Source organism: Impatiens glandulifera, chromosome 1 (genome assembly GCF_907164915.1).
Source record: "Impatiens glandulifera chromosome 1, dImpGla2.1, whole genome shotgun sequence".
NCBI lineage: Eukaryota > Viridiplantae > Streptophyta > Magnoliopsida > Ericales > Balsaminaceae > Impatiens > Impatiens glandulifera.
In genome coordinates this window covers 161,170,628-161,240,870 of record NC_061862.1, presented here as the reverse complement: position 1 = coordinate 161,240,870, position 70,243 = coordinate 161,170,628, and the positions used below count along the sequence as shown (strand labels likewise).

The following is a 70,243-nucleotide window of genomic DNA, read 5'->3' as shown; positions in this document are numbered from 1 at the left end:
TTCATTATATTCATCTTCATCTGTTACTGTTGACTGTACATATGAAGGAATTGATATGAGTTCTATGGACTCATCAACTCTCTCTAACTTCTCGTTGATTTCTAAATTTATCCATTCTGACCTTCAAAGAACACAACATCTTTGCATCTAACAATTTTTTTCTTTTCTGGGTCTCATAATCTGTACCCAAATTCCTCATTTCCATATCCAAGGAAAATACATGAAATTGTTTTATCATCCAACTTGGATCTTTGCTCCTTTGAAATATGCACATTTACTTTGCATCCAAACACCCTTAGATTCGAGTATGAAATATTCTTCTTAGACCATACTCTTTCTGGTATTTCAAACTTCAAAGGAATAGAGGGTGACCTATTTATGAGATAACAAACTATACGAACTGCTTCTGCCAAAAACTATTTTGGCAACTTTGTCATCTTCAGCATGCATCTCACATTTTCTACAATGGTGCGATTCATTTTCTCATCCACACAATTGTGTCGTGGAGTTTCAAGCACTGTTTTCTCATGTCGAATTCCATATTTTACACAATATGCTTTAAACTTTTTGAAGGTATACTCTCCCCCGTTATCAGAGCGAAGATATTTCAGCTTATTGTCTGTCACTCTTTCTACCATGACATGAAACTCTTAAAAGTAATTAAATACATGGTTTTTCGTTCTCATGAAATAAACTCACACCTTTCTAGATGAATTATCAATAAATGTTAGAAAGTATCAATTGTCACCCAATGACTCCTCAAAAGGACCACGCACATCATAATAAACTAAGTCCAACACATTATGTTTCCTTTCTGATGTTTGACTAAAAGAGACTTTGTGTTGCTTACCAAATGGGAAGTAATCGCATAGATCCAGAACCTCGTCTTTGGTTGAGGGGATGTGAAGATTGTTCACCAAAATTCGCAACCCTTTCTCATTCATGTGGCCGAAATATTTATGCCACAAATTTAGAGAGTTTTCAGTTTATACTGCATTCAACCCTTTCTTGAGTATCTTCACATGGGTTCGGTATAAGGAGTGCCACGACTTCCCTTTTGCTACAATCATTGATTCCTTGTTAAACTTCCATTCTCCACTACCAAGGTAATGCTTGAATCATCTTTGTCCAATGCATCACCTAATATCAAGTTTAAACGCACTATTTCAAATTCATTATATATATATATATTTAAATTATTATTTATATAATCTAAATTATTTATATTTTGATATATATTTTAAATTATTATTTTTATAAATTTGATTATTTATATTTTGATATATAATTTAAATTTGATTATTTATATTGAATGTGTTGTCTTTTATTAAAATAGTTTTCACAACTTTTCATTGTGATATAATTTCATAACAAAATTTTATCAATTTTTAATGTGTTGTCTTCCTAACTTAAGGGGTTGTAAGAAATTATGTCTTACGTTATTGAGCCATTAAATATGGTGCTTGGTTAGTAGGAAGTTTAGTAAACCATTAAATGTGGTGGTTGTGTGCTATGTAATTAATGTAGTGCAGTGGAAATACTAAACCCGTGACATAAGGATACTAACAAGAAAGCAAGCAAACAAACAAACAAAGAGGTTCTTCTCTATAACTTTTAGTTGTTTTGGTGTTTTTAAATTTATTTAATACTTATTACTAATAATGATTATTATTGTATTTTTGTAGATGGAAAATTCAAACAAATGAGACAATTACTCTAATTATGGTGATTATAATCTTTTTCAAACACAATATACTGATGTTGGTTCTAGTCAAACTAATGAAACAAAATTGATTTCTCCTCAAGTTTTCATGAGTCACGAAAAATTCAGATGGAAAAAATTATTAATAATGGAGTGACAAGATCTAATGCATTTTACAGTTTAAGTGAAGCTAATGGATTTAATTCAAACCCGGAGATGGAAAGCGATGAAAGTGATAGTGATTACAATGTAGAGGACTCGGATTTAACAAATAATAGTGACGGTGAAGAAGATAATATTCAGACTAATAACCCAACAAATATGGATGGACATATTCCTAATGTACCATAGTTTATAAAAGAGGAGATCATTAACAACGTTGCCATGAATAATTCAGGTCATTTTCCTAATTTTAATCCGCTTAACAATGATCTTTTTGAAGGTCAATGTTTTATAGATAAACAAACTACAATAGATGCAATAAAATCAAGCCACATAAGAGAATCAAGAAATTATCATGTTTTAAAGAGCACTACAGTGTTTTATGAGGCAAAATATACTATAGTTACATGTCTGTGGAAAATTCGAGCTATAAAAAGTAAGCGATCTGGAGACTTTCAAATCATTAAACTTCCTGCTCAACATAACTGTCTTTTGAGAACAATCCAAAAAGACCACAAGAAACAGTTCAAACTTGATTGAAAGTGTTATAAAGCAACAAGTAAGAATATTTTTGGTATTTCATATTGATGATCTTTTACATTTTTCTGAGTTGTTATTTATTATTTTAAATTTACATATTTAGATAATGGAGGGTTCATACTTGAAAGTGAATAACATAAGTAATCAAATATTGGCAATGTATAGATATCATGTTAGCTACAAGAAGGCTTGGTTAGCAAAACAAAAGACAATATCGGAGGTGTATGACGATTGGACGACCTCTTATTCTAAACTTCCTAAATTTTTAAGTGCTTTGATGCATTTTAATCCAGGCACGAGTGTTTTGAGTGAAGTTGTGGTCGATGTTACAAAACTCCACACGTCGGTGTTTAAGCGTGTTTGGTGGGTATTCAAACCGATAGTTAATGGGTGGCAAAATGCTCGGCCAGTTATCAATATTGATGATACATTCTTGAAAGGAAGGTATAACGGGAAATTATTAATTTCAATGGGATCTGATTCCAATAACCATCAATATCCACTTGCTTATGCTATAATCAATGAAGAAACAACTGCTAATTGGTCATGGTTTTTATGTCGCCTTCGTAGATTTATATGTCAGTAGAACGGGAGTGTGCATAATTTCAGACCGTCATGCTGGAATCATTGAAGCAATGAAGAAAGAACAAAATGGCTTCATTAAAGACATAAGTATACATCGTTTTTGTCTCTACCATGTCCGTAGTAATTTTAGTTCAGCTTATTTTGGATCACATTTGAAGATGTTATGCTGGGTGGCCGAAAATAATAGTCAATTGAGAAAATTCGAAGATGCGTTGAGACAAATCAAAGAGAGCTTAATCCCGATGCTGAAAAATTGGTTACGAAATATTCCATTAGAGATGTGGACTATGTCTCACGATGGAGGATATCATTACGGTCAAGCAACAATAAATATGGTCAAAAGTTTCAATGATATCTTAAGGTCTGCTCGTTTTCTTCCGATCACGTCAATGGTTGAATATATATATTATCGCTCTGTAAAACTTGTTGCAGAAAGGCGTACTCAAACTTTGAATTATCTTCAAAATGGACATACTTATTGCAATGTGTCAAGAAAAATATTTGAAAATATCGAAAGCAAGGCATCAGCACACAATTATTCCACATAATGAGCAAAGTGGAATCTTTGCGGTGACTACTACACATTACAGACGAATAATGGTTTTTGGAAAGGTGGCAACAAACATATCGTTGACCTATGTAAAGGTTTTTGTTCTTGTGAAAAATGGTGCCGATATCACTCACTATGTTCACATATAGTTGTTGGTTGTATAGTGTGCAATCTCGATTGGGTTAAATACATCGATATACATTATCTGAGATGTGGTAGTATGATTTTCACCCATACCTAATGAATCATATTGGACGTTTCCAGGAGCAAATGATTGAGAAAAATATAATAATCTTGTTCCCAATAAAAATTTGAGAAAGAAAAAAAATCAACGAGGTCAAAGCCAACGTATTTGAAACGAAATGGATAACCCACAAAGAACTATCATTTGTGGGAGTTGTGGCTAAGAAAGTCATACGAGACGTAGCCAACGTTGTACTGACCAAAATTGTCAATAATTTAGATAAATGATGAGTGTAATAGTTTTTAAGAATATTTAATTATATTATTATGGTTAAATTATTTAAAATTTATTAATATTTAACAATTATTTATTAAAATGCTAAAAGAAATATTTATTAAATTATATAAATAATAATTGAAATATAAATATATATATATATATTAAAATATAAATAATTAAATTTATAAAAAAAATAATAATTTAAATTATATATCAAAATATAAATAATCAAATTTATAAAAATAATAATTTAAAACATATATCAAAATATAAATAATTTAATTTATATAAATAATCATTTAAATATATATATATATATATATATATATATATATATATATATATATATATATATATATATATATATATATATATATATATATATATATATATATATATATATATATATATATATATATAATGAATTTGAAATGTAAAAAATAAAAAAAAAATAAAAAAAAAAACTGAGTTTACGGAACATGCTTTTCTCACCTCTATTCAACTCCAAAATTACTTATTTATCTATATCACTTTTATATATTTATCTTTTTTATTTTATTTATTTTACTTAATTTTTATTATATATTTTTTTTACTTTATTTATTTAATTAAAAATACAAAATATTATTATTTTTATATTATAATTGTGTGTATTTTAATTTAATAAAATATAAATATTTAATATTTTATTATATTAATTATATATATATATATATTTTAAAATATTTATAAAAATAATAATTGAATGATTCAATTTTTTTATAAATAAAATTATAAAATAAGATAAATCTTTAATATATTATATATTAATAATTAGTCAAATTAAATATAATATTTTACTTAATAATATATACAATAACATAAGGAAATATTATAACTAATTATTAATATATAATATTTTAAAGACAATTATAATATTTTATTTATAAAAAAAAATTGAATCATTCAATTAATATTTTTTATAAATATTTTAATATATATATATATAATTAATATAATAACATGGGGCCAAATAGGAATATTAGAAGAAGTGTAAACAACAATTTGCATAAACAACAATTTTCATTAATATATATATATATATATATAATTAATATAATAACTTGGAGACAAATAGGAATATCAGAACAAGTGGAAAAAGCAATTTGCATAAACAACAATTTGAAAATACCTTAGTTTTGGATATCTTGACTTTATCGAATTTTATAATTCAAAAGACTAATGTTTTTAAGATTTTTCTCCTTGCCTGCAGCTTGAAAATCCTAGAAACTTCCACCAACTTCTTATAGGTTGGATTGGATCTTAAGTCATGGATTGGTTTCATTAACAGGTAACAGGTTGAGCCTTCCAATTTCAATAGTCATGATGAAACTGCTAAATGTAACTATTTGTTACTCGGATTGAAATCTCTTGTGCTCTGCTCAGTAAACATGAATTTTCCTTCTCATAGATTTTAATTTTCAAAAATCTCTGAAGTCTGACATGTGAATTTAATCCGTGATTCATCACAGCACAGCAGAAGAGTAATTAAAAAAGATTAGATCAAAAACAATGAATGAGATCAGAAGATTGGTATTCAAATTGTCGGTCGTCACGGTTAAATCAGAACCACAGCCAAAGAGAATACTCATCATATCTCAAAAAATAAATCAATTAGGGTTTGTGAAAATTGACATGAACAAAAATGAAAAGGATCAGAGTATGATATAAAAATGTCGGTCACGGTTAATCAGAAACACGGACCAAAGAATACTCATTGCAGTCTAATTAATTAAACGAATCATCAGAGACTTAAATAAAAATGAATCATGGAAAATTTTCAATCATATTGTTGCAGTTTTGTTTCATCATCACCTGATTCGAATTTTCGACCATGTACAAAATACAAACACAAAAAGAAAGAGAAACTAAAGTGATGAAAAGAACCTGACCAAATACGTTTGACTGCTTCATGTGCTTAAGAAAACAGAAATGAGGTTGTTTAAATACAACAACGTCAAACCCTAATTTTCCTTGGGCCTATGGGCTTTTTCTTTCTATGGACTCAAATGATCTTTCACCTAAATCCTAATCAATACTTTGTATTATAAATCCAATGTCTTTCATTTTTAATGTTTAACTTATGTCATCACTCCATTAAAAGCTCTCCTGAAGATTTACTCGTGACATTTCAATCATTTAATTTACTGTTTTTCTTAAATTGTATAAACAAATTTAAAATAATGTTTGATTCTTAAATTCTATAAACCGGTTTAAAATAATGTTTAAAAATTTAATTCTATGCACAAGCATACAATAGTTTTTGTAAAAATAAATTGTTTGCAAGCAACAAAAGCGCTCAATTCCTCACGGTAGATTTGACTCTCTTTCATTCTTACCTTCAATTTTAATTTTTATATTCATCATAAAACAATAACATTTACGTGTATCCATCCAATTATAATTAGGGTTGTAATTACAATTTTTAAGTTGAGTAGGTAATTTAGAATTAAGAATTTAAATTTTATTAGAATTTTTATCGAATTCAAACCAATTTAATTTTACAATTTTATTAGTGTATTGTGGTGAGTTGTGGTGGGAAAATTAACAATATTAAAGGTATATCGAAAAAATCGACTTTTAAAGTATACCGAAAAAAATGTAATGTATGATACCGATACCGTAATTATTGGTACAGTAAAGGTATGTGATTTTTAAAATTTTGGTATATCGATATATACCAAAATAGTATTTATAAGTTAATATATATATATATATATATATAATATTTATAAGGAAATAATTAAATAGATTTGAAATTAATTTAATTATAGAAATATAATTTTTGAATAATATCAAAATATAATTATACTGAAATATTAATCCATATATGCAATCTCTACCTTAACGATGGGATTGATTTTTTTTAAAATTAATATATTTTTTAGGTATCAAATGTATAATACCGATATCGAACCGAAAATAAGGTATACCGAAATTAAGGTAAGGTAAATGTATGAATTTTTTGTATACCGAAATTAAGGTATATCAAAACAAGGTAAACCGAAATCAAGATAAGGTAAAGGTATGCATTTTTTGCATACCGAAATTTTAGGTAAGGTATAATGTATGGATAAAATATTAATGTATACCATACCGACCCACCCCTAGTGGTGAGTCGTTGTAAAATGTGTCATAAATAGGCGGAGTCAACGTATCACTTGCTCTTACACTATGATGGAGTTGTTTAGATTTGGAGTTTATTATGGAACATGACTGATATTTAGTGAGTTATATTAGAATCAATCGTTAGTTGTTGGGAAGTGTAGATAGAGACAGTGAGCTCGGTTGGTCTGAGTCGTTGGGCCCCTATCCTACATATCTTATGGGTCACTTGAAAGGAACCGTAAGATGTTTAATGATCGTTGTCGACCGATGTGTTTAATAAATAATTATATTATTATGATAATCAATAATTTTTCATTAGGTAAACCGGATGAGGTGGATGGGGAAGTCATTGATCTTCTCGAGGACCTTTGTGCTCGTTACATTTGTTCTTTTTATTATTTCTTCTTTGACCATTGGTGAAAGTTTTTTTGTGTGTGATTTTATAAAATGTTTTTCTTCATTTTTTTAATGTTTTTTCGTCGAGTTTAAATGATTCTCGTTTATATCATTTTGTCTGGATCATTAAAAAAACATATGTTCTGAATTTTAACAATCAAAACGAGAGTCTGTGTGAGTAATATGTGGTGATTTTAATATCTCAAACATGCGGAAAACTCTTTTTTTCTCATTTTTAAGTAGCATTGGTATATCTCACATAATCGTTACATTTGCATTCTTATCTTTGGGAAATAAAGACAAGAGTTTAGATGAACACATAATGGTGATTTAAATGTCTAAAACTTGATGACTACTTTGATTAATTTATTTTTTCTCAAGCCTCAAGTTTTGAGTCATCTCCCATTCTTTTGAAAGATTTCCCTTTTTCTTTTAGGAAGTAACACAATGTTCTTTATTCACATGGTTTGAGCTTAGTCTTTGATTTTTTCCACGAACTTCCTTTTTCTATTCTTCTTTATTTTAGAATTAGTCACGAGTACATGATATGTTGCAATCGAATATCCTTTGTTCGAACTGTCAATGAAATTATCGAGTTCCTTTTGAAATGATCGTTGAATGAACACTCTCATCTTGACTCGCCTCGTTTACTAATATATTGTTTTTTCTTGTCTTTCTTTTTTTAGAGATGTATCTTAGTTACTTTTACTCATATTTTTTTTGAAAAATGCATGGTTATAATTGGATCTCGATACAAGACTGTCTACGTATCCTCCTAAAGAGGAATAGGTTGAAATATAGTTTAACGTGTAAAAGCGTCAATTTTATTTTAGAAATGCTGCCCTTAGTGTGAACTAGGGTTTTATTATGTTTTTTTTCTTCTTATTTTTCATTTTTGGAATGCCCCTTATGTAAACTTGTTTATTTTATTTTATTTGATTGGTTTAGAATTTGTTCTTTGCGGTAAACGACTTATGCTTCATGACCATTGATTTTTTTTAAATGTCTTAAAACGCGTTATCTGGAATATACGTCTTATATTGCATTTAAAAAAAATTGGATGACTTAGAATGCGTTATTGGTGATATCCTCTTACATCGCATTTCTTTTTTTAGATGACTTAGAATGGGCTATCGGGGATAAACGTCTTACATCGCATCGTTTTATTTTTAATTATTTTTTATTTGTAAGGGTTATAAATTTTTTTTGTGTTTTCTAAAGAATGCTCCTAGTTTGAAATAAGGTCTTTGATTTGATTTTTCTAAATCAATAATATCATCTTTTTTATTTCTTTTACAAAAGAGAAATGACGATTATGACCTGGCCTAGTGAATATGTTGTCTACGTATTTTTTTACAAAAGATTAAGACATTGACGTACTTCATGGTCATTAATTTACTTTTTATTTGTGTTTTAATTTTTTTCATTTGTTTTTATTTTTAAGATGTCAAAGTGTATGAACTAAGATTGCATTTTATTATAATATCACTTAGAATGATAACTAGAGTTACATCCTTTTTTTGTTGTTTTTGTTTTTTCATTTATTTTATATTTATGTCATATAGTGTAAAAAACTATGATTTTATTTGTGTTGATATTGTTATCACTTGCTCGAGCCGGTATGAGATGTCGTACGAATAACTTGTTAGGACCACGTCAAGACTATTATAGACCTCTCATTTATGGAGTTCATCATCTATCGGTTTTTATATTGAGTTAGCATTTCTCATATTCTTGTTTATCCAAAATGCATTGCCCCATTACATGGTTGGATGTTCTAACTACCCTTTTGTTTGAATATAATAATTTTTTTCAAAAGGATATAACGAGGTCGTTTCAAGATTGTTGAATGTACCAAATGTATAAGACATTTAAGGAGTGTTGTTCATTCTTGTCCTTGTATAGTAGAAACTCGATAAATTAATACTCGATTATTTAATAAACTCTCTAAGATAATATTTTTGGTCGGTCCCGACTCGGGGATAGGGTGCTAAATTAATAATTCGCTAAAATTATAAGATAATACATTTTTGATAATTTTTTAGACCCCATATAAAATATAAATTAATAATTTCTTATATATAGCATATTACCTGAATGATTTATGAAGGTTTCTTGAAAAATTACTCAATTGACTTTTGTTTTTTGTTGAAATCAATTTCTCCTTGAATGTTGTCTCTAATTTTCCTTAGCATGGTAAGAACTCCTGGTATTATTTTCTCATAACTCAACAAAAAATTATTCAATGTGATTGCCGCTTTAATAGTTTCGTTTCGCGAAGGGGGCTCCATTGTAGAACTTTCATCATCTTCTTCATCGATATCATCTTTATTAATTCCAATAACGCTTTCAATCATTTCTTCTTCAGTCAACAACTGTGCAACTACATTTTCTTATGGGTAAGTCAGAACATCTTCGACATCCATTGCATTGCAATAACCCAACTCTTTGATCAAATTCTGGAGTTCTTGAGTGCTTTCACCACCTTCATCTGAGTTCTCAAAAGTCACGTTATCTGTTGATCGAAGTTTACAATGACGAAAGAAGTTCGCAATTGTATGATTTGTTTGTGTTAACCTACAATATTTTGATCTTGTTTATATAGAAAATATTTTTAATGTCCATAAGTGATATATTGAACACAAGAAGCATAATAAAGTGGGAGATTGAATATTTCTTTCAAATTGGGTCATTCATTTGATATACAGTACATGCATTGTATACAATAATTAAGTGGAAGCTTAAAGGTATTTGTAAACAAAGTATTTTACAATAAATTAATAAAATATTAATTAATATATAAATTAATAATTATTAATTTATCGATTGATTAATAACTCTTTTAATTAATAAAATTTGGTCGTCCCAAGTGTATTATTTTATAGAGTTTCTACTGTATTTGATATTCAATTGAGTTTAAAGATCTAAAGTCGTGGGTTATGATCAAGAGATCTTGTTATGAATTGAAGGTTGATGAATAGTCACGAAATCTTAAATCATGTATTTGTCCTTAAACTACACATTCTTCGCTTCGGTTATCACTAGTATAACATGGAACAAGAATGTGTAATTTATGTTAAGAATGTCACCAATGTCAAGTTTATGCAAACTTGAAGCACACTTCAACATCTTTGTTATACAATATGACGTTGCCATAGCCATATTCAACATGGGGGATATATATCATCGGGAAGATCTATCATCACGCTTCCAATGGACATAGGTTTATCCTTATAATTATCGACTATTTCACAAAGTGAGCCGAAACTCGATTTTACAAGGTCCTGAAGTCATCACTCGTTTCTAAGGGCAACTCCAACCCAACTGCAAAATGACCCCCAAAATGAGTTTTTCTCCTCCAACCCACCCCTAAAACAAAACCCAAAATGGGTTTATACCCATTTTCTCTCAGATAAAAACCCAAATTTGAGTATTCACTGTTCACATACTCAAAATTTTTTAAAAAAACAAAATGGTCCTCTAACTATATTATTATGTTAATCTTATATATTTCATATTTTATATAATTATTGATATATTTTTTATGATTTATTTTTATCTTTTTCTTTTTATTAATATTTTTTAAATATCATAAATTTAATAATAAATAACATTGATAAAAAAAACTAAAAAATAACAAAATAATTTAATAATATTTGTTTTGATATCATTTTTTTTGTTTATGTAGTGTAATTGAGTTTATTTAATAATATTTAATTTGTTTTTTAATAATATTTGCTTTGATATAATTTTATTGTTAGTATAGTATAATTTGTGTTTGTTTATTTAATGAGGTTTAATTTGTTTTACTATGTATATGAATTATTGATTTATAATTCATTTTATTTAATGGGTGTGATTTTGAAAAATATTGGCGTTTAATTTGTAAAGTTGATAAATATATAGGTATAATTGAAAAAGTGTGTAAAGGGAATATTCTAAAAATATTCTTTTGAGTTTGAAAATGAGTTTTTGGGTTGGAGATGAATTACTGTTTGATGGGACACTTACTGCATTTTGAGTTTGAGAATGAGTTTTTGGGTTGGAGATGGTCTAAGTTCATACGTAACAACATCATCGCACGCTATGCAATTCCTCAAGCTTTGATCTAAAACAATAGTGGACACTTCCGGGGAGAAGTACTCAAAGTACTAGATGAATACCATATTGAAGATCACAAGTCATTGCCCTATCGCCCTCAAACAAATGGTGCAATGAAGTCATCAAACAAGAATGTAGTCACAATCATCAAGAAGATGACGCAAACATACAAAGTCTAACACTATTCAATTTTATGTTAAGTATTTTGTTAAATTGAGAAACGATACTTAAATTGATTAGTTCGCTAAACAAATGAGCGATATTAAATTCATATCAATTATTTTGCTAAATTAAGAAACAATATTCGAATCGAACATTCCACTAAATAGATGAGTGATGTTCACCCAAATCTTTACTAAGTATTGTTAAACTAAAGAATGATACTCAAGTGAGTTAATTATCTTCATTATATTATTTTATTTCATTTTTTTATTTAATTTTTAAAGTTTAGGTTAAGAATTTAGAAGAAAAAAAAAATAGAGATGTGAAGATGAGTCAAAATCCATCCAGAACAAGTTAAAGTTCATTAAGATTTTCCAAAAATAAAAGATCCATACAAAAAAAAAAATAAGACAACTTATGCATGGCATAAAGCCCACATTTATAGGATCTTAATTTTTCATTATTATTAATTATATATTATATTATTAATCTTTTTTTTTCTCTTTAAATATATATATAAATATATATATAAATATATATATAAATATATATATAAATATATATATAAATATAAATATATAAATATAAATATATATAATATAAATATATATATAACAAATATAAATATATATATAATATAAATATAAATATAAATATATATAACAAATATAAATATAAATATAAATATAAATATAAATATAAATATAAATATAAATATAAATATAAATATAAATATAAATATAAATATAAATATAAATATAAATATAAATATAAATATAATTTTTTTTATCACTTTTCCATATTATAATATATTACTCATTTTACGGCACAATCGGCATGGTAGGCACATACGACATGATCGTAATAGGTGATACGATATTGTCTTCAATCGGAAGTCATTAAATCGGTACCAAAATCATCATTTATCAAAGAAAGTGCGATTGGCACGGGCGACATGATTGACACAGGCGGCACAGCCCGATTTACACGGACGACACGATGTTGTTTTGCGTCATAAGTTTCCTATAATTACTCTATTCTTTTTCTCTGTTTCTGCCATTATGGGGAAGAGAAATAACAAAAGTAATAAATTTAAAAAAAATTAGGGATTTTGTGCTGGAATAAATCAAGGAAGCAACCGTCAAAAAATTGAAAGAATTGTTGAAAAAGTTATCAAAAAACAGCAGGATACTAACACTAGTAATCAATCTGCTCCAACTACTGGGAAAATTACTATTGAAAATGATACAGGAAAATAGGAGATAATAAAAAAGCTTGGAAGATACGCTATAATGAAAGAGATAATTTGTTTGGCTAAAGAATCAGATTACAAAGTTCTTTATGCATGCCAAAAGGGAGAATTTGTCATTAATAAGGAGAAAGCACAGTAGATTACAATTCAACTCAACATCCACTATCTTCAAGACTGGAATCTGCTGAAAAAATAAGAATATGAAGAAATTGTTCAATGGTCAGTTACTACAATGAAGGAGCTGATGAAGACTACCAAAATTAAGTCATACTATCAGGAGCAACTCGACATGAAAAACTAATGAAGTCTGGAAGACAATAATGCAAAAAAGTCATAAATCATGTCTATAAAGGAAAAATCTACTTGGACAATACACAAACAAAAATGGACTTATTGATTTTCAATTTGAATTTAAATTGTCTACTGAAGTAGAGGAAAACTGTATAAAGGAATGGGAAAACGTATTTGTGAGAAACTACATAGAAAAAAACATAGTATTCTTCCTAATTACTAAAAATGCATTGTTGAAACAATGCGAAGAAAAAGGGCTGGGCTGGAGAAGATTTCAGCAAATCGATCTCCATTATTTATATTTCTTTAAATTCAAGAAGGGATCTAATCTGGAAGAAATTCTAGAAAACGGGCATACATATATAGGATCCAACTGTATAAAATTAGAAAAATAGTCTGAAAACTTGAACATATTGAGTAAGCCAAAAAAAACGCACAGATATGGTTCAAACTCTGGAATATACATGTACATATGTACAATTTTGTAGCACTTAGTAATTTTGCAGGTTTATTGGGTAGACTATTATACATGGATCCAATTACTGAAGTAGGAGAGCACCTATCATTTGTTAGAATTAACATTAGAGTGCATCCTAGAAAGTAGACAGAAAAAGAAATCTACAGTCATGAAAATCACTTATGAGTGGAGACTAGACATATGCTCTTTCTACAATATCATCCAACATGAAAGCCCAAAATGTGATTTAGCTAAGAAAGATGATGAGAAAATTCATAAAGGCCAGAAAATAAATATACAGATAAATGAAACAGAGATGCCTATTTTCAAAAACTAAATGTGGTTAAAGAACAGATATAGAAGATAAAGAAAATTTTGTACAAAATGTAATTTTAATGATCTTTGTATGTATATACTTAATGCTATTTATGAGTACAAAGTCATTTCGCTGAACCCGAGGAAATTAAATTTTATATTATTTGTAGCCGACCTATAAATCAAAATTTGTTTGGTTTTCTAACGTATTCTAACCTAAACCCAAAGTTATCAATCATGCACATATCCTATTTTGAATATATAACTAAGATCTAAAACCATAGTGGTCAAGTTTATTTTCCTCACCAACTATTACTGATTGAACTATGGTGGATTAACATATACTTTTCCTTTTCACTTAAAGTTTTTAAATGAGAAAAAAATCCCTGAATTTTGTTATCTTAGATTTTTAGACACCGATAATTACCAATTGAACTATTGTAGGTTAGCATACATATAATAATATTGCTAATAATAATTCGCAGAAATTAAACCCACTAAGAGATAGTTCACATGATAAAAATAGTTTTTAAGGTAAAATGAAGATTATGTCGGCCAACTTCTAATATTATAAAACAAAAAATATTTATTTTCATAATAATTCAAAGAATTTAAAACTAACCAGATATGAATACATCACCAGTAAGATCCATGATATGAAAGTATCTAATTATCATCTTCATCGTCAATATGTTTTAGGGGAAAAGTGATAGAAACTACAAAGTAAAGCTTAATTTTCTTTATACTTTTTTTCATGATCAATACCTACTTTATTTATTTTTGATTTTTTATTATTATTATTATTTTTTTTAAGAACGCTGAGTTTCGTTTTTTTTTCGGAGGAGTGTGATTAATTAACGTGGGTTAAGCACATGATCCGCAAATCTACTCAATAGACGAGCGGAACTTGTCGTCTGACGGGCTCAAACCCAAAACCTTCAGAGAGGCTGAGGGCCTGGGGTATCCACATTCTTTTGTCATAGATTAGAAGAGGGATCCTTATCTTTATAATTATAAGATCTTAGAATTTGTGATTTTCTAGATGTGGATCAGTGTTATTCTCTTATTAATTAATTTTTAGTTGACACAGATGTTGCACTGATTAATTATTCAAATGATAGATTTAGATCATGTTCAAACGTTTCTTCCCATCATCATGATCCTATTATATATTAATGAACAAGTGTGTTTGCCCAACTTTGGATCTCTTATTAGTTTTGGATATCTTCATGGTTCTTTTCAGTTTTTAGTGGATTCCTTTACCATAATTTTAATTTTTTCAAGACAAAATTTCTATTTAAAATATTAAAAAACTGTTATTAATAGTTGGGCATGCATATTATTCATATGACATCTGTCATTAAGTAATTTTATATTTGAACACATAAACAAATTCAGTTCGATTAGGCCAGCAAGTTGTGAATTGGCCCAATTGTACGTGTCGTAATCTTACCTTGATGATTTACTTAATTTGATCACAATTTCATGTTTAATTTGAGTATTGTTTCTGTTTGACCATTCAAACTCATAATAAGTTAAATACAAGAATTATATAAAAAAAAATCAAATTAAATAGGTATGGGCTTAAAAAAATAGCAAAAATGAAAGATAATTGACCAAATTGTTCGTAACAAAAAAACAAAATTCACATGTTCAATTTCCAAAATTCACTTGTTCATGACTTATTTTACAATTTGAAAGGGATAATATTACTTTATGAAATGTTAATTTTTTTTAAACAGAATGGTCAAATTTGAGTTTTTTTTAGGTCGAAACATAAAAAGATTAATGCTATTAATTTAATTATCGAACTTCAACGAGTTTAGAGTTTTGACTACCGAATTTTAAAAAATCGGTAATAAAACCTTATTTCACTTAAATTCGATAGTTAAATTAGTAACATTTTTCTTTTATTAATTTATAAATGTCATCTAGATAATAAATTAACGACACTGAAAATCGATAAAATAATACTTCATTTTTGTATAATTTTATCAATAAGAAATTCCAAATTGTGAGATTTAAAAAAAAATGTCTGAAATCTGAATTGATCAACGAGTACAATTTAACCATTATTAAGAAATTATTCTAAAAGGAAAATATAATTTGAGTTTTCATGTTCTCATGCCCATTTAAAAAAAAAAATATTAATGAAGTTTTCATAATAAAACTCAAAATCAAACCAGTCATTATACTCTTGTCTAAATAGTAAATACAAGCAATAAGACAAAACTAAATTTCCAAACCGAACCCAAAAGCAAATTGTTTTCTAAACATTTTATTTCACAAGAATCTTATCTAATATGCTAGAATAAATAGAAATATTAAATTAAATAATTTATTTAGTTAACATTAATAATGTTTAATACATAAACATTAATCTTAATATAATAATGATATTACCATAATATTATTATAATATCTTTAATATATACACATTAATCTTACTATAATAATGATATTACCATAATATTATTATAATATCTTATAAATATCTTATAACATATTAAAAGATTTTCTTTTCTTTCCTAAATGAGGCTGGACGGTGAGTTTTTGATGTGCATTTAATATGATCTCTTATCTTTCCACATCATGTCCTCTCCAATCATCCATTATAAATTGGGTTCAATAAAATGATTATGAGATTTCAGTCATCCTCTTTCTTTTCCATTTAAGTTGAAAATGGAAAATAAAGAGTATGATGATACAACAACAATGGAGAATCAGCAACTCAACAGACCAAAAAACAAAGCTGGTGGTATCAAAACCATGCCATTCATCATAGGTAAATATTTTTAAGATATTGAATCTGAATGAATCGATCTCTCATCCATTTTATCTGTGTTTTGATGATCAGCAAATGAGGCATTATCTACTGTGGCAAGCATTGGGTTGATGCCAAACATGGTTTTATATTTGATCGGAAGTTACAATTTATCAACAGCTAAAGCTACAAATATACTCTTTTATCAGTCGGCAGCCAACAATTTCTTTCCTTTGATCGGTGCTTTTCTGTCGGATTCTTATTTAGGACGGTTTTTAAGCATTGGGTTCGGTTCCATCTTCACTTTCCTGGTAAGCAAAACATTTAATTATGACAAATCAAAAAACAGATTTACTAAAATATGTCTGAATGATGCAGGGCATGTTGTTGATTTGGTTAACTGCTATGATTCCACAAGCAAGACCTCCTCATTGCGAAAATAACTGCAAATCAGCCACACCTGCTCAATTGGGTCTTCTTTTTTCTGCCTTTGGAATCATGGCTATTGGTTTAGGCGGTATAAAACCATGTTCTTTAGCATTTGGTGCCGACCAATTTGACAAACGAGGATCCGATGCTGATGATGATGATGATTCCCCCAGCAACAACAATCAGAGAGTTCTTGAAACATTCTTTACATGGTACTATGCATCCACTGCTGTTTCTGTCATAATAGCTTTTACAGGTATAGTTTACATCCAAGATCATGCCGGATGGAAGATTGGTTTTGGAATTCCTGCCATATTCATGTTCTTTGCTTGTCTTTTCTTCTTCCTTGCCTCTTCCCTCTATTACAAGGAAAAACCCACAACCAGTATTTTCTCAAGCTTGGCTAGAGTTGTTGTCAAGTCTTATAAGAACAGGAATTTACAAATTTCTGATTACAATTTTGGAAAAGATAAGCCTACAAACAAGCTTAGGTGTTTGAACAAGGCTTGCATTAGTAAAGATGGGTGCACCGTAGAACAAGTGGAGAATCTGAAATCACTGATTCGAATAATGCCTATATGGTCAGCAGGGATAATGGTATCCATAACTCTTTCACAAGGCTCGTTTCAAGTTCTCCAAGCTAGATCAATGGACCGACATATAACCAAGAGTTTCATATTCCCATCCGGTTCATTCGCCATGTTCACAATAGCCAGCGCCATATTATGGCTAGGGACTTACGACCGCATCATCATACCATTTGTATCCAAAATTAAAGGGAAACCATTCACACTTAATCCCAAAATCAGGATGGGTTTAGGATTATTCTTTTCTATCTTGGCCATGTGCAATTCTGCAATCGTCGAGCATTTTAGAAGGAGAAGAGCCATAGACCAAGGCTACCTTAACAACCCACAAGCCATTGTTCCCATGTCTGCCATGTGGCTGGTTCCACAACATTGCCTTGTTGGAATCTCAGAGGCCTTGTTTGCAGTGGCCTGCAATGAGTTCTTCTACACCGAGCTTCCCAAGACCATGTCCAGCATTGCTGGGGCGATCGGGGGGCTGGCCAGTGCCATCGGGGGACTTATGGCCAGCTCCATACTCAACACCGTCACCACTGTCACCAAAAGAAATGGAAAAGTTGGTTGGATAGCTGATAATATAAATCAAGGACATTTTGAGAGCTATTATTGGCTTTTGGCCATGTTGAGCTGCTTTAACTTGTTGTATTTCATGATATGTAGTTGGTTTTATGGGCCGTGTTCAAGTGGAGGGATGTTTGGTACTACTAGTAGTAAGGGTCCTAAAGGAGATGAAAAGATTATAGCGGTAAATGAACAAGAGTTATTAGTGAAATAGAAGAGAGGATGATCAATGATGATGGATTAAAGGAGGATTGTTACAATATTTTCAAAAGGAAATCCGAATCTTTGGGTATAAGCTACTTATTAGTGAAGCATTTTGGGTGTTAATTGGATTATGATGTATATTAACAAAGGATGTTGTTTTGGTGAGTAGCTATTCGAATAAGGCTTAAGCGCAAAATTTGAATATTGGAATATATGTAAATTTCTTTTAATAATGATGTAATATTGTAATTTTCTAGGTTCTCCACATTGTGAGAGGATGAGAAATAACAAAAAGACAGAGAAAATTAAGATTGAAAAATAACAAAAAGACGATAATTAATTAACATAATGAGTAACATATTTCAAACTTACTTGCATTCCAATATCATTTTTAATTTTCTAACAATCCTTTGTATAGAGTTGCATTGTGTGGTAAAGAGTTTACAAATTCATTTTCGAATCCTTCGTAAGAAATATAATTATTATCTAAAAAAATGTATGAAATAAAGACTTCTGAAACAATGAAAGAATAATTGCAGCTTCGTATAAGTGATAAAAAATATGTTATTCTTAAAGAAAAATGAGAAAATAAAATAATGACCCAATTTAAAATAGCTAAACGTTATATATAATTTATATGTACAGTTTTTTTTTCTTTCAAATTATATTTTTTTTCTTCTTTAAAATAAGTCTAATATTGATATATTTTTTTGATAATAACTTCATTTTTCTTAATTTATTATTATATTTTGATTGTCTTGATTTTTTTTAACGTGTTGATTTTTTTTTTTTTTAATTTTTTTAGTTTCATAAAATTTAATATAATAAATCTGATTTTTTTATTGCATTTATTAAGAATTATTTTTTTTATAATTTTTTTTTTTGTCTAATCTAGTTTGAATTGTATATCTACACAATTAACTTGTTTTGAGATGGAACTTATTAATGTAAAATTTTATGTTATATTTATTAGTTAGTGAACATTTTTTGTTTATGTTTTTTTTTTAGAAAATTATTTATGTTTTCATTATTGTTCTCAAATGATTAGTCACGTTGTGGTGACAAAGAAAAACTCGTATTTTATAGTATTTTGTTTAAACGACTATCATTTATATTATATTGCATTAAATTTAAAAATAATAATAATAATAATTGTTACATGTCAATTTTAGTGATTTATATTTGTTTTTGTTTATTTTGATGTGTCTAATTCATTGATACATTCTATTAACCTCCATTTTATTTTATTTTATTTTATTTAATAAAATTTTACAAAAGAAGAATAAACTATTTTAAAAGAATCATTCAAAATCAGAAGGGACGTTTTCCCTTCTTTTTGTCATTGGACTCCCCAATTAAATTCATCCTAACATTCATAATGATAATACCCATTTGCGGAAGTCTGCGCATAGTCAGATTACCAAATCGATTCCTAGGATGTCTCACTCTAAAGTAGGGTTATCGGTTAAAAAAGAATTCCGATGAAAAAAAAATCATAATTTCGTTCGATTATTTATCTACTCCACGAGGGCGATCTAGCTGACATCAATGACATAGGTCACATCTGGACAACAATGAGCACAAGCAGATTCATCAGTAGAGTAGGGGCACTGCTATTCTATTGAAGGTTTAATTTCTTTTCACAAGCTTTAGAGAAGAAAATTGTTCAATCTCTTAGCTGGGCCAAAAAAAACTACCTACCTATATTAGTTTGAACTTGCCTGGAGATTTTACTTTATCTCCCCTATTATGGAATTACTTGTATCTTTTTTGAGAATTCGGAATGTCTAGGGCCAAAGTTTAAATTTGAAAAAATTCCTTTATTTTTTCAACAAAAGAAAAAAGAAAAAAAAAATAGAGTAAGTTTTTTTATAAAAAAAATTGCATGAACTTAGCTCAATCAAAAAATTATATTTCTTTGAAATGCTTTAAATTTTTTTCTAGCGATAAGCCCAACAAACTTTAGGCAGCCAATTTTAAATAAAAATAAATCTTTGTGAACAGTTAATGAATATTATTGGATTTGTTCAGATACCTTAGTTTGTCATTAATAAAATTATCAATTAAAATATATATATTTTTTAAATAATTCATAAATTTTTATCAAATAAAATTATTTAAATAACTAAATAAGTTATTGAAATAACTTGAATCCAAACAATTATTAATATTATATTAATATTATTTTATAAGTTAATAATTAATATACTTATATCATAATATTTATTTATAAAATAATTAAAATTACATTTTGTGAAAAGATTACAAAATAAGAAGATAGGGAGAGCAAAGTTGGGTCAGCGACCCCAATGACGCCCCAACCGACTATCAGCGACCCCCAATGACGCTACAATGAAAAAAAAAATCACCGTGGATGGGTGAGAGATAAAATTAAAATTAATTAATAAAAAAAATAAAAGAATGCACTCTTTTCAGTTTGATCAAATCATAGCCTTCTTCTATTGAAAATAGCTTAAAAGTACAAGTTTTAGATTTCTCAATTAATGAGCAACCCATTTCGAATGTCTTTTGGGCGGATGGAAGATGCAGGGCTGCATACAAGTACTTCTCGGATGTCATCACATTTGACACAACATATTTGACAAACCTCTATGATATGTCATTTGCTCCTTTTGTCGGTGTTAAACATCATGGACAATCAATTTTGTTAGGATGTGGCTTACTATCTAGTGAGGATTCATAATCATTTATCTGACTTTTTAAAGCATGGTTGACATGTATAAACGAACGTGCTCCAAAGGGATAATCACTGACCAATGTCGATCAATGTCCATTGCAATTGAAAATGTATTTCTGAACACCCATCATCAATTTTGTCTTTGGCATATAATGAAGAAACTCCCCACCAAATTGTCTGCACATGCTCATTATAAAAGTATAAAAAAAATACATTCAAGAACATTGTCTACAACTCAATCACAATCCAACAGTGTGAAAGTAGTTGGCTGAAAATGATTGATGAGTTTCAGTTGCAAGACAATAATTGGTTGAACTCCTTTCACGTAGAATTTAGAAAATGGATTTCTGTGTTTGTTAAATGCTATTTTTGGGCATGCATGTCAACATCTTAAAGAAGTGAATCTATGAATACTTTTTTTATTTTTATTTTGTTCATTCTAAAACATCCATAAAACAATTTGTAGAGCAATATGACAAGGTCCTTAAGAGGAACATAGAGAATGAAAAAAATTGGATTTTCATTATTATAATTTGACTATTCCAATTGTGAGTGGGTATTCATTGGAAAAGCAATTTTAGAGTGTATATACAAACGACATTTTTAAGTTTTTCCAGAATTAGGTGAGATTGTTGATGTTCTGCGACACTGCCATACTTGAAGACGATGAGACAACAACTAAATTTGGAGTGGTGGAAACCATACAAGGTCATGATGGAGAAAATTGGAGAGATATTTTTGTAAAGGTAAACTTCACACAGACGGAGGGTTATGTAAATTATCAATGTAAGCTCTTTGAGTTTAGAGGACTCCTGTGTAGACATATTTTGGCGGTTTTGAGAAGAATAAAGGTGAATATGGTGCCGACTAATTATATTTAGAACCGCTGACGCAATGATTTGAAAAGAGGTTATCAAAGTATCAATAACATTTATGATTCTGATATGGGTGACATTGAAAGAAATAGGTATAACTATCTTACTCCAATGATGCAAGAGCTCCAACAGATTGCAGCTCAATCTGATCATAATACTTCTTTTTTGGCTGAAGTGGTGAAAGAAGTGAAGGAAAAGTTCATTGTATATTCGACAACATCCGCTTCTACACTAACAGTTTCTGTATATACACCTTCTACACCAACTCAGATAAGTAGTCAATAAATGAGATTGTTCTAAAATATTGGAGAGGTTACTTACCAGCTCAGCCTTCTTTAAATCTTCAAATGATATATGAAATAATTCCATTTCAGTTGTAATCATACCAACAAAATTATCGAAACGAGACCACAATGATGTGTAAACTGCAAATGAATATCATATTAAAAATTAGGGAATAATTGTTAGGGAGTTTTCATATAAAAAATAACTTACAGATACATAATTAGAGAAGCAAATTTTTCAGTTTCTCTTTTGAGCGATGATTTGGCTCCACGCATCAACTATTCTAGATTCCAAATATACATTAATTTTTAATGTGAGCATGTGATATCTGGTCAGTGTGACTCGGTCACTCTCGAATAACACTTCACTGCAAAGAAAAATAAAGAAAACACATCCTAATAAGAGTTAAGAAAATATTAAAATGACTATGAAGAGTTGTAAAAATGTTACCTTAAGTCGGATTCTGCAAAAATTATGTCGGCAACATTGCGATCTGTATGTGAAATTTTGGATTACTTGAAGACATGGGATAATGTAAACGTAGTAAATGCCATGTAAGGAGACCAAATAGCCGACCCAGGTTTTTTTATTCCTCTTCAATCTCTGTGGGAGTGGGGCATCCTCATGAGCTTCCACTTTTACAACACAACCGCTGACTCATCCAAATGAGATTTGATTACAAAACTCCACACGTCGGTGTTTAAGCGTGTATGGTGGGTATTCAAACCGATAGTTGATGGGTGGCAACATGCTCGACCAATTATCAGTATTGATGGTACATTCTTAAAAGGAAGGTATAACGGGAAATTATTAATTTCAATGGGATCTGATTCTAATAACCATCAATATCCACTTGCTTATGCTATAGTCAATGAAGAAAAAAATGCTAATTGGTCATGGTTTCTATGTCGCCTTCGTAGATTTATATGTCGAAGTAGAACGGGAGTGTGCATAATTTCAGACCGTCATGCTGGAATCATTGAAGCAATGAAGAAAGAACAAAATGGCTTCATTAAAGACACAAGTATACATCGTTTTTGTATCTACCATGCCCTAGTAATTTTAGTTCATCTTATTCTAGATCACATTTGAAGATGTTATGCTGGGTGGCGGAAATAATAGTCAAGTGAGAAAATTCGATGCGATGAGACAAATCAAAGAGAGCTTAATCCCGATGCTGAAAATTGGTTACGAAATATTCCATTAGAGATGTGGACTATGTCTCACAATGGAGGATATCGTTACGGTCAAGCAACAATAAATATGGTCAAAAGTTTCAATGGTATTTTAAGGTCTGCTCGTTTTCTTCCGATCACTTCAATGGTTGAATATATATATTATCGCTCTGTAAAACTTATTGCAGAAAAGCGTACACAAACGTTGAATTATCTTCAAAATGGACATACTTATTACAATGTGTCAAGAAAATTATTTGTAAATATCGAAAGCAAGGCATCAGCACACAGTTATTCCATACAATGAGCGGAATCTTTGAGGTGACTACTACACATTACTGACGAATAATGGTTTTTGGAAAGGTAACAACAAACATATCGTTGACCTATGTAAATATTTTTGATCTTGTGAAAAATGGTGTCGATATCACTCTCTATGTTCACATATAGTTGTTGGTTGTATTGTGTACAATCTCGATTGGGTTAAATATATCGATACATATCATCTGAGATATGGTAGTATGATTTTCACCCATACCTAATTAATCATATTGGACGTTCCCAATAACAAATGATTGAGAAAAATATAATAATTTTGTTCCCAATAAAAATTTGAGAAAGAAAAAAATCAACGAGGTCAAAGCTAGCGTATTCGAAGCGAAATGGATAACCCATAAAGAATTATCATTTGTGGGAGTTGTGGCTAAGAAAGTCATACGAGACGTAACCAACGTTGTCCTGAGCAAAATCGTCCTAATTTAGATAAATGATGAGTGTAATAGTTTTTAAGAATATTTAATTATATTATTATGGTTAAATTATTTTAAATTTATTAATATTTGTCAATTATTTATTAAAATGCTAAAAGAAATATTTATTAAATTATATAAATAATAATTGAAATGTAAATATATATATATATATATTAAAATATAAATAATTAAATTTATAAAAAATAATAATTTAAATTATATGTCAAAATATAGATAATCAAATTTATAAAAATAATAATTTAAAATATATATCAAAATATAAATAATTTAGTTTATATAAATAATTATTTAAATATATATATATATATATATAATGAATTTGAAATGTAAAAAAATGAGTTTCGATAGTAAATTAAGTTAGTTTGGAAATTAATAAAAAAACTATGTTAATTTGAAAAATTGAACCTCAAACATCAAGGTTAGGTCCTTATAAATAGGCATGGATTAGTAGCTATTCTTATATAAACAACGGGAATTATTTATTTATTTATATCACTTTTATATATTTATCTTTCTTATTTTATTTATTTTACTTAATTTTTAATATATCTTTTCTATTTTATTTATTTAATTAAAAATACATTTATATTATAATTGTGTATCCTAATTTAATAAAATATAAATATTTAATATTTTATTTTATTATATATATTAATTATATATATATATATATATATATATATGAATAATGATAGGGAATGCAAATCTGGACCAAAAATAGAATATTCATTTTTAAACACTGAATATTCTCTCTCCTCTTATTAACTACAGATTAATTTATCCCTATTATCACGATTAATTATTTCATTAATTTTTTTTTATTATCTCTCATTAAAATAACTCAATACTTTACAATAAACTCTTACATTAAATATTTTAATAATATATTTAAATAAAACATAATATGTTGGATTTATTAATTAATTTCTTTTTTTATTAAACCTAAACTCTAATCTCTAAATCCTAAACCTTAAATTCTAAACCCTAAATCTTAAATATGCTAAATCCTAATTAATATTAGTTGAATTATGAATTTATCTCTTTTGTTTTTTTTATATTTTTATGACTTTTTAATTCATTTATTTATTAAATATTTTTTATTTATTCTTTGAGGTATGATAAACTCAACGAAGGGTTAGCGAAAGTAAGGCCACGAATCTACTTGGCCTTGCCAGCTAAGAGAGAGAAAAAAAAAACAAAATAAAAAAATTAAATATTTCAGTTTCCCCCTCTTTCTTCTTTCCTCTCTTTCTTCTTTCCCCTCTTTCTTATTTTCATTTATCACTTTCGGCGAACCCCGATTTCTTCTCTGGCGATTTTTCTCTCTGGCATCCCCGACTTCTTCTACTTTCTTCATCTTCTTTCGATCGAAAATGGTAAGAGAACTCTTTCGTGTATGTTCACTTCATTGGCTGCCTTCGTGTTCACTTCATACTATCTTTTCAGGCTGGTGGTCCAGGTACATCTCCATACAAGACTTCAAAATCTCCCAGATCTCAAAAGACAAGGTAAATAACATTTTCTCTTTTAGAATCGTAGATCATTTTAAAGATTTGAAGATCGTTTAGCTTTTTGCGGTTAGGGTTAGGGATTTTAATGATTTTAATGATTTTAACGATAAAAAACTATGATTATTGTGTATTTGCTGCATTATGAGTCCGGAAATGGATGGTTTAGAGACCCGAAAGTATGATTGTATAATGTTTGGCTGTTATGGGTCCCAAAAATGTGATTTCGGGACCCGAAAGTATGATTATATAATGTTTGGCTGTTGTTATGGGTTTAGTTGCAGAACTAATTTCAATTAGGTTGTAAGAAAAACCATTTCTGGTCCCGAAATCACTCATTTCTGGTCCCGAAACCACTCATTTCGGGTCCCGAAACCACTCATTTCCAAAAAAAAAAAAAAAAAAAAATTTTTTTTTTTTTGCCGTTTCGGGTCCCGAAACTACTCATTTCGGGTCCCGAAACCAGCTTTTCTGGTCCCGAAACCAGCTTTTCTGGTCCCGAAACTAGCATTTTTTGTCCCGAAATCACCATTTTAGGGTGATTTCAAACTCCGAAATGGTTTCTATACGATCTTTTATGGCTATTTTATTTTTTTATAAACCAATAATCTTATTGTAATGTTAATTTGATTTGTAGGTCATGTATGAAGATCCAAATCTTCTTATTGATCAAGTTAATGAAGAAATGAGATTATTTGAGATCTCTCAAATTGTAGGTTGTATTTTAAATGTGATATAAATGACAGATTGTAACATTGTAAATAAATGTTTAATTATGTAAATTTCTAGTATAATAACATTATCTTCAATTATTTTTGATTTTCTAAGATTCATTATAATGTTTCAGATTAAAAAAAAATTAAAAAAAAGTGTCCCAAAATCACTCATTTCTGGTCCCGAAACCACTCATTTCGGGTCCCGAAACCACTAATTTCCAAAAAAAAAAAAAAAAAAAAAAAAAAAAAATTTTTGCCGTTTCGGGTCCTGAAACCAGCATTTTTGGTCCCGAAATCACCATTTTAGGGTGATTTCAAACTCCGAAATGGTTTCTATACGATCTTTTATTGCTATTTTATTTTTTTATAAACCAATAATCTTATTGTAATGTTAATTTGATTTGTAGGTCATGTATGAAGATCCAAATCTTCTTATTGATCAAGTTAATGAAAAAATGAGATTATTTGAGATCTCTCAAATTGTAGGTTGTATTTTAAATGTGATATAAATGACAGATTGTAACATTGTAAATAAATGTTTAATTATGTAAATTTCTAGTATAATAACATTATCTTCAATTATTTTTGATTTTCTAAGATTCATTATAATGTTTCAGATTAAAAAAAATTAAAAAAAAGTATCCCGAAATCACTCATTTCTGGTCCCGAAACCACTCATTTCGAGTCCCGAAACCACTCATTTCCAAAAAAAAAAAAAATTTTTTTTTTTTTTTTGGCCGTTTCGGGTCCCGAAACTACTCATTTCGGTTCCCGAAACCAGCTTTTCTGGTCCCGAAACCAGCTTTTCTGGTCCCGAAACCAGCTTTTCTTGTCAATAATCTTATTGTAATGTATGAAGATCCAGATCTTTTAGAACTCTAATCTAAATCGATTCCGCAGCTAAACCATAAACGTTAAACATAAATATTGATATGACAATCATTTCGAACGGAAGATAAACGAAAGAAAGAAAAAAGACTTTATATTTCAATCGATCGGAAGATAAGAAGTCGATGAAACGTTTCAGTAAGATCGACAGTGGGTTGGGTTTTGGGAAATGGAAACGAAAAATAAAGAGAGATTGTCGTGGGGGTTTTGGTTTTGGGAAAAAATAAAACGTTTCATTAACAGAAGAAGTCTTACCATTTCGATCGATCGGAAGAGAAGTCGGTGAAAATGAAAGAAGAGAATCGCCGGTGGGTTTAGGAAAAATGAAACAAAAGAGAAAGAGAGAGAATGAAACAAAAGAGATAGAAAGAATAAGATTTTGGTTTTGGGGGAAATAGAAATATAGAAATAATATGATTTTTGGTTTTGGGGGGAAATAGAAAATTTTAATTTTTTTTAATTTTTTTTCTCTCTCCAAGCTGGCAAGGCCACGTAGGATTCGTGGCCTTACTTTCGCTATCTTGTCGTTGAGAATATTATTTCTCTTATTCTTTATGCCCTCTTTTTTTTTCTTCTTATTTTTTTTATTGACTTATTAATATTTTTTTTTTTTTGTAATTTTATTATATAAATATTTATCTAATATTTCTATTCGGTTAATTATTTTCTCTCCACACAATTGGTGACTAATTATTAATAAATTAATTTTTTTCACTTATTTCTTTGATAAATTCATAATTCAACTAAACTAACCTTAATATTAATTAATATTAATAGAGATATTAATTAGAATTTAAAGTTTAAGGTTTAAAATTTAGGGTTTAAATAAATTAATTAGTGAAATAAATTAATTGATTAGTGAGAGAGGAAGAAAGATAAATTAATTAATTCGACATAGAAAATTAATTAATAAGATAGAGAGAATATTTCGTGTTTAAATTAATTAATAAGATAGAGAGAATATTTCATGTTTAAATAAATATTTTTTTTCCCGGATCCAGATTCACGTTACCTATCATTACTCTTTATATATATTTTAAAATATTTATAAAAATAATAATAGAATGATTCAATTTTGTTTTATAAATAAAATTATAAATAAGATAAAGTCTTTAATATATTATATATTAATAATTAGTCAAATTAAATATAATGTTTTCCTTAATAATATATACAGTAAACATTATAACTAATTATTAATATATAATATTTTAAATTATTAATATATAATATTTTAAAGATAATTATAATATTTTATTTTATAAAAAAAAATTGAATTATACAACTAATATTTTTTATAAATATTTAAATATTCTGTATTTTTAATTAAATAAATAAAGTAGAAAAAAAACATTAAAAATTAATTAATTATATTTAATGATAAAAAAATTTAATAAATAAATAAAATAAAATAAATATATAAAAGTGATAGATAAATAAATAATTTTAAAAATAAGTGAGAATGAGGGTCAAATAGGAATATCAGAAAAAGTGAAAAAAACAATTTGCATAACAATTTGAAAATCCCTTAGATTTGGATATCTTGACTTTATCGAATTTTGTAATTCAAAAGACTAATGTTTTTAAGATTTTTCTCCTTGCCTGCAGCTTGAAAATCCTAGAAACTTCCACCAACTTCTTATAGGTTGGATTGGATCTTAAGTCAGGATTGGTTCATTAACAGGTAACAGGTTGAGCCCTTCGACGGGACTCAGTTCATGGACAAGTAACAGGTTGAGCCTTCCAATTTCAATAGTCATGATGAAACTGCTAAATGTTAATTAGATTGAAATCTCTTGTGCTCTGCTCAGTAAACATGAATTTTCCTTCTCATAGATTTTGTTTTTCAAAAATCTCTGAAGTCTGACATGTGAATTTAATCCGTGATTCATCACAGCAGAAGAGTAATTAAAAAAGATTAGATCAAAAACAATGAATGAGATCAGAAGATTGGTATTCAAATTGTCGGACACGGTTAAATCAGAACCACAGCCAAAGAGAATACTCATCATATCTCGAAAATAAAGAATAATTAGGGTTTGTGAAAATTGACATGAACAAAAATGAAAAAGATCAGAGTATGGTATAGAATTGTCGGTCACGGTTAATCAGAAACACGGACCAAAAGAATACTCATCATATCTGAAGTCTAAATAAACGAATCATCAGAGACTTAAATATATAAATAAAAGTGAATCATGGAAAATTTTCCATCATATTGTTGCAGTTTTGTTTCATCATCACCTGATTCGAATTCGACCATGTACAAAATACAAACACAAAAAGAAAGAGAAACTAAAGTGATGAAAAGAACCTGACCAAATACGTTTGACTGCTTCATGTGCTTAAGAAATCAGAAATGAGGTTGTTTAAATACAGCAACGTCAAACCCTAATTTTCCTTGGGCCTATGGGCTTTTACTTTCTATGGACTCAAATGATCTTTCACCTAAATCCTAATCAATACTTTGTATTATAAATCCAATGTCTTTCATTTTTAATGTTTAACTTATGTCATCACTCCATTAAAAGCTCTCCTGAAGATTTACTTGTGACATTTCAATTATTTAATTTACTGTTTTTCTTAAATTGTATAAACTAATTTAAAATAATGTTTGATTCTTAAATTCTATAAACCGGTTTAAAATAATGTTTAAAAATTTAATTCTATGCACAAGCATACAATAGTTTTTGTAAAAATAAATTGTTTGCAAGCAACAAAAGCGCTCAATTCCTCACGGTAGATTTGACTCCCTTTCATTCTTACCTTCAATTTTAATTTTTATATTCATCATAAAACAATGACATTTACGTGTATCCATCCAATTATAATTAGGGTTGTAATTACAATTTTTAAGTTGAGTAGGTAATTTAGAATTAAGAATTTAAATTTTATTAGAATTTTTATCGAATTCAAACCAATTTAATTTTACAATTTTATTAGTGTATTGTGGTGAGTAGTGGTGGGAAAATTATCAATATTAAAGGTATATCGAAAATACTGTATCGTAATATATCGAAAAAATCGACTTTTAAAGTATACCGAAAAAATGTAATGTATGATACCGATACCGTAATTATTGGTACGGTAAAGGTATGTGATTTTTAAAATTTTGGTATATCGAGATATACCAAAATAGTATTTATAAGTTAATATATATATATATATATATATATATATATATATATATATATATATAATACTTATAAGGAAATAATTAAATAGATTTGAAATTAATTTAATTATAGAAATATAATTTTTGAATAATATCAAAATATAATTATACTAAAATATTAATCCATATATGCAATCTCTACCTTAACGATGGGATTGATTTTTTTTAAAATTAATATATTTTTTAGGTATCAAATGTATAATACCGATATCGAACCGAAAATAAGGTATACCGAAATTAAGGTAAGGTAAATGTATGAATTTTTTGTATACCGAAATTAAGGTATATCAAAATAAGGTAAACCGAAATCAAGATAAGGTAAAGGTATGCATTTTTTGCATACCGAAATTTTAGGTAAGGTATAATGTATGGATAAAATATTAATGTATACCATACCGACCCACCCCTAGTGGTGAGTCGTTGTAAAATGTGTCATAAATAGGCGGAGTCAACGTATCACTTGCTATTACACTATGATGGAGTTGTTTTGATTTGGAGTTTATTATGGAACATGACTGATATTTAGTGAGTTATATTAGAATCAATCGTTAGTTGTTGGGAAGTGTAGATAGAGACAGTGAGCTCGGTTGGTCTGAGTCGTTGGACCCCTATCCTACATATCTTATGGGTCACTTGAAAGGAACCGTAAGATGTTTAATGATCGTTGTCGACCGATGTGTTTAATAAATAATTATATTATTATGATAATCAATAATTTTTCATTAGGTAAACCGGATGAGGTGGATGGGGAAGTCATTGATCTTCTCGAGGACCTTTGTGCTCGTTACATTTGTTCTTTTTATTATTTCTTCTTTGACCATTGGTGAAAGTTTTTTTGTGTGTGATTTTATAAAATGTTTTTCTTCATTTTTTTAATGTTTTTTCGTCGAGTTTAAATGATTCTCGTTTATATCATTTTGTCTGGATCATTAAAAAAACATATGTTCTGAATTTTAACAATCAAAACGAGAGTCTGTGTGAGTAATATGTGGTGATTTTAATATCTCAAACATGCGGAAAACTCTTTTTTTCTCATTTTTAAGTAGCATTGGTATATCTCACATAATCGTTACATTTGCATTCTTATCTTTGGGAAATAAAGACAAGAGTTTAGATGAACACATAATGGTGATTTAAATGTCTAAAACTTGATGACTACTTTGATTAATTTATTTTTTCTCAAGCCTCAAGTTTTGAGTCATCTCCCATTCTTTTGAAAGATTTCCCTTTTTCTTTTAGGAAGTAACACAATGTTCTTTATTCACATGGTTTGAGCTTAGTCTTTGATTTTTTCCACGAACTTCCTTTTTCTATTCTTCTTTATTTTAGAATTAGTCACGAGTACATGATATGTTGCAATCGAATATCCTTTGTTCGAACTGTCAATGAAATTATCGAGTTCCTTTTGAAATGATCGTTGAATGAACACTCTCATCTTGACTCGCCTCGTTTACTAATATATTGTTTTTTCTTGTCTTTCTTTTTTTAGAGATGTATCTTAGTTACTTTTACTCATATTTTTTTTGAAAAATGCATGGTTATAACTAGAGTTACATCCTTTTTTTTTGTTTTTGTTTTTTCATTTATTTTATATTTATGTCATATAGTGTAAAAAACTATGATTTTATTTGTGTTGATATTGTTATCACTTGCTCGAGCCGGTATGAGATGTCGTACGAATAACTTGTTAGGACCACGTCAAGATTATTATAGACCTCTCATTTATGGAGTTCATCATCTATCGGTTTTTATATTGAGTTAGCATTTCTCATATTCTTGTTTATCCAAAATGCATTGCTCCATTACATGGTTGGATGTTCTAACTACCCTTTTGTTTGAATATAATAATTTTTTTCAAAAGGATATAACGAGGTCGTTTCAAGATTGTTGAACGTACCAAATGTATAAGACATTTAAGGAGTGTTGTTCATTCTTGTCCTTGTATAGTAGAAACTCGATAAATTAATACTCGATTATTTAATAAACTCTCTAAGATAATATTTTTGGTCGGTCCCGACTCAGGGATAGGGTGCTAAATTAATAATTCGCTAAAATTATAAGATAATACATTTTTGATAATTTTTTAGACCCCATATAAAATATAAATTAATAATTTCTTATATATAGCATATTACCTGAATGATTTATGAAGGTTTCTTGAAAAAATACTCAATTGACTTTTGTTTTTTGTTGAAATCAATTTCTCCTTGAATGTTGTCTATAATTTTCCTTAGCATGGTAAGAACTCCTGGTATTATTTTCTCATAACTCAACAAAAAATTATTCAATGTGATTGCCGCTTTAATAGCTTCGTTTCGCGAAGGGGGCTCCATTGTAGAACTTTCATCATCTTCTTCATCAATATCATCTTTATTAATTCCAATAACGCTTTCAATCATTTCTTCTTCAGTCAACAACTGTGCAACTACATTTTCTTATGGGTAAGTCAGAACATCTTCGACATCCATTGCATTGCAATAACCCAACTCTTTGATCAAATTCTGGAGTTCTTGAGTGCTTTCACCACCTTCATCTGAGTTCTCAAAAGTCACGTTATCTGTTGATCGAAGTTTACAATGACGAAAGAAGTTCGCAATTGTATGATTTGTTTGTGTTAACCTACAATATTTTGATCTTGTTTATATAGAAAATATTTTTAATGTCCATAAGTGATATATTGAACACAAGAAGCATAATAAAGTGGGAGATTGAATATTTCTTTCAAATTGGGTCATTCATTTGATATACAGTACATGCATTGTATACAATAATTAAGTGGAAGCTTAAAGGTATTTGTAAACAAAGTATTTTACAATAAATTAATAAAATATTAATTAATATATAAATTAATAATTATTAATTTATCGATTGATTAATAACTCTTTTAATTAATAAAATTTGGTCGTCCCAAGTGTATTATTTTATAGAGTTTCTACTGTATTTGATATTCAATTGAGTTTAAAGATCTAAAGTCGTGGGTTATGATCAAGAGATCTTGTTATGAATTGAAGGTTGATGAATAGTCACGAAATCTTAAATCATGTATTTGTCCTTAAACTACACATTCTTCGCTTCGGTTATCACTAGTATAACATGGAACAAGAATGTGTAATTTATGTTAAGAATGTCACCAATGTCAAGTTTATACAAACTTGAAGCACACTTCAACATCTTTGTTATACAATATGACGTTGCCATAGCCATATTCAACATGGGGGATATATATCATCGGGAAGATCTATCATCACGCTTCCAATGGACATAGGTTTATCCTTATAATTATCGACTATTTCACAAAGTGAGCCGAAACTCGATTTTACAAGGTCCTGAAGTCATCACTCGTTTCTAAGGGCAACTCCAACCCAACTGCAAAATGACCCCCAAAATGAGTTTTTCTCCTCCAACCCACCCCTAAAACAAAACCCAAAATGGGTTTATACCCATTTTCTCTCAGATAAAAACCCAAATTTGAGTATTCACTGTTCACATACTCAAAATTTTTTTAAAAAACAAAATGGTCCTCTAACTATATTATTATGTTAATCTTATATATTTCATATTTTATATAATTATTGATATATTTTTTATGTTTTATTTTTATCTTTTTCTTTTTATTAATATTTTTAAATATCATAAATTTAATAATAAATAACATTGATAAAAAAAACTAAAAAATAACAAAATAATTTAATAATATTTGTTTTGATATCATTTTTGTTTATGTAGTCTAATTGAGTTTATTTAATAATATTTAATTTGTTTTTTAATAATATTTGCTTTGATATAATTTTATTGTTAGTATAGTATAATTTGTGTTTGTTTATTTAATGAGGTTTAATTTGTTTTACTATGTATATGAATTATTGATTTATATATCATTTTATTTAATGGGTGTGATTTTGAAAAATATTGGCGTTTAATTTGTAAAGTTGATAAATATATAGGTATAATTGAAAAAGTGTGTAAAGGGAATATTCTAAAAATATTCTTTTGAGTTTGAAAATGAGTTTTTGGGTTGGAGATGAATTACTGTTTGATGGGACACTTACTGCATTTTGAGTTTGAGAATGAGTTTTTGGGTTGAAGATGGTCTAAGTTCATACGTAACAACATCATCGCACGCTATGCAATTCCTCAAGCTTTGATCTAAAACAATAGTGGACACTTCCGGGGAGAAGTACTCAAAGTACTAGATGAATACCATATTGAAGATCACAAGTCATTGCCCTATCGCCCTCAAACAAATGGTGCAATGAAGTCATCAAACAAGAATGTAGTCACAATCATCAAGAAGATGACGCAAACATACAAAGTCTAACACTATTCAATTTTATGTTAAGTATTTTGCTAAATTGAGAAACGATACTTAAATTGATTAGTTCGCTAAACAAATGAGCGATATTAAATTCATATCAATTATTTTACTAAATTAAGAATCAATATTCGAATCGAACATTCCACTGAATAGATGAGTGATGTTCACCCAAATCTTTACTAAGTATTGTTAAATTAAAGAATGATACTCAAAAGAGTTAATTATCTTCATTATATTATTTTATTTCATTTTTTTATTTAATTTTTAAAGTTTAGGTTAAGAATTTAGAAGAAAAAAAAAATAGAGATGTGAAGATGAGTCAAAATCCATCCAGAACAAGTTAAAGTTCATTAAGATTTTCCAAAAATGAAAGATCCATACAAAAAAAAAAAATAAGACAACTTATGCATGGCATAAAGCCCACATTTATAGGATCTTAATTTTTCATTATTATTAATTATATATTATATTATTAATCTTTTTTTTTTCTCTTTAAATATAAATATAAATATAAATATAAATATAAATATAAATATAAATATAAATATAAATATAAATATAAATATAAATATAAATATAAATATAAATATAAATATAAATATAAATATAAATATAAATATAAATATAATTATAAATATAAATATAAATATAAATATAAATATAAATATAAATATAAATATAAATATAAATATAAATATAAATATAAATATAAATATAAATATAAATATAAATATAAATATAAATATATATATAAATATATAAATATAAATATATATAATATAAATATATATATAACAAATATAAATATATATATATAATATAAATATAAATATAAATATAAATATATATAACAAATATAAATATAAATATAATTTTTTTTTATCACTTTTCCATATTATAATATATTACTCATTTTACGGCACAATCGGCATGGTAGGCACATACGACATGATCGTAATAGGTGATACGATATTGTCTTCAGTCGGAAGTCATTAAATCGGTACCAAAATCATCATTTATCAAAGAAAGTGCGATTGGCACGGGCGACATGATTGACACAGGCGGCACAGCCCGATCTACACGGACGACACGATGTTGTTTTGCGTCATAAGTTTCCTACAATTACTCTATTCTTTTTCTCTATTTCTGCCATTATGGGGAAGAGAAATAACAAAAGTAATAAATTTAAAAAAAATTAGGGATTTTGTGCTGGAATAAATCAAGGAAGCAACCGTCAAAAAATTGAAAGAATTGTTGAAAAAGTTATCAAAAAACAGCAGGATACTAACACTAGTAATCAATCTGCTCCAACTACTGGGAAAATTACTATTGAAAATGATACAGGAAAATAGGGGATAATAAAAAAGCTTGGAAGATACGCTATAATGAAAGAGATAATTTGTTTGGCTAAAGAATCAGATTACAAAGTTCTTTATGCATGCCAAAAGGGAGAATTTGTCATTAATAAGGAGAAAGCACAGTAGATTACAATTCAACTCAACATCCACTATCTTCAAGACTGGAATCTGCTGAAAAAATAAGAATATGAAGAAATTGTTCAATGGTCAGTTACTACAATGAAGGAGCTGATGAAGACTACCAAAATTAAGTCATACTATCAGGAGCAACTCGACATGAAAAACTAATGAAGTCTGGAAGACAATAATGCAAAAAAGTCATAAATCATGTCTATAAAGGAAAAATCTACTTGGACAATACACAAACAAAAATGGACTTATTGATTTTCAATTTGAATTTAAATTGTGTACTGAAGTAGAGGAAAACTGTATAAAGGAATGGGAAAATGTATTTGTGAGAAACTACATAGAAAAAAACATAGTATTTTTCCTAATTACTAAAAATGCATTGTTGAAACAATGCGAAGGAAAATGGCTGGGCTGGAGAAGATTTCAGCAAATCTCCATTATTTATATTTCTTTAAATTCAAGAAGGGATCTAATCTGGAGGAAATTCTAGAAAACGGGCATACATATATAGGATCCAACTGTATAAAATTAGAAAAATAGTCTGAAGACTTGAACATATTGAGTAAGCCAAAAAAAACGCACAGATATGGTTCAAACTCTGGAATATACATGTACATATGTACAATTTTGTAGCACTTAGTAATTTTGCAGGTTTATTGGGTAGACTATTATACATGGATCCAATTACTGAAGTAGGAGAGCACCTATCATTTGTTAGAATTAACATTAGAGTGCATCTTAGAAAGTAGACAGAAAAGGAAATCTACTGTCATGGAAATCACTTATGAGTGAAGACTAGACATATGCTCTTTCTACAATATCATCCAACATGAAAGCCCAAAATGTGATTTGGCTAAGAAAGATGATGAGAAAATTCATAAAGGCCAGAAAATAAATATACAGATAAATGAAACAGAGATGCCTATTTTCAAAAACTAAATGTGGTTAAAAAACAGATATAGAAGATAAAGAAAATTTTGTACAAAATGTAATTTTAATGATCTTTGTATGTATATACTTAATGCTATTTATGAGTACAAAGTCATTTCGCTGAACCCAAGGAAATTAAATTTTATATTATTTGTAGCCGACCTATAAATCAAAATTTGTTTGGTTTTCTAACGTATTCTAACCTAAACCCAAAGTTATCAATCATGCACATATCCTATTTTGAATATATAACTAAGATCTAAAACCATAGTGGTCAAGTTTATTTTCCTCACCAACTATTACTGATTGAACTATGGTGGATTAACATATACTTTTCCTTTTCACTTAAAGTTTTTAAATGAGAATAAAATCCCTGAATTTTGTTATCTTAGATTTTTAGACACCGATAATTACCAATTGAACTATTGTAGGTTAGCATACATATAATAATATTGCTAATAATAATTCGCAGAAATTAAACCCACTAAGAGATAGTTCACATGATAAAAATAGTTTTTAAGGTAAAATGAAGATTATGTCGGCCAACTTCTAATATTATAAAACAAAAAATATTTATTTTCATAATAATTCAAAGAATTTAAAACTAACCAGATATGAATACATCACCAGTAATCCAAACAAATCCGGATCCATGATATGAAAGTATCTAATTATCATCTTCATCGTCAATATGTTTTAGGGGAAAAGTGATAGAAACTACAAAGTAAAGCTTAATTTTCTTTATACTTTTTGTCATGATCAATACCTACTTTATTTATTTTTGATTTTTTATTATTATTATTATTAGTTTTTTTTAGGAACGCTGAGTTTCGTTTTTTTTTTCGGAGGAGTGTGATTAATCAACGTGGGTTAAGCACATGATCCGCAAATCTACTCAATAGACGAGCGGAACTTGTCGTCTGACGGGCTCAAACCCAAAACCTTCAGAGAGGCTGAGGGCCTGGGGTATCCACATTCTTTTGTCATAGATTAGAAGAGGGATCCTTATCTTTATAATTATAAGATCTTAGAATTTGTGATTTTCTAGATGTGGATCAGTGTTATTCTCTTATTAATTAATTTTTAGTTGACACATATGTTGCACTGATTAATTATTCAAATGATAGATTTAGATCATGTTCAAACGTTTCTTCCCATCATCATGATCCTATTATATATTAATGAACAAGTGTGTTTGCCCAACTTTGGATCTCTTATTAGTTTTGGATATCTTCATGGTTCTTTTCAGTTTTTAGTGGATTCCTTTACCATAATTTTAATTTTTTCAAGACAAAATTTCTATTTAAAATATTAAAAAACTGTTATTAATAGTTGGGCATGCATATTATTCATATGACATCTGTGATTAAGTAATTTTATATTTGAACACATAAACAAATTCAGTTCGATTAGGCCAGCAAGTTGTGAATTGGGCCAATTGTACGTGTCGTAATCTTACCTTGATGATTTACTTAATTTGATCACAATTTCATGTTTAATTTGAGTATTGTTTCTGTTTGACCATTCAAACTCATAATAAGTTAAATACAAGAATTATATAAAAAAAAATCAAATTAAATAGGTATGGGCTTAAAAAAATAGCAAAAATGAAAGATAATTGACCAAATTGTTCTTAACAAAAAAACAAAATTCACATGTTCAATTTCCAAAATTCACTTGTTCATGACTTATTTTACAATTTGAAAGGGATAATATTACTTTATGAAATGTTAATTTTTTTTAAACAGAATGGTCAAATTTGAGTTTTTTAGGTCGAAACATAAAAAGATTAATTCCATTAATTTAATTATCGAACTTCAACGAGTTTAGAGTTTTGACTACCGAATTTTAAAAAATAGGTAATAAAACCTTATTTCACTTAAATTCGATAGTTAAATTAGTAACATTTTTCTTTTATTAATTTATAAATGTCATCTAGATAATAAGTTAACGACACTGAAAACCGATAAAACAATACCTCAATTTTGTATAATTTTATCCATAAAGAGCTCCAAATTGTGAGGTTTAAAAGAAAATGTCTGAAATCTCAGTTGATCAAAGATTATAATTTAACTATTATTAAAAAATTATTATTAAAGAAAAATATAATTTGAGTATTTCTGTTTTCATGATCATTAAAAAAAATATTAACGAAGTTTTCATAATAAAACTCAAAATCAAACAAGTCTTATTATACTGTTGTCTAAATAGTAAATACAAGCAATAAGACAAATCTAAATTTACAAACCGAACCCAAAAGCAAATTGTTTTCTAAACATTTTATTTCAAAATAATCTTATCTAATATGCTAGAATAAATAGAAAGATTAAATTAAATAGTTTATTTAGTTAACATTAATAATGTTTAATACATAGACATTAATCTTAATATAATAATAATATCACCATAATATTATTATAATATCTTATAAATATCTTATATTTAATATAAAATGAAATTGAAATTTACTTTATTTCTTTTCTTTCCTAAATGAGGCTGGGCGGTGAGTTTTTGATGTGCATTTAATATGATCTCTTATAAATTGGGTTCAATAAAATGAAAATGAGATTTCAGTCATCCTCTTTCTTTTCCATTTAAGTTGAAAATGGAAAATAAAGAGTATGATGATACAACAACAATGGAGAATCAGCAACTCAACAGACCAAAAAACAAAGCTGGTGGTATCAAAACCATGCCATTCATCATAGGTAAATATTTTTAAGATATTGAATCTGAATGAATCGATCTCTCATCCATTTTATCTGTGTTTTGATGATCAGCAAACGAGGCATTATCTACTGTGGCAAGCATTGGGTTGATGCCAAACATGGTTTTATATTTGATTGGAAGTTACAATTTATCAACAGCTAAAGCAACAAATATACTCTTTTATCAGTCGGCAGCCAACAATTTCTTTCCTTTGATCGGTGCTTTTCTGTCGGATTCTTATATAGGACGGTTTTTAAGTATTGGGTTTGGTTCCATCTTCACTTTCCTGGTAAGCAAAACATTTAATTATGACAAATCAAAAAACAGATTTACTAAAATATGTCTGAATGATGCAGGGCATGCTGTTGATTTGGTTAACTGCTATGATTCCACAAGCAAGACCTCCCCATTGCGAAAATAACTGCAAATCAGCTACACCTGCCCAATTGGGTCTTCTTTTTTCTGCATTTGGAATCATGGCTATTGGATTAGGCGGTATAAAGCCATGTTCTTTAGCATTTGGTGCCGACCAATTTGACAAACGAGGATCCGATGCTGATGATGATGATGATTCCCCCAGCAACAACAATCAGAGAGTTCTTGAAACATTCTTTACCTGGTATTATGCATCCACTGCTGTTTCTGTCATAATAGCTTTTACAGGTATAGTTTACATCCAAGATCATGCCGGATGGAAGATTGGTTTTGGAATTCCTGCCATATTCATGTTCTTTGCTTGTCTTTTCTTCTTCCTTGCCTCTTCCCTCTATTACAAGGAAAAACCCACAACCAGTATTTTCTCAAGCTTGGCTAGAGTTGTTGTCAAGTCTTATAAGAACAGGAATTTACAAATTTCTGATTACAATTTTGGAAAAGATAAGCCTACAAACAAGCTTAGGTGTTTGAACAAGGCTTGCATTAGTAAAGATGGGTGCACCGTAGAACAAGTGGAGAATCTGAAATCACTGATTCGAATAATGCCTATTTGGTCAGCAGGGATAATGGTATCCATAACTCTTTCACAAGGCTCGTTTCAAGTTCTCCAAGCTAGATCAATGGACCGACATATAACCAAGAATTTCATATTCCCATCCGGTTCATTTGCCATGTTCACAATAGCCAGCGCCATATTATGGTTAGGGACTTACGACCGCATCATCATACCATTTGTATCCAAGATTAAAGGGAAACCATTCACACTTAATCCCAAAATCAGGATGGGTTTAGGATTATTCTTTTCTATCTTGGCCATGTGCAATTCTGCAATCGTCGAGCATTTTAGAAGGAGAAGAGCCATAGACCATGGCTACCTTAACAACCCAAAAGCTATTGTTCCCATGTCTGCCATGTGGCTGGTTCCACAACATTGCCTTGTTGGAATATCAGAGGCCTTGTTTGCAGTGGCCTGCAATGAGTTCTTCTACACCGAGCTTCCCAAGACCATGTCCAGCATTGCTGGGGCAATCGGGGGGCTGGCCGGTGCCATCGGGGGACTTATGGCCAGCTCCATACTCAACACCGTCACCACTGTCAACAAAAGGAATGGAAAAGTTGGTTGGATAGCTGATAATATAAATCAAGGACATTTTGAGAGCTATTATTGGCTTTTGGCCATGTTGAGCTGCTTTAACTTGTTGTATTTCATGATATGTAGTTGGTTTTATGGGCCGTGTTCAAGTGGAGGGATGTTTGGTACTACTAGTAGTAAAGGTCCTAAAGGAGATGAAAAGATTATAGCGGTAAATGAACAAGACTTATTAGTGAAATAGAAGAGAGGATGATCAATGATGATGGATTAAAGGAGGACTGTTACAATATTTTCAAAAGGAATTCCGAATCTTTGGGTGTAAGCTACTTATTAGTGGAGCATTTTGGGTGTTAATTGGATTATGATCTATATTAACAAAGGATGTCGTTTTGGTGTTTTGGTGAGTAGTGGTTCAGGGAAGGCTTAAGCGCAAAATTTGAATATTTGAAAATATATAAATTTCTTTTAATAAATAATGTAATATTGTAATTTTCTAGGTTCTCCGCGTTGTAAGAGGGTAAATAACCGAAGACGAAAATTAAGATTAAAAAATAACAGAAGACGAAAATTAATTAACATAAAGAGTAACATATTTCAATCTCACTTACATTCCAATATAATTTTTAATTTTCTAACAATCCTTTGTATAGAATTTGCTTTGTGTGGTAAAGAGTTTACAAATTTATTTTCGATTATAAGAGACAGCACCAATAAACATATAACAACTTTTAAAAAATATATGAAATAAAGACTTCTGAAACAACAAAAGAATAATTGCACATTCTTCGTATAAGTGATAAAAATATGTTGTTCTATAGAGAAAAATGAGAAAATAAAATAATGACTCAATTTAAAACAGCTAAACGTTATATATAATTTATATGTACATATTTTTTTTCTTTCAAATTATATATATTTTTTTCTTTCTTTTAAAATAAGTCTAATATTGATATATTTTTTTTTATAATAACTTCATTTTTTTTTTAATTTATAATTATAGTTTGATTGTCTTGATTTTTTTTAACGTGTTGATCTTTTTTTTATTTTTTTATTTTTTAGTTTCATAAAATTTAATATAATAAATCTGATTTTTTTTATTTCATTTATTAAGAATTATTTTTTTTTTAATTTGTTTTGTCTAATCTAATTTGAATTGTTTATCTACACAATTAACTTGTTTTATGATGGAACTTGTTAATGTAAAATTTTATATTATGTTTATTGGTTAGTGAACATTTTTTTTGTTTATGTTTTTTTTTAGAAAATTATTTAAGTTTTCATTATTGTTCTCAAATGACTAATCACGTTGTTGTGGTGACAAAGAAAAACTCGTATTTTATAGTATTTTGTTTAAATGACTATCATTTATATTATATTGCATTAAACTTAAAAATAATAACAATAATAATAATTGTTACATGTCAATTTTAGTGAATTTATATTTCTTTTTGTTTATTTTGATGTGTCTAATTCATTGATAAATTCTATTAACCTCCATTTTATTTTATTTTATTTTATTTTATTTTTTTAATAAAATTTTACAAAAGAAGAATAAATTATTTTAAAAGTAGTCATTAAAAACAGAAGGGACGTTTTCCCTTCTTTTTGTCATTGGACTCCCCAATTAAATTCATCCTAACATTCGTAATGATAATACTCATTTGCGGAACGTCTGTGCATAGTCAGATTACCGGACCGATTCCTAGGATGTCTCACTCTAAAGTAGGGTTATCGGTTAAAAAATAATTTCGATGGAAAAAAAATCATAATTTCGTTCGATTATTTATCTACTCCAGCAATCTAGGTGACATCAATGACTTCATCAGTAGAGTAGGGGCACTGCTATTCTGTTAAAGGTTTAATTTCTTTTCACAAGCTTCCAGAGAAGAAAATTGTTAATCTCTTACCTGGGCCAAAAAACACTACCTATATTAGTTCGAACTTGCCTGGGGATTTTACTTTATCTCCCCTATTATGGAATTACTTGTATCTTTTTTGAGAATTCGGAATGTCTAGGGCCAAAGTTTAAATTTGAAAAAATCTCTTTATTTTTTCAACAAAAGAAAAAAGTAAAAAAAATAGAGTGAAATATGAAAACAAAATTGAAATTTCAAATAAGTTTTTTTATAAAAAAAAAATTGCATGAACTTAGCTCAATCAAAAAATTATATTTCTTTGAAATGCTTTAAATTTTTTTCTAGCGATAAGCCCAACAAACCTTAGGCAGCTCTATTTTTTAGTCAATATAAGTGTATGGTATGATTCATGTGATCCTCAATGTATGTAATACACATTTTTATGCTTTCCAGGTAAATTAACACGTGAAGGCGTGAGTTCTATACATAACACAATGAATAGTGACGAGAGTTTTCTAAATGAATTTTTGAATGGAAGCGATGATGACGATACAATTGAAATTTTAGCCTTGAGACGTGCAAGAAAAAAGCAAAACGAACAAAGTGCAAGCTCAAGGAAATCACGGAGCTATATTGACCGGGCCACTCTAGAAGGGCATAACCGCTTATTCAAAGATTATTTTGCAACGATACCAGTTTATTCATCTCAAATGTTTCGTAGGAGATTTCGAATGAGTCGTGAGCTATTTATGAGGATTCACTCGAGAGTGGAAGCACATGAGCCTTACTTTCAACAAAAAAGAAATTCTGCTGGAAAATTAGGTTTATCATCACTTCAGAAAATCACTGTAGCACTACGAATTTTGTGTTATGGGGTAGCAGCTGATTTCATGGATGAATATATACGAATTGGAGAAACCACAACTATAAAAAGTCTAAGGTATTTTTTTCAATCAATCATTGATATTTTTGGTCCCGTGTATCTACGAAAACCAAACTCAGAGGATATTGCAAGATTACTTCAAATTGGCAAAGTTCGTGGTTTTCCAGGAATGTTGGGCAGCATCGATTGTATGCATTGGAGGTGGAAAAATTGTCCAACCGCATGTAAAGGTATGTTCACTGGTCATTGTCACGAACCTACAATTATATTGGAAACAGTGGCATCGTATGATTTGTGGATTTGGCATGCATTCTTTGGGCTACCAGGGTCACATAATGATATTAATGTCCTAGAACGATCTCATGTATTTTCTAAAATAATAAGTGGTGAGGGTTATCCCGTTGACTACTCTATCAATGGTCATAACTACAATATGGGGTATTATCTAGCTGATGGTATATATCCCCCATGGGCAACATTTGTCAAATCAATTCCTTTACCTATGAATCGAAAGACCAAACATTTTACTGCTGCTCAAGAATCTGCAAGAAAAGACGTTGAACGCGCATTTGGTGTGCTCCATGCTAGATTTGCAATTGTCCGTGGTCCAACACGATATTTTGATCGTGACACACTTAATAAGATAATGATGGCATGTATTATTATGCACAATGTGATCGTGTAGGACGAACGTGAACTTCATCCACAACCAGATATCTCTGAATATGAACAAATCTCTACAAGTCCTCTTGTTGCAGTCGTATCACGCACTCAAACTCCAAAACTTATGAATTTTATTCAATCGCTTCACAAAATCAGAGATAGAGCAGTGCATAACCAACTTCAAGAAGATCTAGTGGAACATCTATGGAATACATACAGCGAGTCATAAAAACTTCAAGAAGATCTAGTGGAGCATTTCAATTCTATTTCAAATTTTATTTCAGGCTTTCTTTCTATTGTTGTCATTTTCTCTCTTTTCTACTTCTTGAATTGATAGTCTTGGATTCACAACAAAGCTTACAACTAAGAGATGATAGAATTGAATAGACATAAGAGGATAGAATTGAATAGACATAACCATACTGCAAGAATTCCATAAACTTAAGTGGATGCAAACCTATAAATTTGATACTCTAAATAAGTCTTTTAAAATTCTACTACAACTAGAAGAGACAATAATTACTTTTATCACTACCCAAACCAGCCATATTACTTCATCCTTGCTAGTTTACAAAATGCATCCAAAAGTTAGGGTAGCTTAGATTTCATCAAAAGGCTATAAAATACACATCAATATAAAATAACAAAAAGTACTAGTTTAATTTTCTGGCTAGAATATCAGCTTGTAGTCTTGTAAAATATTCTCGTTGAACAACATTCTCCATCTTGCTTACATCAATCATCATAGTAGCAATATCTGATTTTTCTTGATCAGCGTCCATTTTAGCCTTTTGTATCTTTAAGTGTTGTTTGGCAATTTCCACTTTGATTTCTTCATTCTTCATTTTTTCCTCTGTCCATTTGATAATAGCATTATCAAATTCAGATATATCAGCAGATTTACCTTTACCTCTTTTAGCTTCTTTCTTTGCTTTCTTTTGTCCCATTGGTCTCTCCAAATCAATAAAATCATTACTAGTATTCTCTTCATCATCGCAATTAATTGTGTCACCCGAAGATACTTTTCTTTTTGTTGGTCCTTGTCGTATGTATTCGATCCACTTAGCATTAAATCTCAACTTATTCCAGCAGTTTTCTAATCGAAATTGAGTTTTTTGGATCTCATGGTAGATCTTTTTAGCCTCTTGAAGCTGAAAGATAAAAGAACACGATTCAAATAGATAAATAGAAATAATTTATACATTTAAAGAGCTAAGAATATTTCATGAACTGCCAAAATTATATACCACGTCTATGCCGGTATCACCAGATTTACGGAGACTTCCTTCTCGTTGTGTGTAATAGCCGCAAAACTTGTTTAGAGCTTGTTGGATTGTACTCCATCGATTTGTAAGAGATTTGTCTGTCCGTGGCCCATACTTTGTATTTTCTATGGCTGCCTTATAATATGACCCTACTTTTCTCCAATATTGAATATTTGTTTGATCTGTCCCAATAATTGGATCAATACTTGTGTTAAGCCAAGCTGAAACCAACACAAGGTCCTCCTCCGGAGAAAATTTTTTAGTTCGAATGGATTTTTTGCAAGGATCATCCGTCTCTAACTCTTTCAACTCAATAGGGATAATTTGACTATATGATGGCATAAGTTGAGAGTAATGATCATCACTAATCTGGGATTGGTAGGATTCACCATACACTTCACCATCTAGTCCTTTTGCCATATTTATAATTGGGGAAATACCATAAATATTGTTATTCATACCTAAATGTCAAAAGTAAATGATTTCATAAAGGAAATCAAACATTTTATAAACATTTAGAATCCAATTTTAAGTCAAACACAATAATATTAACAAAACTCATGAATTAACAAAACTCATGAATCTTCTTGTTTGTAAACCATTCTAGTACACTATGACACAAACAGGTGGTCAAACACAACAATCTCAAAAATACTCAATAATCTTTTTGTTCTTAATCGTTCTAGCACTATGAGAGATGAATCAAATTAAACAGATAAAATAAAAGTGAATGAAACAGAGAACAACGCAACCAATAACAATAATAAATGAAGAGTATAAGAAAAATTGTTAGAGAAAGGAAGATGAAATATTATGATGATGGAAGATGAATCAACATGGAGATAAAATATTACCTGTGAGAGAACGGAAGATGAATTAATTTTTTGATAGATAATGTTAAACATTAGTTATTGAGAGTTAATGTTGATGGCATTTTAGCGGGAGAAGGAACTCATTTGGCGGGATAGGAAGAGATGAAAGAGAAATAATAATATTTTATGTCTTGCCGATGCTACAATATAAATTAAATATGGAGAAAGACTGTTCATCATCTCCAAAATGATTTGAGGATACAGAACCTGATAAAGTCTAAATTCATTCATTGGTATTCTATCTTTATTTTAAAGATAGTGAATGATATACAGAATCTGGTACAACTGCCCTTATATCATAAATAGAATATTTATTTATAAAATAATTAAAATTACATTTTGTAAAAAAATTACAAAATAGGAATATAGTGAGAGCAACGCTGGGTCAGCGACCCTCAATGACGCCCCAACTGACTATCAGCAACCCCCCAATGACGCTATAGTGAAAAAAAAAACTACGGATGGGTGAGAGATAAAATTAAAATTAATTAATAAAAAAAAAAGAACGTACGCACTCTTTTCAGTTTGATCAAATCATAGCCTTCTTCTATTGAAAAGAGCTCAAAAGTACGAGTTTTAGATTTCTCAATTAATGAGCAACCGCGAATGTCTTTTGAGCGGATGGAAGATGCAGGGCTACATACGAGTACTTCTCGGATGTCATCACATTTGACACAACATATTTGACAAACCTCTATGATATGTCATTTGCTCCTTTTGTCGGTGTTAAACATCATGGACAATCAATTTTGTTAGGATGTGGCTTACTATCTAGTGAGGATTCATAGTCATCTATCTGACTTTTTATAGCATGGTTGACATGTATGAACGAACGTGCTCCAAAGGGATAATCACTGACCAATGTCGATCAATGTTCATTGAAATTGAAAATGTATTTCTGAACACCCATCATCGATTTTGTTTTTGGCATATAATGAAGAAACTCCCCACCAAATTGTCTGCACATGCTCATTATAAAAGTATAAAAAAAGACATTCAAGAACATTGTCTACAACTCAATCACAATCCAATAGTGTGAAAGTAGTTGGCTGAAAATGATTGATGAGTTTCAGTTGCAAGACAATAATTGGTTGAACTCCTTTCACGTGGAATTTAGAAAATGAATTCCTGTGTTTGTTAAATGTTATTTTTGGTCATGCATGTCAACATCTTAAAGAAGTGAATCTATGAATGCTTTTTTTATTTTATTTTGTTCATTCTAAAACATCTATAAAACAATTTGTAGAGCAATATGACAAGGTCCTTAAGAGGAACATAGAGAATGAAAAAAAATAGATTTTCATTATTATAATTTGACTATTCCAATTGTGAGTGTGTATTCATTGGAAAAGCAATTTTAGAGTGTATATACAAACGACATTTTTAAGTTGTTCCAGAATGAGGTGAAATTGTTGATGTTCTGCGACACTGCCATACTTGAAGACGATGGGACAACAACTAAATTTGGAGTGGTGGAAACCATACAAGGTCATGATGGAGAAAATTGGAGAGATATTTTTATAAAGGTGAACTTCACACAGACGGAGGGTTCTTTAAACTATCAATGTAATCTGTTTGAGTTTAGAGGACTCCTGTGTAGACATATTTTGGCGATTTTGAGAAGAATAAAGGTGAATATGGTGCCGACTAATTATATTTAGAACCGCTGGCGCAATGATTTGAAAAAAGGTTATCAAAGTATCAATAACATTTATGATTCTGATATGGGTGACATTGAAAGAAATCGATATAATTATCTTACTCCAATGATGCAAGAGCTCCAACAGATTGCAGCTCAATCTGATCATAATACTTCTTTTTTGGCTGAAGTAGTGAAAGAAGTGAAAGAAAAGTTCATTGCATATTCGACAATATCCGCTTCTACACTAACAGTTTCTGTACATACACCTTCTACACCAACTCAGATAAGTAGTCAATAAATGAGATTGTTCTAAAATATTGGAGAGATTACTTACCAGTTCAGCCTTCTTTAAGTCTTCAAATGATATATGAAATAATTCCATTTCAGTTGTAATCATACCAACAAAATTATCGAGACGAGACCACAATGATGTGTAAACTGCAAATGAATATCATATTAAAAATTAGGGAATAATTGTTAGGGAGTTTTCATATAAAAAAATAACTTACAGATACATAATTAGAGAAGCAAATTTTCCGATTTCTCTTTTGAGTGATGATTTGGCTCAACGCATCAACTATTCCAGATTCCAAATATACATTAATTTTTAATGTGAGCATGTGATATCTGGTCAGTGTGACTCGGTCACTCTCGAATAACACTTCACTGCAAAGACAAATAAAGAAAACACATCCTAATAAGAGTTAAGAAAGCATTAAAATGACTATGAAGAGTTGTAAAGATGTTACCTTAAGTCGGATTCTGCAAAAATTATGTCGGCAGCATTGCGATCTGTATGTGAAATTCTGGAATACTTGAAGACATGGGATAATGTAAACGTAGTAAATGCCATGTAAGGAGACCAAATAGCCGACCCAGGTTTTTTTATTCCTCTTCAATCTCTGTAGGAGTAGGGCATCCTCATGAGCTTCCACTTTTACAACCGCTGGCTCATCCAAATGAGGTTTGATTAACTTCTTAATCTTCCTCTTCGGGAGTGGTACTACTTCAGTTTGATTAACTTCCTCCTCTACCTATTTGAGAGAAGTTTGAACTACAGCTTCTACAGGCTCATCCACATCAGGCTCTTCCACATGAAGCTCTTCCACATGAGGTTTGCTACTAAATAACTTCATGTGCTTGTACATGTTCTTCTTCCTCTTCCTCTTCGTGTGATACCTCTTCAGGTGATACCACTTTGGGTGATACCACTTCGAGTGCTACATGTTCGGGTGGTGTTTCAAATAAAAAATCTACGGTTTCATTATCTTGAGCAACATCAACAGCTTCAACAAGGGGTGTTTCAACTCGATCCTCTAATGGTTTTTTGAAATAATTTTGAATGGAATACTTGAGAAATTTATGAACATCCACATGATCATGATCATGATCATCATTCACATTATTATGAACATCCACATGATCATTATCATCCACCTGATTTGACATCCTATCTCGCACCTCATCTGGAAGTGGAAGGCGTCCAACATCCCTTCCATATCCGAATTATGTTCGATTCATTTCCATCTTAATCCTACTATGCAGATTATTGTCATTCTAACATGACAATATCGGAAATTGTCGTTCGTAAGACAGTTACAGTTTAAGGTCCACAACCATATCCATGTAGAACGACTGAAAAATAAACAATATATTAGAACATTTAAATTAAGATTTGAATAAACCACTGACAAAAATTACTTACAATGAGAAATGTTTGCGATCCAATGAAATGACGTGTTTCATTCTTCGTCCACTACTGACAGCCTTCAACTAAGCCTTTCATTACGAATTCGCACCAATTTAAGTGTTGGATATTATCGACATCAAATAATGATTTTAGGATTTTAAACCTGCACTATAGATTATGTGAGGTCCATAGAAAGATGCTGACAACATAGACTATAAAGTCTATCTTAAAATTATTGTCAACAACTTTGTTGTTTAGAATCATCTGTGGCATTGCAGTTGTTCTTGGACCGGAACTATTTTGTTGTATTCCCCATTGTCTCTTGCCTCAACAGTTGAAGTATACATACAGAGAAAACTAATTTCATTTAGACTCAAGCTAGTCTAGATATACAACAAGAATTTGAAACTTGAAGGTGATAAATGTAAGGAGATCTCTACTACCTCCTTCTCTTCTTCTTCCTCTATTTCTTCTTCTTTGTTTTTTTTCTTCTTAGCATAATGTTCTCTCTCTAGTTGTGATAGAATGAGCAGCATTTTTAGAGTTTGCTTGTTTAATTAAATGCCTAATTGGGCTTCCCCTCTAGCCCACGGAGAGAGGCACATTAATCTTCAAGTCATCACTTGGTATTCATGCCGACAAGCTAACAACATAGCTCGAGCTTGTCTTTTGGAACAATCTTCGTAAACATGTCTAACGGGTTCTTATCCGTCTGGATTTTCTTCAGCTTTATCTGTTAGTTTTCTATTACATCTCTTAACCAATGAAACCTCACATCAATATGCTTAGTTCTGGAATGATATGTAGTATTCTTGCTCAAATCTATGGCACTCTGACTATCACAAAAAACAATTGCATTTTCTTGTTGCATACCAAGCTCTAGGAGAAATCTAATCATCCACAATAACTCCTTACCAGCTTCAGTTGCTGTAATGTATTCTACTTCTGTTGTTGATAAAGGCACACATTTCTGCAATTTGGATTGCCATGACACAGCTCCCCTATAAAAGTAAACACATAACCTGAAGTTGATTTTCTATGAACAAGATCTCCAGCCATATCAGCATCTGTGTAACCTTCTAACACAATTTTATCATTTCCAAAACTAAAATACAAATTAGAAGTGCCTCTTAGATATCTAAGAATCCACTTCACTACTTCCCAATGTTGTTTTCCTAGATTAAAGAGGAACCTACTTACCACACCGAATGCATGCTATATCTGGCCTAGTGTAAACCATTATATACATCAAACTCCCTACAATTGAGGAGTATGAAACACTTGATATTTCATCATTTTCTTTCTCTATTGATGGATACATATTCTTGCTCAATTTAAAATGGCTAGGAAGTGAACAACTTACTTCCTTTGTTCCTTGCATGTTAAATCTTTCAAAAACCCTTTCAATGTACTTCTCATGTGACAACCAAATTCTCTTAGCCTTTCTATCACGAGTAATATGCATTCCCAATATCTTACGTGTTTGGCCCATATTCTTCATGTCAAATGTCTTGGACATCTCCTTCTTCAACATTGCTATTATCTGAGCATCATGTCCTACAATTAATATATCATCAACATAAAGTAAAAGGATTAGAAACTTTCTATTAGAAAATCTTTTGAAGTAAACACACGGATCTGCCTTGGTTCGCTGATACCCATGACTCATTATAAAGGAGTCAAATTTCTTGTACCACCATCTCGGAGCTTGTTTCAGACCGAATAGACTCATCTTTAATTTGCAAACAATGTTCATTTTCTTTCACTTCAAATTCCTCTTATTGTACCATGTAGATCTCTTCTTCCAAGTTACCATGAAGAAATACAATGTTTACATCAAGTTGTTCAAGCTCAAGGTCTAAGTTTACTAATAGACCTAACACTATATGAATGGAAGTCATCTTTACCACTTGTGAGAAAATCTCCTCAAAGTCGATGCCCTACTTCTGTCCAAAACCCTTTACAACAATTCAAGCTTTGTACTTCATAATTTCTTCGTTTTCATCTCTCTTTAGCTTGAACACCCATTTGTTTTTCAATGTCTTTTAGCCCTTAGGAAGTTCCACCAGCTCATATGTGTCCATTTCTTGCAATGACTTCATCTCATCTTTCATTGCATTCTGTCACTTAACTTTGTCTTTATGAACTTGTGCCTCCTGAAAACATTTTGGCTCTCCTTCTCCTGTCAATAGAATATACTCTGAAGAAGGGTACCATTTAGAAGTTTGATGCTCTCTTACAGACCTTCTTAATGGGGGATCTTCTAACTCCTCTTGATGATATTGCCCCCTGCTCAGGAACATCATAAACAGTCTCATCATCATCATTACTATTCATGTTAGAGGTTTCCTCAATGGCTTTTTCATTATATTCATCTTCATCTGTTACTATTGACTGTACATGTGAAGGAATTGGTATGAGTTCTATGACTCATCAACTCTCTCTGACTTCTCGTTGATTTCTAAATTTATCCATTATGACCGTCAAAGAATACAACATCTCTACATCTAACAATTCTTTTCTTTTCTAGGTCCCATAATCTGTACCCAAATTCCTCATTTCCATATCCAAGGAAAATACATGAAATTGTTTTATCATCCAACTTGAATCTTTGCTCCTTTGAAATATGCACATTTGTTTTGTATCCAAACACCCTTAGATTCGAGTATGAAATATTCTTCTTAGACCATACTCTTTCTGGTATTTCAAACTTCAAAGGAATAGAGGGTGACCTATTTATGAGATAACAAGATGTACGAACTGCTTCTGCCAAAAACTATTTTGGCAACTTTGTCATCTTTAGCATGCATCTCACATTTTCTACAATGGTGTGATTCATTTTCTCAGCCACACCATTGTGTTGTGGAGTTTCAGGCACTGTTTTCTCATGTCGAATTCCATATTTTACACAATATGCTTTAAACTCTTTGAAGGTATACTCTCCCCCATTATCAGAGCAAAGACATTTCAACTTATTGTCTATCTCTCTTTCTACCATGACATGAAACTCTTAAAAGTAATTAAATACCTGGTATTTCGTTCTCATGAAATAAACTCACAACTTTCTAGATGAATTATCAATAAATGTTAGAACGTATCGATTGTCACCCAATGACTCCTCCTCAAAAGTACCACACATCAGAATAAACTAAGTCCAACACATTATGTTTCTTTTCTGATGTTTGACTAAAAGAGACTCTGCGTTGCTTACCAAATAGGCAGTAATCGCATAGATCCAGAACCTCATCTTTGGTTGAGGGGATGTGAAGATTGCTCACCAAAATTCGCAACCCTTTCTCACTCATGTGGCCGAAATGTTGATGCCACAAATTTAGAGAGTTTTCAGTTTGTATTGCATTCAACTCAATCTTGAGTATCTTCACATGGATTCAGTATAGGGAGTTCCATGACTTCCCTTTTGCTATAATCATTGATTCCTTGTTGAACTTCCATTCTCCATTACCAAGGTAATGCTTGAATCCATCTTTGTCCAATGCATCACCTAATATCAAGTTTAGATGCAAATAGGGAATATGTCACACATCTTTTAGTGTTAACTAATGTCCCAGCTCTGTCTGTAAACAAATATCACCAATACTCACAATGCTCGAGTGACTAGTATTACCCATCTTCATTGTACCAAGATCTCCAGCCTTGTAAGTAGTGAAGAACTCTCTATTTGGTGTAGCATGATAGCAAGCACCTGTATCAATTATTCACTCAATTCCTTGATGACTTTCTACATGTAGATATTGTTCTTTTTCACAAGAAAGAATCACTACATCATCTGCAGTTACTGTGGTTGGGGTATTTTGATTTCATCATCTTTCTTCTGATTTTTTTCTTCATTCTGTAGTCTTTTCCAGTCTCTACATTTTTTTTATTCATGTGACCTTCTTTACCACAATGATAACCCTGTCTTCCCTTAGGTTTTGATCTACCTCTAGACTTGTTATGGCCTCTTGATTGTTGTCGGTATTCAGTTCTTCCTTTGTTCTCTGTGACTAGGGATTGTGCACTATTTATATTAGTTGACTTCTTTCTTGTCTCCTCATTGAACAAGCTGCTAGTAACTATGCTCATAGTCAGAACACCATTCAGAGTTGCATTACTGACTGTCACAACTAATGTCTCCCAACTATCGGGCAATGATCCCAAGAGCAATAAGGCTTGTAGCTCATCTTCTAAGGTCATCTCCATCACTGAAAATTTATTAATTAATCTCGGAGTATCAGATTTACTAACTTTAGAATTAGAAATGCTTTGTTACTTGTTGTTTTCTACTAATACAATGACTCCAGCTTCTTCCACAACTCATGTGCACTCTTCTCACTTGCTACATGGTGGTACACGCTATCATCATGCCACTGTCTAATTGTGCCGACTGCTTTCCGGTTCAATTTTGTCCAATTACCGTTAGACATATCTTTTGGCTTCGCACTATTTCAAATTCATTATATATATATTTAATTTATTATTTATATAATCTAAATTATTTATGTTTGGATATATATTTTAAATTATTATTTTTATAAATTTGATTATTTATATTTTGATATATAATTTAAATTTGATTATTTAAATTTTGATATATAATTTAAATTTGATTATTTATATTGAATGTGTTGTCTTTTATTAAAATAGTTTTGACAACTTTTCATTGTGATATAATTTCACAACAAAATTTTATCAATTTTTAATGTGTTGTCTTCCTAACTTAAGGGGTTGTAAGAAATTATGTCTTACGTTAATGAGCCATTAAATATGGTGCTTGGTTAGTAGGAAGTTTAGTAAACCATTAAATGTGGTGGTTGGGTGCTATGTAATGCATTGGAAATACTAAACCCGTGACATAAGGATAGTAACAAGAAAGCAATCAAACAAACAAAGATGTTATTCTCTATACCTTTTAGTTGTTTTGGTGTTTTTAAATTTATTTAATACTTATTACTAATAATGATTATTATTGTATTTTTGTAGATAGAAAATTCAAACAAAGAAGGCAAGTACTCTAATTATGGTGATTATAATCTTTTCCAAACACAATATACTGATGTTGGTTCTAGTCAAACTAATGAAAAAGAATTGATTTCTCGTCAAGTTTTCATGTGTCACGACAAATTCAGATGGAAGAAATTATTAATAATGGAGTGACAAGATCTAATGCACTTTACGGTTTAAGTGAAGCTAATGGATTTAATTCAAACCCGGAGATGGAAAGTGATGAAAGTGATAGTGATTACAATGTAGAGGACTCGGATTCAACAAGTAATAGTGACGATGAAGAAGATAATATTCAGACTAATAACCCAACAAATATGGATGGACATATTTCAAATGTACCATGATTTACAATAGAGGAGATCCTCAACAACGTTGCCATGAATAATTCAGGTCATTTTCCTAATTTTAATCCGCTTAACAATGATCTTTTTGAAGGTCAATGTTTTGTAGATAAACAAACTACAATAAATGAAATAAAATCAAGCCACATAAGAGAATCGAGAAATTATCATGTTTTAAAGAGCACTACAGTGCTTTATGAGGCAAAATGTACTATAGTTACATGTCCGTGGAAAATTCGAGCTATAAAAAGTATGCGATGTGGATACTTTCAAATTATTAAACTTCCTGCTCAACATAACTTTCTTTTGAGAACAATCCAAAGAGACCACAAGAAACTTAGTTCAAAATTGATTGGAAGTGTTATAAAACACAAGTAAGAATATTTTTGGTATTTCATATTGTTGATCTTTTACATATTTCTGAGTTGTTAATTATTATTTAAAATTTACATATTTAGATAATGAAGGGTTCATACTTGAAAGTGAATAACATAATGAATCAAATACTGGCAATGTATAGATATCATGTTAGCTATAAGAATGCTTGGTTGGCAAAACAAAAGACAATATTGGAGGTGTATGGCGATTGGACGACCTCTTATTTTAAACTTCCTAAATTTTTAAGTGCTTTGATGCACTTTAATCCAAGCACGAGTTCTTTGAGTGAAGTTGTGGTCGATGTTAAAAAACACCACACGTCGGTGTTTAAGCGTGTATGGTGGGTATTCAAACCGATAGCTGATGGGTGGCAACATGCTCGGCCAATTATCAGTATTGATGGTACATTCTTGAAAGGAAGGTATAACGGGAAATTATTAATTTCAATGGGATCTGATTCTAATAACCATCAATATCCACTTGCTTATGCTATAGTCAATGAAGAAACAACTGCTAATTGGTCATGGTTTCTATGTCGCTTTCGTAGATTTATATGTCGAAGTAGAACGGGAGTGTGCATAATTTCAGACCGTCGTGCTGGAATCATTGAAGCAATGAAGAAAGAACAAAATGGCTTCATTAAAGACATAAGTATACATTTCTTTTGTCTCTACCATGTCCGTAGTAATTTTAGTTCGGTGGCCGGAAATAATAGTCAAGTGAGAAAATTCGAAGATGCGATGAGACAAATCAAAGAGAGCTTAATCCCGATGCTGAAAATTGGTTACGAAATATTCCATTAGAGATATGGACTATGTCTCACGATGGAGGATATCGTTACGGTCAAGCAACAATAAATATGGTCAAAAGTTTCAATGATATCTTAAGGTCTGCTTGTTTTCTTCCGATCACGTCAATGGTTGAATATATATATTATCGCTCTGTAAAACTTGTTGTAGAAAGACGTACTCAAACTTTGAATTATCTTTAAAATGGACATACTTATTGCAATGTGTCAAGAAAATTATTTGAAAATATCGAAAGCAAGGCATCAACACACGATTATTCCATACAGGGGCGGAGCCACACATGGGCTAGGGTGGGCTCCAACCCCACCTAAAATAAATCTTAAAACAAAAATTTTATAGTGAAGTTGAGGTCAGGTGATCAAACCTTGGCCTCACTTTTAATTTTAAAATATTAATTTTATCTAAAAATTAATTCATAATTATTTTATTTTATACCAACAATATTTTCTAATATACATAAAATTTAATTAATATATAAATAAGATTTATTTATATAAATAACTTTAATTTATTATATTTTAAAATATAATTTTTATCTATAAATTAATTCATAATTATTTTATTTTATAATAACAATATTTTCTAATATACAAATATTTATAATAATCCATAAATTTTAATTAATATATAAATAAGATTTATTTATATAAATAAAGTATAAAAAATTATATATAAAATAATGTAAATCATATAATAATATTATTTATTTTAAAATTATATTTATATAATAATTATACATTATTTTTTATTAATTTTAATATAATTAATAATACAAATTATTTATAAGGGTAAAATATAAAAATTAAAATAATAATAGCGTTTTATATTTTTTAATTTTAAACTATTTCAAAAATTTATAAGAAAATATAAATTAATATTAATAAACAAGTTAAAATAGTTACATTGGTTTGATTCGGTATTTAAATAAAAAATTTGATATCCCTGCTCAAAAACCTAATAAATCTCCTAGAATTGATGTTGATGTAAGTTCTCTTAAACTTGATCTAACATTACGCATTCTTATATGGAAATATCCTTTTAATAAAATGGATGAAATTAAACGAGCTTATATAAGATGGGGTCATATCAACCTATTAAGGATGAATACCCGCCGACCAAATTTGGAAATCAAAATCGATGATTCCAAAGTCATTAGTTTAAGAAATTTACTTGGTTAGAATACTCTCCTTTGAAAGATGCTATTTTTTGTTTCCATGTTTCTTGTTTGAACATAAGCAACCCCAAAAACCTACATTTACAATAGATGAATTCAAATATTGAAAGCGAGTTAATGATGGGGATAGATGCTCTTTTATTATGCATATAGGATGTAATATTTCACCACATAATAGGGCAGTTGACTATTTGATAATCTAATGAATATCCTTGTCATATTGACAAAGTACTGAATGCATAGTATTCAGATGAAAAACAAAATAACAAATTACAGCTTACAACAACTATTGAAAGCACTCGGTGGCTCACTTTGCAAGCGTGCGCATTGAGAGGGCATGACGAGTCTCCATCTTTGAATAATCGTGAAAATTTTATTGAAAAAAAAGCGGAGTATAGAAAGTTGGAGTCAGCCCCATGTAATTTTTTATCCTGGCTCCGCCCTTGATTCCATACAATGAGCAAAGTGGAATCTTTGAGGTGACTACTACACATTACAGACGAATAATAGTTTTTGGAAAGGTGGCAACAAATATATCGTTGACCTATGTAAAAGGTTTTTGTTCTTGTGAAAAATGGTACCGATATCACTCTCTATGTTCACATATAGTTGTTGGTTGTATTGTGTGCAATCTCGATTGGGTTAAATACATCGATATATAACACATACCTAATGAATCATATTAGACGTTCCCAATAGCAAATGATTGAGAAAAATATAATAATCTTGTTCCCAATGAAAATTTGAGAAAGAAGAAAAACCAACGAGGTCAAAGCCAGTATATTCGAAACAAAATGGATAACCCACAAAAAACTATCATTTGTGGGAGTTGTGGCTAAGAAAGTCATACGAGATGTAGTCAACGATGTCCTGAGCAAAATGGTCAATAATTTAAATAAATGATGAGTGTAATAGTTTTAAGAATATTTAATTATATTATTATGGTTAAATTATTTTAAATTTATTAATATTTATCAATTATTTTTTAAAATGCTAAAAGAAATATTTATTAAATTATATAAATAATAATTAAAATGTAAATATATATATATATATTAAAATATAAATAATTAAATTTATAAAAAATAATAATTTAAATTATATATCAAAATATAAAAATAGTTTAAAATATATATCAAAATATAAATAATTTAGTTTATATAAATTATTATTATATATATATATATAATGAATTTGAAAGTAAAAAAAAACTAGTTTAAATATTAAATTAAGTTAATTTGGGAATGAATGAAAAAACTAGGTTAATTAAAAAAATTGAAACATCAAGGTCTTCGTAGCTATTCTTATATAAACAATTATTTATTTATTCATATCATTTTTATATATTTATCTTTCTTATTTTATTTATTTTACTTCATTTTTAATATATTTTTTTATGTTATTTATTTAATTAAAAATACAAAATATTATTTTTTTTTATTATAATTGTGTATCCTAATTTAATAAAATATAAATATTTTATATTTTATTATATTAATTATATATATATATATATTAAAATATTTATAAAAATAATAATTGAATTATTCATTTTTTTATAAATAAAATTATAAATAAGATAAAATCTTTAATATATTATATATTAGTAATTAGTCAAATTAAATATAATATTTTACTTAATAATATATACGATAACATAAGTAAACATTATAACTAATTATTAATATATAATATTTTAAGGTTAATTATAATATTTTATTTATAAAAATAAATAAATCATTTAACTAATATTTTTTATAAATAATTAAAATATATATATATAATTAATATAATAAAATATTAAATATTTATATTTTATTAAATTAAGACATATTTTAATATTTTATATATTTTAAACAATTATAATATAAAAATAATAATATTTTTAATATTCTATGGACTCAAATGATCTTTCACCTAAATCCTAATCAATACTTTATATTATAAATCCAATGTGTGGTGGTCAGTGTCTTTCATTTTTAATGTTTAACTTATGTCATCACTCCATTAAAAGCTCTCCTGAAGATTTACTCGTGACATTTCAATCATTTAATTTACTGATTTTCTTAAATTATATAAACTAATTTAAAATAATGTTTGATTCTTAAATTCTATAAACCTGTTTAAAATAATGTTTAAAAATTTAATTCTATGCACAATCATACAATAGTTTTTGTAAAAATAAATTGTTTACAAGCAACAAAAGCGCTCAATTCCTCACGGTAGATTTGACTCCCTTTCATTCTTACCTTCAATTTTAATTTTCTTCTTTTAGCAAATAAATAAAGTATGTTGATCATAAAACAATAACATTTAGGTGTATCCATCAAATTATAATTAGGGTTGTAATTCCAATTTTTGAAGTTGAGTAGGTAATTTAGAATTAAGAATTTAAATTTTATTAGAATTTTTTATCGAATTCAAACCAATTTAATTTTACAATTTTTAATTCCATTTTTTAGTTCGATTTGTAATTTTATTATTTATTTTATATTTATCAAACAGAATTTTTTGTTATTTTATCATTTACACAATGATTAAACGTTGTTGAACCGATATTTTATTTTAAATTTTATAAAGTTAAAATGTTCGACCGATATATTTTTTATTCTAGTAAGATAACATGTCGAATTGACATTTTATTTTTTTAATTTTAGAAAGTTAACATTTCGAACTGATATTTTATTTTGTAATGATAATCGAGTCAGTCATGGACAAAATTCTTAATTTTGAGATATCTCTAATAAGTTGTATAAAACAAATATGTTAATAATATAAAATTTAGGCATAGACACAATATAATAAAAAAAAATATCATAATTATTTATATTTGGGGTCCATTAGATTTGTTATGTGACATATGGATATACGATCTTAATTAGGTTTTAATACCCATAATATTTATCATTATTTTTCTTTATCTTTTTGAGTTGTCGTTTTTTTGTCCCTAGTGATTTTTTTTTTTTTTTGGGTTTTGTTGTTGTGTGTTTTTCGTCTTTAGTTTATACGTAAATCTTGTATTATTTATTGTGTTTACTTTGTTGATTAATAATTAAATAAATTGTCTTATTTTATTTTAAATATGAACTATTTTATGAAGCAGAATGAAGAATGATGAATTTGAGATTTTTGCTAAATGCTACTGGTGCAAGTTCTCGTAAACCCTCTTTCTTCTTCTTGTGTTTTTTTTTGTTCTTTGGTGCTGAAATCTCGAAGTGCGTTAGTATTTAGATAGTCATTATATTTGTTGATTCCTATTTTGTTTTCTGTTATAACTACTCATTTTTCTTGCCAATTTATATCAGTTGAAATATATTTTATATCTAATTAAGGATCTTTTTCTAAAACCCTGTTAACTAGCTAAATTTTGATATTAACATGTTTCGAGATTAAATCAAAGTACAGATACACTTGAATCAAACCTAAAATTATCAAAGCTCCCCTGGAGGGACTGACCATAGGCCACCTAGCACCTAAAAGTCTAATTTATTTCTCTTATAATTAGTGGTATTATTTTATAATCTTCGTCAGAGTACGATTTTAGAAGTAAAATGTGGATAAAAGACGATGTTTACATTTACTAGATTATGTTAGAGATGTTAACTAGAATGAAGATTGATTTGGCTTGCCCCAAAACATGATGAGCATGACTCATATTGTATGGGAGTTGTAATTGATCAAGGAAGTCATGTTCAAGTAAAAAATAGTAAAAGTGTTACAAAAATGTGTTGAATGTGATGAATATTAGGGGAAAATCATGTTATTAGTTTTTCCTTCGATTATAGGTTATTTGGAAATTGTAAGTTAGGATAGATAGATCTTGCTTATAATTATAGGTTATTTGGTTATATTTACATTATTAATTATTAATATTACAAAGAGAGAAGGTGGAAATGAAAGAGGGAATGGAAGGAGATGTATATATGGTGTTAAAATTTTAAAATTGAGTTTTTTTTGGTCAAACAAAAGTTATTTGAAAAAAAAACTACATAAAACTCAAACTAACTCATTTATTAAACGAAAATAACTCACTCATTAAATGAGTTCTTTGTCTTTTGAATTAAAAAATTCAAATGAAAAAGTCATAATATCCAAACCAAGGGATTCTTTAATCCCATTGGCCGAAATTGACATGTTACTTAATTTAATGACAAGATTGTTCAATTTAAACATTTTAGTATGTTAAAACAGAGAATTATTCCCCAAAACTTGTTGGTAGTTGTATATAGCTTTGGACCAGTGTCGGCCCCGAGTTTTGTTATTTTTTTTTGTTGCCCTAGATTTAGTAATAAAAATTGTTAAAAGAAATTATTGTTTTGGTGGGATTTGAACTTCTAACTTAAGCAAAATTTTAAGTTTGTATCTTGAACCACTTTGCTACAATAATGTATTCTTAAAGATCATATATTTATCTATATATCTTATATATTTATCTATATATAAATTATATATTTTATTAAATGGGCTGCCCTAGCCCGAGGGCTTGCCGAGCTTACCCCGGGCCGGCCCTGCCTTGAACTCTAAGGTTTCCATAAATATGGCCACTTTCACACCTTAAGTAAACACCAACTATTGTTAAGTTATGTCTCAAACTTTTGTTAAGAGTTTCGGTTAGCCTATTTTGTAAGCCAAGAACGCTGATTCATGTAAGGCTTCTTGAGTCCACCTTATTTGATTTGATTTTGTTTTTTTCTTTAATAAAGTTATTGTCTTTACCTTTTCTTTCGTATCATGTTTGCATGATCTTGGTCAGTTTTAAGTTAAGTTTTTGTATTTTAATTATGGAAATATGTAACATATGTGCCATGTAAATAAATATAAAACAAAACAAAAAAACAGAAGACTTAAAAAAAACATGAACATCAATTGGAAACCGAGAATGGGCTAAGAATGATCTATTTTGGTCATTTTTTTATCAAACATTCCTAGCCCAGTTTTGATCGGAAAAGTTTTAGGGCTCAATACTGTTAATAAGGTTTTTGAACGAAATATTTTGGATTAATGATGGGGAACATCTTTTGACCGAAGATGATTGAAAAATGGACAAACTGGATGAATTTCAGTTATTTCAATCGTAAATGAATTAAAATTGATTTATTTATTGCACTCGTATTCATTATTCTGTAAATATATTACTTTCAGTCCAAGGGCTGGTTTGAGGGAAAAAGAATTTGGATTTTAGAGTTTTATTCTATAAACTCTGATAAAAAATAGGAAAATATTGGTTTTTAAAATTAGAAGACTAATTTGACTTTTGATATTAGAGGATATGGTGTAACTGAGAGAATGATGATTTATAAAGATATGATAAAATTAGAGGGCAATTTTGATATTTATATGATAAAATTATTTGATTTGATAGTTTATAAGATGGTTGGGTTTGGGATAAAAACTGGATTTTATCCAAAAAACTTTTTCATCAAACGAGACCTAAATGTAGATAACTACTATTAGTCTCCCGTACACCATATCCTTCAAAGTCAAAGGGCAAATTAGTCTTCAAATTTTAAAACCAATTTTTTCTTTATTTTTATCAAACAAGGGTTTTAGGATAAAACAAAGGTAAAATCCAAAATAACTCTTTTCTCAAACAAACTCTTAATGTAAACGCACTTTCAAGTCTTACAAAAAAAAAAAAAAAAAAAATAGGAATAACTAGAAATTATTTGGCTAGCCCATTTCCTTTCTAACTCGATTCAACAATTTCAGACTCAGTCGCTCTTGTGCCTTACCACACTATAGGCGGACTCGCAGTATTGTTTGGGGTGGTGCTTCAGGATTCCAATGTACTGCGCCAAGGAAATCCCCTCTTCACGTCAAGAAGGGTAAAATGAACTTGATTTAAATTCGGTGAAGTGTATGGTTTTCTTGAATGATTCTGTTTATTTATGTGCTATTGATATTTATATGAATTTACATGTGAGTTTGGGGTCGATCGTGGCCACCATTAAACTATATTAGCAGGGTTTAGGTCGTAAAAGGGAAGTATGTACTTTGATGTAGCGATTATTCTTCAATGGTTACTAATGAATCTTCAAAGCCTCCAGCACTTGTAGTGACGTTTCCAGCGCTTTTTTGCTGCTGTCTCCGCGATCGACCGAGGAAGCTAGATCTCGTGCCTGGTTAGTTTTTGCCGACACATCAGACCGAGGGAACAGATTAATGGTTCTCTGATGGTTTCCACCCGACCGAAGAAAGTTTTTTTCCCCTTTACCGACCCATACGACTGAATGAATATACATGCTGATGTTGTTTTCTACCTGATCGACCGAAAGAAACCTCTTAGGTTCTTTACTTTCCACACGATAGTTGATCCCCTTTCTGCTGGCTACGTTTACCATCCCTTACGACCGAAGGAAGGCTGTCTTGTTGTTGATTTCTACACTCAATAACCGCATCCAACCAAGAGTTGAAGGCACCTATGGGCTAGCTTTCTACACCCGATTGAGAACTAAAGGCAATGGTAGTTAAAATCTGAAAAGGAGAAGTATAAGCTGAAATTGTATTATTGAAAGTTGTTTTCAAACAATTACATATCTCCTTTATATAAGAGTTCAATACTAACTAATTAACGAAACTTACTAACTAATTAACGGTTTAATAAACCGTTAGTTATTATTTTAACCGTTGTTAGCTGTTTACCTATTACAGCATGCGATTGAGGGGAGAAATCTACTAATTGTTGTCAACCGAGGAAAAACACCCGATGATACATCAGACTGTGGTGGCGACTGAGGAATTTGAAGTTGTTATTATTGTACCCGACCGAGAGGAGGAACTTTTGCTTGCTGTCGACCGAGAGAATTAGCCCGATGTGCGTTGTTGTTGCATCCAACTGATGTTTGCTACGGTTGTTTGTTATCCGACTATGGGAGGAAGACTACGACCAAGGAATGCTTCTGCCTGACCGAGAACAAGCCAGAGACCGACGCTTTGCACACGATAGGAGGCTATTGCACGTTGTTAACCGAACAATCGCACCATGTTGTTGCTGCTTGACTTGTCTACCTTTTCCCTTTTATTTTATGAAGTTTTAGATTTTATTTATTTATGTTTAAGATTTTTGTTGATTTTTTAAATGTTGTAATTTTGTGATTAGTTTTATCCTTAGTTAGAAAATCGTAAAAAAATCTAAAGCGTAAATAATTTAAAATGGTAAGATTAAATAGTAGAGACCCTTTGAGAATCTCTTAAACGATATTTATACCTCTAGCTTTTTACTCATTTTATAAAAATATGTAGCGACTCTCATGAGTTTTAATTGAAACAAAATTTGAAAAAAATCTAAAAAATAACCTATGACGACTTCACATTCAATATCATAATCTCTCCCAGACTTTTGGGATGGTAAGCTACATAATTGTTTATAAAACCTCATTTTTTACATTAATTTCGATTATCATTAAAACTAATTCTCCTCACTTCTTTCTAAATATCTTAAATCGACGTAATATCAAAGTTTCATCTTTACGTAAAAATAGCACACACTTTAAATTATATTGTCATAAAATTTTAGTTTTTTACTTATTATTATTAAATTTATTATTATTATTTAATAATTATGATCATATATATATATATATAATTGATATAATTAATTATTAATAAATTTATATATTTATAAAAAAAATATTAATTATAATTTAAATTTAATAAATATTATTTAGAAATTATATAAACTATCTCATTAACATTTATAATATATATTATGATTAATGATAAAAAAAAATATGAATTTTATATTTCTTTTAATCTCTAATTTCTTTTTAACATTTATAATATATATTATGATTAATGATAGATTCTCTAATCTCTTTGCTTATTAATTTTTTTCTTTACATAGTAAATTTTAATTTTAGCCTATTATTAATATTTTATTTTTTTAAACCTTAAATAGAAAGAAAAATCATTATTAGTGTATATTCTCCTTTTCATTTCTATTGGTTCATTACGTGAAAAAAAAAACTCAAAAAATACAAATATATTCTTATAATAATATATATTAAATAATTATAATAAATATAATAAAATATATAAATAAATATTAATTTAATTTAAATTTAATATTTTTTTATAAATATAATAATTAATAAATTATTAACTAAAATTTTAATTTAAAAAATATATATATAAAAATTCAATATCAATCTTTTTAAAATTATATCTATATTGCCTCTCTATATTTTCTTAAAATTATATTACCATACTATATTAACGATTTTTAAAGCGATATACTAACTATTTTTAAACCGGTCCATATTTTCAACATGGAGAATATATATCATCGAAAAGATCTATCTTTGACAAGAGTTCATCCTTATAGTTATCAACTATTTCACCACCAAGTAAGTTGAAGATTAATTTTACAAAGTCTTGAAGTTATCACAAGTTGCTAAGTTATACGCAACAACATCATCACACGATATAGAGTTCAATGATGCAAACATATAAAGACACTATTCAACTTTATGTTAAATATTTCGCTAAACTGAGGAACGATATTTAATCAAATATTCCGTTAAACAAAAAAGCAATATTAATTGCATGTCTCAAATCGAACATTTTGCTAAGAAGATGAGCAATTCACCCAAATCTAGTATTTGTTAAAAACATGTCAAGATCAATGTCATTTCAAGTCAAAAATCTCGAACGAGGAGTTTGACAAAACCCATTACCCTAACATTTAACCAAAAAAAGTCATAATATCAAAACTATATGATTCTTTAATCCAATTAGCCAAAATTGACATGTCATTTTGATATGTTAAAAAAGAGAATTATTCACCAAAACTTGTATCTAGGTTTTGGGTCTAATTTCCTAAGATATTCCTATATAACCAACCCAAGGAAACACTAAGACCCAAGACCCATCTATAAGGAGAATAATTGCCCTCTTAAACAAGTCAAAATGTTTAAAATGAACAATTTTCAACTCACATCTCATTAAATTAAATGAATTGGCATTTCATTAAATTAAATGACATCAATTTAGGACAATGGACTTAATTCAACTCAAATGAATTAAGGTTTTTGAGCTTTTACTCCTTGCCCACAGCTAGAAAAAAATAGATATTTTAAAATTTTTATTAGAATTACTGCCTTCACAAAATTCAAAAGTGGAACTGCAGATTAAAAAAATTGTTACTTAGATTGAAATCTCTTGTGCTCAGTAAACATGAATTTTCCTTCTCATAGATTTTATTTTTCAAAAATCTCTGAAGTCTGACATGTGAATTTAATCCGTGATTCATCACAGCGCAGCAGAAGAGTAATTCAAATAATAATAATTATATATAGGTCAAATCAAAACAATGAAGGAGATCAGAAGATTGGTATAAAATTGTCTGTCACGGTTAAATCAGAACCACAGCCAAAGAGAATAATCATCATATCTCAAAAACAACTCAGTAGTTAGGGTTTGTGAAAATTGACATAAACCAAAATGAATAAAGATCAGAGTATGGTATAAAATTGTCGGTCACGGTTAATCAGAAACACGGACCAAAAGAATACTCATCATATCTGAAGTCTAAATAAACGAATCATCAGAGACTTAAATATATAAAAAAAAATGAATCATGGAAATATTCCATCATATTGTTGCAGTTTTGTTTCATCATCACTTGATTCGAATTCGACCATGTACAAAATACAAGAAGAATATTCAAACACAAAAAATAAGACAAGCGGAAGAGAAACTAACCTGAGCAAATACGTTTGACGGCTTTCTGTGTTTAAGAAAAATTAGAAATGGGGTTGTTTAAATACAACAACGTCAAACCCTAATTTTCCTTGGGCCTATGGGCTTTTACTTTCTATGGACTCAAATGATCTTTGATTCGATCTAAATTTTAGAACATAAATTCAATTTATTTTCATATACGGAAAGTTTCGTTTTTATTTGAGTTTATCACAAAAATCAATTATCACATCATTCTCTCATCTATCAAATCAATTTATTTATTAATTAAAACAATAAAATATTATATATTTTAAATTATTATTATTTATTTTATTTATATATAAATACACTTTAACTCTTTTATAAAAAAACATGATCATTTTTTTAAAATCATCATCCATAACTATTATTTTCTCTCAAATTATTTAACAACACAACACAAAGCCCAATAAAAAAAATCACAAAATAATATAAACAACATTATATTATTTAATTGATTCTTCAACTTGTAAATTTTCCAAAGATAACCATTAATTTTAAGATTTCTATTTATTTTAATTTGTATAGAATAGTCTAGAATAATGTTTGAAATTTTAATTTAATTTTAATTTTCTTTTTTAGCAAATAAATAAAATATATTGATCATATATCATTAACATCATTTAGGTGTAACCATCCCATTATAATTATAATTATAATTATAATTATAATTATAATTATAATTATAATTGAGTGTAATTCCAAATTTTAAATTTAATAGATCATTTAAAATTAAGAATTTAAATTTTATTAGAATTCCAATTCAATTCAAACTAATGTAATTTTATAATTTTTAATTTTTTTTTTTGTTTGGAATTATAATATTTATTTTATATTTTTTAAATAAAATATCTAATTATTTTATCATTTAAATTTTTATTTTTTAGTTTTTAGTCTGGGGTGTTCACGTAAATTTTGTATTATTTATCATGTTTAATTAATATTACATCTATTATTTATCTTGATTAATCTTGTATCTATATTTTTTTAACGGTAACTAAATTAATAATAATTAAATAAATTGATTTTTTATTTCAACTATGAACAATTTTATGAAGCATGGTGGCAAAATTTGAAATTTTTGTAAATGCTACTCAAGATAACTTCTCGTCAATCATTTTCTTAGGCCTTGTTCGGTTATAGGGTTTTCTAAAAATTAAGAGAGAAAAAAAAATGGATGATGGACGATGATTTTGAGGAGAAAATGATTAATTTTGGTAAAAAAATTTAAAGGTATTATATATATAAATAAAATATAAAATAATAATTTAAATTAGAGGGTATTTTAGTATTTTAGTTAATGAATTGAGTAATGTGATTGTTGAGAAGTGATTCATTAGAAAAGTGATTTGGTAAAGATTAAATTAAAAACTTGGAGAGAACATGGCCTTAACCATGATGACTAGCTAAGTTTTGATATTAGAGATTAATTTAAAGTACGAATACACCTTAATCAAACCTAAAATTATGAAAGCTCTTGGGGAGGGCCAGCCCTAGGCCACTTAACTGGCCTGGTCCTAGGGCCAACCTTTAGTCTAATATGCAACACAAGTAGGTTAGTCGATATCAGAACAAATATTTTTTTTGTCTAATTTATTCCCTTATAATTAATGGTATTATTTTATAATATTCATCAGAATACAGTCCTCCTGAAGGTAAAATGTTAATAAAAGGCCATGTTTATATTTATATGTTGCTAAAGATGTTAATAAAAAAAAAGATGGTCTCAACATCATGTGTAACTTTGCTAGTGAAACCTTGACAGAAAACGTTGTTAAGATGGTTACGAATCTAACAATTTAAAAAAAGTGACGTTACTATTGGTGAGAGGAACAGTTGTTTAATAATTGTGGTGAATACTGATATGGCTTGCTCGGAAGAACTTCCGAAAACCAGGATGAGCATTTGTGAGGGAGCTGCAATTGATCAAGGAAGCCATATTCAAGTAAAAAAAATAAAAGTTGTACAAAAATTTGTTGAATGTGATGATTATTATAAAAATTCAGGTTAATAGTTTTCCTTTAGATTTTCTGTCCATAAATGAATATAAAGCAATGTTTAATCGACCAACATGAGTTTTCAATTTAAATTTAATTCATTTATGTAAAATCAAAAATTAAAATCATTTATAAACTCATAAAATTTCAAAACCGTAAATTTAAAATTGTAAAAGTTTAATTAATTTAAAAATTATTTAAAATTAAAATCGTTTAACT

At 28.9% G+C, this 70,243-nt stretch overlaps 4 protein-coding genes, 4 non-coding genes and 2 pseudogenes across 8 annotated transcripts; 3 read left to right on the top strand and 7 right to left on the bottom strand.

The window, feature by feature from the left end:
• Nucleotides 1-5,416: 5,416 nt before the first annotated feature.
• LOC124923125 lies at nt 5,417-5,519 on the bottom strand. The gene has a single exon (XR_007098139.1). It is a non-coding gene; the product is annotated as a small nucleolar RNA R64/Z200 family (small nucleolar RNA).
• A 261-nt stretch (nt 5,520-5,780) lies between these two features.
• On the bottom strand, nt 5,781-5,863 carry LOC124923113. The gene has a single exon (XR_007098131.1). It is a non-coding gene; the product is annotated as a small nucleolar RNA Z199 (small nucleolar RNA).
• Nucleotides 5,864-16,746: 10,883 nt separating this feature from the next.
• Nucleotides 16,747-18,776, top strand: LOC124920517 (protein NRT1/ PTR FAMILY 1.2-like). The gene is made up of 3 exons (XM_047461016.1): nt 16,747-16,908; nt 16,981-17,198; nt 17,266-18,776. The coding sequence occupies exons 1-3, from the start codon at nt 16,806-16,808 to the stop codon at nt 18,676-18,678; spliced, it is 1,734 nt and encodes a 577-aa protein (XP_047316972.1). The 5' UTR covers nt 16,747-16,805; the 3' UTR covers nt 18,679-18,776.
• A 10,610-nt stretch (nt 18,777-29,386) lies between these two features.
• Nucleotides 29,387-29,489, bottom strand: LOC124923126. The gene has a single exon (XR_007098140.1). It is a non-coding gene; the product is annotated as a small nucleolar RNA R64/Z200 family (small nucleolar RNA).
• Nucleotides 29,490-29,746: 257 nt separating this feature from the next.
• On the bottom strand, nt 29,747-29,837 carry LOC124923114 (annotated as a pseudogene).
• Nucleotides 29,838-40,065: 10,228 nt separating this feature from the next.
• Nucleotides 40,066-42,238, top strand: LOC124918722 (protein NRT1/ PTR FAMILY 1.2-like). The gene is made up of 3 exons (XM_047458770.1): nt 40,066-40,201; nt 40,274-40,491; nt 40,559-42,238. Exons 1-3 carry the CDS (start codon nt 40,099-40,101, stop codon nt 41,969-41,971), a joined length of 1,734 nt encoding a protein of 577 aa, XP_047314726.1. The 5' UTR covers nt 40,066-40,098; the 3' UTR covers nt 41,972-42,238.
• Nucleotides 42,239-44,080: 1,842 nt separating this feature from the next.
• Nucleotides 44,081-45,361, top strand: LOC124913889. The gene is made up of 2 exons (XM_047454325.1): nt 44,081-45,067; nt 45,155-45,361. The coding sequence occupies exons 1-2, from the start codon at nt 44,081-44,083 to the stop codon at nt 45,359-45,361; spliced, it is 1,194 nt and encodes a 397-aa protein (XP_047310281.1).
• Nucleotides 45,362-45,785: 424 nt separating this feature from the next.
• On the bottom strand, nt 45,786-46,817 carry LOC124913879 (glutathione S-transferase T3-like). The gene is made up of 2 exons (XM_047454314.1): nt 46,380-46,817; nt 45,786-46,283 (listed from the first exon to the last, which is right to left on the bottom strand). The coding sequence occupies exons 1-2, from the start codon at nt 46,815-46,817 to the stop codon at nt 45,786-45,788; spliced, it is 936 nt and encodes a 311-aa protein (XP_047310270.1).
• A 20,648-nt stretch (nt 46,818-67,465) lies between these two features.
• Nucleotides 67,466-67,568, bottom strand: LOC124923128. The gene has a single exon (XR_007098142.1). It is a non-coding gene; the product is annotated as a small nucleolar RNA R64/Z200 family (small nucleolar RNA).
• A 278-nt stretch (nt 67,569-67,846) lies between these two features.
• On the bottom strand, nt 67,847-67,936 carry LOC124923116 (annotated as a pseudogene).
• Between the last annotated feature and the right edge of the window lie 2,307 nt (nt 67,937-70,243).

Excerpts from the sequence above, each read along its gene's own strand:
- LOC124920517 (XM_047461016.1), top strand. The coding sequence starts at position 16,806 with ATGGAAAATAAAGAGTATGATGATACAACAACAATGGAGAATCAGCAA. Across the intron at positions 16,909-16,980 it reads AACCATGCCATTCATCATAG|CAAATGAGGCATTATCTACT; the intron begins GTAAATATTTTT and ends TTTGATGATCAG. Across the intron at positions 17,199-17,265 it reads GTTCCATCTTCACTTTCCTG|GGCATGTTGTTGATTTGGTT; the intron begins GTAAGCAAAACA and ends TGAATGATGCAG.
- LOC124918722 (XM_047458770.1), top strand. The coding sequence starts at position 40,099 with ATGGAAAATAAAGAGTATGATGATACAACAACAATGGAGAATCAGCAA. Across the intron at positions 40,202-40,273 it reads AACCATGCCATTCATCATAG|CAAACGAGGCATTATCTACT; the intron begins GTAAATATTTTT and ends TTTGATGATCAG. Across the intron at positions 40,492-40,558 it reads GTTCCATCTTCACTTTCCTG|GGCATGCTGTTGATTTGGTT; the intron begins GTAAGCAAAACA and ends TGAATGATGCAG.
- LOC124913889 (XM_047454325.1), top strand. The coding sequence starts at position 44,081 with ATGAATAGTGACGAGAGTTTTCTAAATGAATTTTTGAATGGAAGCGAT. Across the intron at positions 45,068-45,154 it reads TCCATGCTAGATTTGCAATT|GACGAACGTGAACTTCATCC; the intron begins GTCCGTGGTCCA and ends GTGATCGTGTAG.
- LOC124913879 (XM_047454314.1), bottom strand. The coding sequence starts at position 46,817 with ATGGCAAAAGGACTAGATGGTGAAGTGTATGGTGAATCCTACCAATCC. Across the intron at positions 46,284-46,379 it reads GTGATACCGGCATAGACGTG|CTTCAAGAGGCTAAAAAGAT; the intron begins GTATATAATTTT and ends TTTATCTTTCAG.